The 72,089-nt window shown below is 36.8% G+C and overlaps 3 protein-coding genes across 3 annotated transcripts in view; all 3 read left to right on the top strand.

The window, feature by feature from the left end:
• Window positions 1-16,191: 16,191 nt before the first annotated feature.
• On the top strand, window positions 16,192-29,374 carry RNaseX25 (Ribonuclease X25). Its single transcript, XM_073980717.1, has 2 exons — window positions 16,192-16,945; window positions 27,857-29,374. Exons 1-2 carry the CDS (start codon window positions 16,878-16,880, stop codon window positions 28,788-28,790), a joined length of 1,002 nt encoding a protein of 333 aa, XP_073836818.1. The 5' UTR covers window positions 16,192-16,877; the 3' UTR covers window positions 28,791-29,374.
• Window positions 29,375-49,732: 20,358 nt separating this feature from the next.
• On the top strand, window positions 49,733-62,818 carry LOC141400976 (uncharacterized). The gene is made up of 6 exons (XM_073980715.1): window positions 49,733-49,858; window positions 49,926-50,037; window positions 50,099-50,412; window positions 54,746-55,836; window positions 62,159-62,530; window positions 62,605-62,818. The coding sequence occupies exons 1-6, from the start codon at window positions 49,838-49,840 to the stop codon at window positions 62,726-62,728; spliced, it is 2,034 nt and encodes a 677-aa protein (XP_073836816.1). The 5' UTR covers window positions 49,733-49,837; the 3' UTR covers window positions 62,729-62,818.
• Window positions 62,819-69,799: 6,981 nt separating this feature from the next.
• Window positions 69,800-72,089, top strand: part of LOC141402292 (uncharacterized) — a 12,208-nt gene continuing 9,918 nt past the window's right edge. The window contains exon 1 of the mRNA XM_073983216.1: window positions 69,800-69,983. The gene's annotated coding sequence lies outside the window, so the exon portion shown is untranslated. The remainder of the gene's footprint in view (window positions 69,984-72,089) is intronic.

The raw sequence follows: 72,089 nt of genomic DNA, 5'->3' as shown, positions 1-72,089 counted from the left end.
TTTTATTAATTTGTCTTGTTCTTTTTTTTGCGTGTTTCTTTTGTTGGTTTGTGGCATGAGAATGATAATTGTTGCAATTATAATATTAAATTGAAGGATCATAACACTGGGGAACTATTGTACTTATTAGTATGTGTATTTACGAGAATGTATATGTATGTGTTGCTGTTAATATGTATGGTTTGTCGTGATAATGTTTTTCAGGGTCGATTTCATTTGTTAAGAAAAATCTATTAGGTTGGTCTTCAAAGAATTAAAAAAAAAACAAGTAAGAACGGCGTTATTATCCTCACCACGAACTCTAAAAGAGCTCATATGTGCCGTCATCGTGGTTCTTTCCAAAACATGGACCAATATCTACAATGTTCCGAATTAATATTTTGCATCCTCTGCCAAAATACAATATTAAATTACAGCAATCTCGGTTCGAAGGTTTGACAAAAAACCCTCGGTATGTTTATGTATACCGAGGGCTTTTGTCAAATTTTCGCACAAAATTGGAGAAAAGTTTTGTAACCACTGTGCGCCTTAACTAATATTAAATGAAAGGTGCTTACACCTTGGAAGTTTTTGCGGATTCTGAAACTCCATTGTTCATAGATGAGAAAAACAAGTAAAAAAGTGTCAGTCGTCTTTGCCGACAGATATATACCCTCAGCCAATGTGAAGCGAAATGTATTTAAGGTCTCTTCAGAATTTCGTGGCCCTTTTTGGACATTTGAACTTGCCGACAAAAATGTGGATTAGGAATTAACTGCACTAAGACACAAATGTTGAACTTTTGTGGGGGAGGTACCCTTGGAGGACCGATATGGGTCATTTTAGAAGTTAAACTAAATTTTGACAAAATATTAGGAGTTCCAAAGTTTGGACCAAATTGGTTGCCCCATTCAAGTGATATCGTCCTAGCATTTTAGTGACATTTTTTTAAATATTGGGGAGAAGTACCGGAAGTTGTCGACCGGTTTTGCCCCATGAAACTAAGTTTGAATATGATATGACGAAGACCAAATGTTGGACCAAAGCGGTTGAACAGTTCAAGAGTTATCTTGCTCTCCGACCGCCACATATGTTGACATATGGGTTTTACACCTTTCGGGCTGTTTTCCGGGGAAATATGGACTTGTACCTGAAAAAACATTTACCGTCGTAATGGTGGTAACGAATGCAAATCGCTTCAACGAAACGTCGGTGTCATGCTTAAGTGTTCCATACGCCATTTGCCTGTTTTGAGATAATCGCATTTTAATGTTTTGCGTCACAACTGTGTGGAGCTGGCTAAAGCAAATATTTACATTTTTGACTTGGAATATTTATAATAGTGTATAGAACATATTTGCAAAAATTTAGAGGAATATGTATTGGAATATAAAAGTTATAGAGATTTTTTAAAAAAAAGAATTTTTGTCGATTTGTTCCATATCCGCACTTATGACACAAATGTGAAATATTGTAAATCACTTGGAACAAAGTGACAAAAAATTTTTACATATTTGCCTCAATAAATTAAATACTTCTAAATCGAAAATTAAAATTCTGATTTTTGAAATGTTTTTTTTTTTTAAACTTCTAAGTTTTTAAAGTATTAATTTCATAACTGAAAAAAGTTTATGCTTTTCCGTCGAGGCGTGGATATCTCGGAAACTAGGGCAGATAGGAGAAAGCCGACTAATAATTCAGAAAGAGCATACCGGAAAACCCTCAAAAAGTTAAAAATGGCATATGGAACACGACGAAAAATCAAAGTGATTCGAGAGCAGGTATTAAAGTGAACTTATCCGAAATTTTGTGTGAGAGGTACCAGAAGGAGTAGACAAATATAGTCCATATTCGAACCTGATCTATATCTGGTAGATATATAAGGATGTGCAAAGTATGGATTACATCGGTCACTCCCTTCAAGAGTTATCGTGCGCAAATTTTTTTGAAGGTTTGAGGGGGAGGTACCTGAAGGAGTGGACCGATATAGCCCATCTTCGAATTTAAACTATGTTTTGATAAAATATTACGAAGGCCAAGGTGTCATAGGGGCTTTCTTCACCTTTCCTGCCATTTTCTCAGAAAGTATGGACTTGCCCCTGATGAAACTTGTACAGTCGTATGGGGGGAAGTGAATGCAAGTTGCTGCAGCAAAAATCAAAGCGATTCGAGAGCAGGTCCTAAACTGAACTTATCCGAAATTTTGTGTGTGAGGTACCCGAAGGAGTGGGCCGATTGTGCCCATATTGGAACCTCATCTAAGTCTGGTAGAAATTTCACGATGTACAAAGTATGGACCGAATCGGTTACTCCCTTCAAGAGTTATCTATAGTGCCCACAAATTTTCCGAACATTTTCGAACTTTTGTGCGGGAGGTACCGGAAGGAGTGGACCGATATAACCCATCTCCGAAGTTAAACTAAGTTTGGACAAAATATTACGAAAGCCAAATTTTGGACCGAATCGGTTGATCCGTTAGAGAGTTATCGTGCGCTCCAGACAGACAGACGGACGGACATTGCTAAATCGACTCCAAATTGTGTGAAACACATTTCGTCCAAACATACTTGGGGTCTAAAACCATTATTTTGATGAGGCACATTTTGCCCGTATGAAAGTGTATATACCCTTTCTAGCCTAAAGGCTGAGGGTATAACAAAAGATGCATGAGAGAAAATTTCTTTCCTTCGATAATCATACGAAATTATTCCAAAATTGTTCAGAAATCTTTACGAAAGTTCGGAAGGTACCTCAGATTTTCATACGACATTATTCCGAAATCGTTCAGAAATCTGTACGAAAATTCGGAGAAAAAAATTCGCATTCCGAATTTCCCAAGGATTTTCTTCCAAATTCGTTCCGATTTCTGACCGAAATCGATACGATTTCGCTCCGAAATTTCATTCCGAAATTATGTCAACCACTTCATACAACTTTCGTTAAGATATCGTTACGATTTCGGATCCGATATCGGACTTAGCGTCCGAATTTTGTTCCGATTTCGTTACGATTGGTTTGCTGGGAGGAGACGCAGAAGCTTTGGTGGTGTGTACGCGGTCAAACACGTGTGTTTCGTGCTTTGTTGCTGTTAACCAACGTAGCAAACGAAAAGGAAAAGAAAAAATGGTAATAATTATGTTGTTCTTTTTTCTTCAGTTTTCTAAATACAATCGTTGAGTAAAGACGGTAAAGTGAGTGAAAAAATCAGTGTTTTGTGTTTTTTTAAAGAAATGGTGATTTTTAATAAATTAAATGCCCAATAAATTTTATAATTGGATATTTTCAAACTGAATTCAAGATGTGAATGGAAATATTTATTGTACAAGGAAGAAATCGCATTTAATATTGGTAATTACATCAAAAAAAAATTTCATATACATACATATGTATATTTGAAATATGGATGTATTTATGTATTACATTATATAATCATTTGATTCCAGATGTCCATTTCCCGCTGATGATTTCAACTTTGAGGAAAATGAGTTTTATTTCACAACGATGTTTCTACATAATTTTTTATACCCTCAGCATTTATGCTAACGAGGGTATATACACTTTCATACGGGCAAAATGTGCCTCATTGAAATAACGGTTTTAGACCCGAAGTATGTTTGGACGAAATGTGTTTCAGACAATTTGGTGTTGATATAGCAATGTCCGTCCGTCTGTCTGGCTGGCTGGAGCGCACGATAACTCTCGAACGGATCAACCGATTCGTTCCAAAATTGGCTTTCGTAATATTTTGTCCATACTTAGTTTCAGTTCGAAGATGGGATATATCGGTCCACTCCTTCCGGTACTTCCCCCACAAAAGTTCGAAAATGTTCGGAAAATTTGTGTGCACGATAACTGTTGAAGGGAGTAACCGATTTGGCCCATATTTTGCACATCGTAAAATTCCTACCAGACTTAGATGAGGTTTCAATATGGACTCAATCGGTCTACTCCTTCGGGTACCTCCCACACAAATTTTGGGATTAGTTCAGTTTAGGACCAGCTCTCGAATCGCTTTGATTTTTTGTAACAACTTGTATTCACTACCCCCCATACGACGGTACACGTTTCATCAAGGGCAAGTCCATACTTCCTGAGAAAATAGCCTGAAATGTGGAAAAACTCTATGATACCTTGTGTAGTGGTTGGAGCGCAAGAAAACTCTCGAACGGATCTGCCGGTTCGTCCAAAATTTGGCCTTCGTAATATTTTGTTCAAACTTAGTTTCAGTTCGAAGATAATTCTTGGTCATATTTTCATTACTTTAAGTACGTCCTCCGCAACATTTTTGAACTTTAATGTTCAAATGTCAAAAAAATTCTGAAAAGACCTAACTACATTCGATCTGTCCGGGATGAAAGTTTCAATTCACATAGGCTGAGGGTATATCTCTGTCGGTAAAGCCGACTGATACTTTTTTACTTGTTTCTTTCTAAAGTGTGACTTTTTATACATTATGTCATTCAGTTTCTTTTATTAAAGTCTGTTATGTATTTCTTTGGAATTTTGTATGTACATATGTGTCTGTTGTTGCTTTTGTGTGCCTTTCTATAAACCACCGCCATTTATAAATGTGTGTATATGTTAGAGATAGACAGTGAGCGCTTACTGAGAGCAAGTGAGCATACATTTCACTGTGCTTTACATTGAAATGTACGCTCCCTTGCTCTCAGTAAGCGACCACCGGTGCATGTGTTTTTTTTTTTTTTTGTGGCATTTAGGTTTGTATTTGTTTGCAACCAAACAAATATTTGTTTGCACAGAAACATATATTTGTTTGCAGGAGCCAAACATATGTTATGTTTGGGACTGATTGCAAACAAATATATGTTTGCTGCAAAATAAGTTTATATAAAAAACTGAAAGAAAAATATTTCATTGATTTTGAACCAACGTAGAGTTTCATTGAATAAATGAAAAGTTTCATTAAATGAAAATAATGAGTTTCTTCAATATTCCAATAAAATTTCCTCAATTATTAATTCAATAAAGTAGTTAGAAGTTACTATTCTATTATTGATATGAAACTTTCACATTAATACTGTTTCATGATTTTGGTGGTGCAACTGCCCAGCTAACAATTTTTTCCGATTTTTTTCCTAATTCGGAACGAAACTCTGCACAAGTATGCGATTCTGATGTCGAATTCGTTCAGAAATCGGAACAAAATTGTGTGAAGGTGCCCACGAATTCGGAAAGTTTTATCGGAAAAAAATCGGAAGGAATATTAGAGTTTCTTTCCGAATTCTGAACGAATTCGCAAAAAAACTCGAATGAAAAAAGCGAAATTTTAAGGGAATTTTCGATTATCTGCACAATTTCGGAAAAAACTCGGAAGGAACATTCGAAAATCGGAAAAAATTCGGAAGATTATCGGATGTTTGATCCGATATTCGGAAAAAAATCGGAAAATTATCGGATGTTTGATCCGATATTCGGTAATAAATCGGAAGATTATCGGATGTTTGATCCGATATTCGGAAAAAAATCGGAAGATTATCGGATATTTTATCCGATATATGGAAAAAAATCTGAATATTTTCGTAAGGTTTTATCCGAAAATCGGAAAAAATTCCGGTTATTTATATTTCGGAAAATGTTCGGATGTTTAATGCGAATTTTTTTATTCTTTATTTCATCATCTTCACAAGTTGGATTTAATAGTATTCATTGCTGCTGCCCGCTGATATTGCGTGTTTGCAAAATTATAAAACACAACTTTTCCTAATAAAGTTTCCATGTGTCATCACGATGTTGGTCTTTATTTGGCGTATCTAAAATAGAATTAACAATATTTGTTATTATAAACAGCTTTTTACAAAATGTGTATGCAAACGTCCAATTTTAATTTATTTTAAAACACACAATAATTTGTTCCGCTACGTCTTACTCACTTAACTGCTGCGAAATAACTAAAAAACAAGGTACAGCATGCAAACAAAGCAAAGAAATTTCCCTTGCCGCTGGCGTTGTTTGTATACAATCAACTCTCAACCAGAGTTCGGGATTTTTGCTCGCGAGAAAAATACACAGATCAAAAATTCTTTCAGATTATGTGCAGAGTACTCGGAAACTAATCGGAAAGAAAACAAATCAAAATTTCCCTTCCGAGATTGTGCAGAGCTCTCGGAAAATAATCGGAAAGAAAGGTTACGAAATCTCGGAAAAAAATCTGATATCAGAGCCATCGGCAAAAATTGTTGGCTGGGTGGTAGTTGATGTGTCCATATATGTAAGTTTCGGTTCACACAGGCTGATGGTTTATCTCTGTCAGGGGCAAAACCATATTTCCTAAAAAAATAATTCGAAAGCTGTGAAAAGTGTAGTGGCTGGAGCGCACGATAGCTCTCGAACGGATCATCCGATTCGGTCCAAAACTTAGTTTATGTTCGAAAAAGCACCATATCGATCAATTCCTTATAGTATCTCCCTCTCAAAATTGCAAAAAATTCATTAAATGGTACGCACGATTATCTTGGACGGAGCAGCCGGGTTGGTCCCAACTTTGAATCTCCTAATATTTAGTCCAAATGTAGTTTAACTTCGAAAATGGTACATATCCCTTAGGGTCCCTCCCCCACAAAAGTTCAACATTTTGTTTAAGTGCAGTTTCGAACTTGTTCAAAGATCCTTGGGGAAATACAAATTATATACAATTAGACCTTGTGGTCCTGTTTACAGCGATATTATTTTTTGTGGGTAGTTTCCATGTTTCCGGCTTAGGATATATCTCTGTAGGCAAAGTCGGCTAATTCTTTTGTATTTGTTTCATTTATTTTCAGCTCCCCTCGGTAGCATTCATAATTTGATTAATTGGATGTGTTATCGGAATAATTTGTCTGATATTAGTCGTTTTTTAATACTTTGACTGGTTGGTAATGTAGACATTTCGAACAGATGTGTTGACATGAGTATACACATCCCTACATAAGTACGGATATGTCAATAACATTTGTTTTAGTTTGCATAATGTGGGGAAAAAGGCGAGTACAATGCCATTTAGGAAGGACAAACAAAAAAAGGGGGAAAGCCATTTATCTTTCAATTAAAAAATATTATCAATCATTTTGTGTTGTAATGAATATTGATGAAGTGGTGTGTGTATAATTTAGTTAACAATATTTATGTATTAATATCGATGTTTGTTGGCATTGTAAGCTTAATTTTTAGCCGGTTAGGTATTTTGTAATATAACAAGTGTTAATAGGTTATGTTTTAAATGAACACCCCACCCACACATTTTTTTAATGAAATGAACTAATACTATAAAAAAAGTCCCTTTATCTCATGATCAACTGGAATACCAAAAATTCATTTCAAAATCGGGGAAAAATGACATATGTCATAAATTCTAGTTTTCCAATAACACTCAGAATTTATTTTATTTATTTATTCAAAACCACTTTCAATTAACATTATATTTTAATTTAATACGAAAACATTAATGCGATTGCCTAAAATTGCTAAACATAACCAAAACCATAGAACAAAGTTCATAAATAATAGCTTATCGATGATTAAGTGATAGTCGTTCTCTCTCAGCTGGATATTTTTTTGTTCATATTGGCCATGTTTAATTCCCATGAGTTGTGTTTATTAAACGTGACATTGCAAAACTTAAAGATGACACTTTAATTATATTTTATCACCACTTAGGGAAGACGAGACACTGTGGTGACAGAAAACTTCAATGGAAAGACCAAATGAGTGAGCAGGCAAGCAAGCCAGCCGGCAAACAGGCGAATGGAATGTCAATAATAACAAATACAACAGAAAATAATGAAACAATTATCGAACAACTTTGTAATTATTGATGTTAAGAGATTTGTTAATTAAAAACGCAAAAAAACGTAATGAAAATCCCCCAACAAAAGGAGAGACGAAGAAGTAGTAAAGGGGCAATAATATTTATTTTGTTTTGCTTTTTGTTTGATAGTTGAGTTGAAGTTAATCAATTAAAAGTATTGCAATGAAAGAGGTTGGTCCAAGTGAGTGCGAAATGCAAAAATGAAAAACATTTTAACATGCCGAGCATGGATTAAAAAAAAAAAACATTTTGCAAAAATTTCAACTTTTTGTTGAATTATGACCTACCACCTTTATAGAACGTTTGCAAACGTTTCGTATTTTGCAAAAGAACAAAACGAAATATAACCCATGTTGACCGAACTCGCTGTTTAGTTTCGTTTTGTTTATATTCGTGAGTGCGAACGAAACGAATAATGAAAGTCCTCAACTTCACAACAATTCATAGAAAACGAAACCGTACAATAAATACACAGAGATGGTATTTACCCGGTAAATACCCACTGTGGGTATAACACCCAACTCTTAGGTATTGGTTGTGAAATCGTTTCAAAATGGTCAGTTTTACAATACTTTAAACCAGGACGTACGCAAGGGGGTGGAGGCGGCCTCCGCTCCCCGAAATGGTTTGGTCGGATAAAATTTTTTGAGGTAATTTAACAAATTATTATGAAATCGTTTCAAAATGGACAGTTTTACAATACTTTAAACTTTAAGACACCCCCCCCCCCCTTGTTGTTAAATAGTAGGAGAAAAATGTAATGTTGTGCATCATAAAGTGCTAATATCTGCTATAAGTAGCATACGCATCTGAAGTTTTTCCTATCAGTAGCAAATTCGTACATTTTGACGAAACCCGCTTCAAACAATTTAAAGTCGATTTATCCAAGTTTATCCGTCTCTCTGGCTTGAACTGGTAACTCATGATAACTCTCGAACTGATCAACAGATTTCTTTCAAATTTAGGATCTCGCAATATTTTTTTCCAAACTTAAAGACATATCGGTCCTCTCCTTCGGCCACTTCCCCCACCCACAAGACTTCAAAAAAGTTCGAAATCGATTTTTCGAGACATAGATTAGGTTTGAATATGGATTATATCGATTCACTGCTTGTACTCTTTCCGAAACATCCAGACTAAAGCAAGTACGAAATGAAATGACAAATTACAACATTGACATCCTAGGCCTGAGCGAGGTGAAATGGTTGAAGAGCGGCGTCACAAATATGGCCTCAGGTCACCAATTTCTGCACTCGGGTCATAATAATTTTCGAATTAACGGCGTGGAACTGCTACTATCTCCAAATGCCAGAAAAGCTCTCATTCAACATGTCGCGATTTCTGACCGCCTAATTTCTGCCCGGTTTCGAACAAAATTCCGAAACATCACTGTCCTACAGTGCTCCCACCGACCCTGATGATGAGGAAAACAAAAAAATGTTCTACGACCAACTTGAGAACACTTTGTCATCTATCCCTGGAGGTGACATAAAAATTCTTATTGGCGATTTCAACGCTAAAGTTGGTAATAACAACTGCAACCTCAAAAATGTAATGGGCAACCACGGTCTTGGACCAACCAGAAACGACAATGGAGACAGGCTAATAGACCTATGTGCCAGACTCCACCTATTCATCGGCGGAACTAAGTTCCCACATAAAGATATTCAAATACACATGGGAGTCTCCTGACAACCGCACACGCAACCAGATCGACCACATACTTGTGAGCAAACTTTTCCTTGGTTGTTTGATGGACGTAAAAACACGCCGTGGTGCTGATATTGATAGTGATCACCATCTTCTTGTAGGCAGTATCAAACTACGTCCCGCCGCCATCCACACCACCAAGAAAAAACCCAGATACAACATAAAGAAACTGCAAAATCCACAAATAGCTGTGCAATACAAAAATGCAGTAGCACAATATTTTGAACCTTTTTTTTTTTTTTGAACCACCCATGTTTTTAATAAAGTTTGAATTTTAAAAGTCCACACTTTTTTAATTAATATTTTTTAAATTCCCTCGTCTAAAGACAAGATTTTTAGATACTTAATAAGCCAATAGAAACATGTGATGATCCCTTTCCCCTCGTTTTCGAGATAGAACGGACATCGCAAGACGCTTTTACAAAAACAGTGTCTCGTAGATGGTCATTTGCCACAAAACTATGCAATATTTTTCAACAAAAAATTACCGAAGGTAGGTCAAAATATGCCTTACTTCATGAAAAGTATCTGTTAAAAAAGTCTGGTACTTTTCCTGGAAAAAAATCATAAGAAATATTGATCTGTTCCAGAACATGCAAGAAGCTACTATTTTTCACTAACATTTTTCCTTTATGTTATCGAAAAATATAGTAAAAATTAGTAGATTCTTGCAATACTGGAACAGACCATATATTTTTGAGCTGCACAACTAGATGTGATCCCTTAAACAAAACTAATACAAATATAGTTTTTTTTTTGGGTTAACCTCCTTTATGAGGAACCCAGTGGCTTTATTAAATTCGGTTATATATAAACGTACTATAATAAGGTGATAGATTTATGTATGTATAGTTGTCAGTGCTACCAATCACAATATTCACACAAAACGCAAATTTTATGTGGAAAAGTTGCCATAACTAAAAATCGGCGCTTTAGGGGTAAAAAGCTTCAAATCGGCATTTCTACCTTTTTGGTCTAAAAATCGTCAAAATGCCGATAAATCGGCAAATCTGGCATCACTGTGGTTGTCTATGGTAAAAGAGAAATGCGTTTTTGCTCCGTCTCCTCTCCCTCTCTCTTAAAATTTGCTTCCAGTTCTACCACTTTTTGGGGTTAGGAACGCTACAGGTCAAAAAGGTAAAAAATGGTAACTAGTAAGCAAAGGCTATAGTGCGACGGGGCCGACCATGTGATACCCTACACCACTACCCCTGGGAAATAGCTTTCAGCAAATCTAATGGTCTGTTCCTTTACTTCTGAAAATGGCAAAACCGGCAAAAGTAGTAAAAGTTGAAAACTGCTGCCATATGAACTGCATGATGTCTAAAGTAAAGGAACGCTTTTCGAGTAAAAAGTGGTAAAACTTGAAGATTCTTGAACGTAAGGGAACAGAGCTTAAATTGTATAAAAAATTCAATTGGACAATTAATCCCAAGCGTATTTGCAATAATGCACAAATTGAGAATTTCTCTGTCATGACAGAGACAATTTATAGCATGGGAGGAAATTGTGGTTCTCTACAGAAAACCATTTTATATTAGGCAGTAGTCCCATTATCTACCAATTTCATTATTGCAGTTTGTGTCAGGGGAAAGGTGAGTCGTTCTTTTTTCATATCGCTCATTTACTCAAAGAGTGTCATAACACGTTTTCTGAGTTTGCAATTTCTATTTTTTCTACGACTTCTACTTTATCTTGGGTCAAATTTTCATGCTGATATCTTTAAAACTCGACGAGTTATAGCTCATTTACTACGAGTTTCGCATAATTCAACACAAAAGTTTTTGGAGTTTATGAAGCACTAAAACACGTCAAATCATGCTTGATCATGCACAGAAATTTAGCACTGATATCTGGCTATCTGGTTGCAAAATATGATCCATGTAGTTATTTTAGTTTTAGAGTAATAATATTTTTAAGTTGGGAAGTCAAATTTCAATCGCCAACTTAAAACGCGTTTTTCTCGAAACTTGATTTTTCGAGATGTGTCACTCTTTGAGTAAATGAGCGATATGTAGGCTACTTTGCCGGTATATGCCCTGCAGGAATTAAAGTATGGACCAAATATAAAATGTTTATATTCTTCATACAAAATTAGGGGTCCATTTCACCCGCTAAATAATAGGTCTGTACGATAACCCAAAAGTTTGTACAAATTTGCACAAACTTTTACAAAATGCTGTTCGAAAACAAACTTGTAAAGTAAAAAGAGAGCAAATTTGGAGACAATAGTGAGAGAATTTTGGAGAGCTTTGGAGAGTTTTGTTTACAAGTTTTTGCAAGGACAATTTTTCTTGTAAGAACTTGCAAGTTTAATCAGCTGATTTAAATTCGAATGTTTTGTGGCGGACTTCTTGGCAACAACATAAACAAACGTTTGGTTATTAAAATAAATATAAACAAGTAAAAAAGGATCAGTCGGCTTTGCCGACAGATATATACCCTCAGCCTGTGTGTATTGAAACAATTTCTTCCCAAAATACGTATGTATTTAGAGCGTTTTAAAAATTTTGGGCATTTGAACCGACGAAAATGTTGATTAGGATTAAATATCAAAAGTTTTGCGGAGGAGATACTAAAAGGAATGGGTCGACATTGACCGTTATGGAAGTGGATCTCCAGCCACAACATATGGTACCATAGAGGGTTTTTACACTCTTCGGGCTGTTTGCTCAAGAAGTATGGACTTGCCACTAAAAAAACTTTTGCCATCGTAATTGAGGCAGCGAATGCAAGTTGCTTGAACAAAAATCAAAGTGATTCGATATCAGGTCTTACAGTGAACTTATCGGAAATTTTGTGTGGGAGGTAACGGATGGAGTGGACAAATTTAGCCCATATTTCAACCTGGTCTATATCTGGTAGATATATTAGGATGTGTAAAGTATAGACCAATTCGGCCACTCCCTTCAAGAGTTGCCGTACGAACAATTTTTCCGAACATGTTTGAAATTTTGTGGGGGAGGTACCTGAAGGAGTGGACCGATATAAGTTATGTTCAAACTTAACCTATGTTTGGACATATTTTGGACCGAATCGGCAGATTCGTTCGAGAGTTATCTTGCGCTCCAACCACCTCACACGGTGTCATAGGGTTTTTTTTTGCAAGTTTCATGCTATTTTCTCAGGAAGTATGGACTTGCCCCTGATGAAACTTGTACCGTCGTATGGAGGGCAGTGAATACAAGTTGCTAAAACAAAAATCAAAGCGATTCGAGAGATGGCCCTAAACTGAACTTTTCCGAAATTTTGCGTGGGAGGTGCCCGAAGGAGTGGACCTATTGAGACCATATTGGAATTTCATATTACTCTGGTAGAAAGTTTACGCTATACAAAAAATGGACCAAATCGGTCACTCCCTTCAAGAGTTATCGTGCGCACAAACTTTCCGAACATTTTCGAACTTTTGTGGGGGAGGTACCGGAAGGAATAGACCGATGTAGCTCATCTTCGAACATAAACAAAGTTTGGGCAAAATATTACGAAAGCCAAAATTTTAACCGAATCGGTTCATCAGTTCGAGAGTTATCGTGCGCTCCAGCCAGCAGGACAGACCGACAGACAGACAGACGGACGGACATGGCTAGATCGACTCCAAATTGTCTGAAACACATTTCGTCCAAACATACTTTGGGTCTAAAACCATTATTTCGATGAGGCACATTTTCATCGTATCAAAGTGTATATACCCTCGTTAGCCTAAAGGCTGAGGGTATAATAAACAAGTGAAAAAAGTATCAGTCGGCTTTGTCGACAGAGATATACCCTCAGCCTGTGTATATTGAAACAACTTTTTTCCAAAATACGTATGTATTTAGGTGGTTTTAAACCTTTTGGGCGTTTGAACCGACAAAAATGTTGATTAGGATTAAATATCAAAAGTTTTGCGGAGGAGATACTAAAAGGAATTGATCGACATTGACCGTTATAGAAGTGGATCTCCAGCCACAACATATGGTGCCATAGGGGGTTTTTACACTCATCGGGCTGTTTGCTCAAGAAGTATGGAGTTGCCCCTAAAAAAACTTTTACCATCGTAATTGAGGAAGGGAATGCAAGTTGCTTCAACAAAAATCAAAGTGATTTGATATTAGGTCCTAAAGTGAACTTATCCGAAATTACCGGATGGAGTGGACAAATATAGTCCATATTTGAACCTGATCTATATCTGGTAGATATATTAGGATGTGTAAAGTATAGACCAATTCGGCCACTCCCTTCAAGAGTTACCGTACGAACAATTTTTCGAACATTTTTGAACTTTTGTGGGGGAGGTACCTGAAAGAGTGGACGGATATAGCCCATCTTCGAATTTAAACTATGTTTTGATAAAATATTTCGAAGGCCAAATTTTGGACCGAATCGACAGATCCGTTCGAGAGTTATCTTCCGCTCCAACCTCTACACCAGGTGTCATAGGGGCTTTTTGCACCTTTCCGGCCATTTTCTCAGGAAATATGGACTTGCCCCTGATGAAACTGGTACCGTCGTAAGGGGGGGAAGCGATTACAAGTTGCTGCAACAAAAATCAAAGCGATTCGAGAGCAGGTCCTAAACTGAACTTATCCGAAATTTTGTGTGGGAGGTACCCGAAGGAGTGGGCCGATTGAGTCCATATTGGAACCTTATCTAAGTCTGGTAGAAATTTCACGACGTGCAAAGTATGGACCAAATCGGTTACTCCCTTCAAGAGTTATGTATAGTGCCCACAAATTTTCCGATCATTTTGGAGGAGGTACCGGAAGGAGTGGTCCGATATAGCTCATCTTCGAACTTAAACTTAAGTTTGGACAAAATATTACGAAAGCCAACATTTGAACCGAATCGGTTCATCCGTTCGAGAGTTATCGTGCGCACCAGCCAGACAGACAGACAGAAACACATGAAACACATTTCGTCCAAACATACTTGGGGTTTTAAACCATTATTTCGATGAGGCACATGTTGCCCGTATGAAAGTGTATATACCCTTTCTAGCCTAAAGGCTGAGGGTATAAAAAGAACCACAACATTTTGAAAAGACCCTGGAAAATCGTCAACATTGTCCAAAACTAGGTTTGGTTGCGTTTAATGTCAATTTTTCGCTTATAGTTGTGACCGACTACATAATTTATACAACTCACAGCAGTAATCGCACTTAAATACCGCCATTAAAAACTTTCACCAGATGAGAGTTTCCCCTACGGCTATCGAGTTTACAATATTGCAGCAAGGTAAATACACTAACAGTTTTGAATGACAGCGTAGCTCAAATATCGCCCGATTGACTGTCTTAAAGAGTGCAGAAAGCTGGACTCCTACATGTTTCACAACGAGATTGACGATTTTCATCCATTAATTTTCATCCTAAAGGAAAATTTTCAACTGATATAATTCGAATGTGAGGCAAAAAAGCTCAAACTACCTGTATTCCAGTTTGCAACATTGTTTTCTTTAAATTTTTCGTTAAATTTTTGTTTAAATGTAGTTATCCTGTTTTATTTCATGCAATTTGGCCTTACGTGCAAAAATCGTCAAAATTACGATAAGTCGTCAAATTCGGCAACACTGCCCTGTATACACTCTTATATGAAAGTTTTAATTAACATAGGCTGAGGGTATATCTCTGTCGGCAAAGCCGACTGAGGCTTTTTTACTTGTTCATTATAAATTTGAAAAATGTTACAAGTTTTATGTACGCGAACACACTTTTGGTCTGTTCCTTTACTTAAAAAAAATGGTAACAGTGGCAAAAATGGTGAAAGTGGTTAACTGCTATCATATAAGCTGTGTTCCAGAACTAAAAAGTTTTTACAACTTTTACGACTTTTTCACATTTTACCCGAAAAACCGTTCCCATACACAAAAAAGTTGTAAAATTTTCACTTCTCTTTAAACAAATATGGCGCTGAATGGCGCTCTCTTTAAAAACCTTTTACTCGACAAATTTGAGCGTGTAAAAAATAGTAACATGGTTGCCGGCGTCTGATTGGCTGATACGCCGACTTTGACATTTGTTCCAGTTTTTTTTGACGTATTTTCCATTTTTCCGTTCCCGAACTATTTTAAAAAACTTTTGTGTGAGAAAAAATTTTTTACAGTTCTCCCTTTTACGAGTACGGGAACGAAGCTATAAATTGTATGCTTGTTAAAGTAAAGGAACGCTTTGCAGGTTAAAAATGGTAAGAAATGGTAACCTCAGGCAGGTAAAGGAACAGAGCTTTTATTATAGATAAATTAAATGAAATTAAATATATTCATTATAATAACACTTTATACATATGTAAACAGTTAGTTGCCTAACTGTATAAAGAAAGGCATTCAACGTCTTGTATTGAAAAGAAAATCAGTACGCCACATTTTGCATTTGTTCCATCACTATTGTACCTTTTTCATTCATCTCAGACGCAAACCTATGTACCTTCATTTTTACATGTAGATGGCGCTAGACATATATTAGCAATGTATTAGAGAAAACGATTTTACGCTAAATAGCATAAAAATGTTTTTCTTTTAATTATTATTATTACTTATTACTATACCGTAAAGAATACATGTCTTATAAAACGAAAAATAATCTAAATTATATATTTGTATATTTAATTTTGTTTTAAATTTCAATTAAATATCAAATGACAGTAATAAAATGGAATAAGAAGAAGCACTAATAAAATACTAAGCACTTTGATAGGTTAGCAGATAGACGCTCTGCACACACACACACACACACATAGACAGTTCAAACAGCAAAGAAGATAATATGAAAAAAAAAACGCTGAAGAGGCAATAACAGAACGACGACAAATAACAACAGACAACAGTCGAGTCGAACCAAACATCAAAAAGGAAAGAGGAAACCAAATAAAAAGAGATTGCCAGCTACTCTAAGCATTTGTGATTGTTGTGGTCTCAATAAAAAATACGACAAATAAATTTAAACAGAAAAAATTAACAAAAAATACTACATAACGCCACATTCATGGTATAACTATACGTTTGTTTGTGTATGTGACAAAAATAAATTTATTTTAAACAAATAAAACACGTACAAAAAAACCCAAAGTGAAAGAGACTTCCCATAGGCTAATTTGATAATAGCCGTATTAAAGAAAACGTAATTTCCACAAGTTTAGAAAAGTGATTTTTAAAGGGACCCAAAAAGGAAATTTACAATCAGAATTTCAATATCCAGGAAAAAACATACATATCTTTGCCAAAAAAATAAATAAAAGTGAAAGAAACAAATGAATTAAATAAAAAACCTTGAAAAAAAATAACAACTCGACGACAAACATACACCGATAAATTATGTATTATTAAAGCAACAAAAAAAAGAAAGAAATAATTTTGTGAAAATTCACTCAATAGATTTTCAACACTGCTACTACCTGCTGTTTCGGTGAAAATGTTCCAAAGATTTTGCAAAATTTTCTTGGTGTTTTGTGCGATTTCTCCATTTGCTACAGTGTTTAGGTAAGTCTTTTTTATCCTAATCAGTCATTGCCTCCCCTGCAAGTACAGCTGATTGTGTACAATAACAAAAGTAGTCAACGAATACAATATACAGAGAAAAACAAAACGGTACACACAATAAAATTAATAATATTGAACACAAAGAGTAAAAGATATGAAACAAAATGCCAAATATTGTTTGTAAACAATAACAATGTCATATTAACACACAAATCAAATCATTCACATTATATAGGCCCTCTCTTGTTCGCTCTCCCTCTCTTTCACCCCCTTTGTGGTACAACAATTTAATGACCTAATGTCATACAGTATCCGTCTTTTTAATTGTAACAGTGCCACACGGAAAATGTGTAAAGAAAGCTAAACAAGTAAAAAGGAATCAGACAGCTGAATACCGTCAGCGTATGACTGTAAAAAACCGCAACAGAAGATGTGTACATAAGTGCACGAAATAACAATAGCAAATAAGTTTCGAAGCTTCCAAAAAATAACTTTTAGCGCCTGTGGTCACGAATTATATTCCAAACGGAATCAAACACAGTCTTAACCAAAAAAAAATCCAAATTCTTACATTCAGATCAGTATCAGGAGAAGAAGATTTTAACAAAGACCACAAATACTAAATGGCCCTAAATACTGGGATATATCCCAGCAAAAAGTTTGCATCCGTGGATGTAGTTTAATCAGTACAAGTGTACAGCACAAGTGCCGTTCACGGAATTCACTTATGAATAGACAGCGGAATTTTATGCAACCCCTATTTTTGGTCCGATTCATGTCAAGTTTTGGGACTGGGCATATTTTTGGCTTCTGATTACATTGCAATAAATTTTGGCATATGCAAAATTTATGCGTGTACAATATTTCTGTTTAAAATGCTCTTGAGACAAGTCAATAAAATAGATAAATGTATAACCACAGCCACAACCTTCAAAATACCGAAAATCGGGTGGTATCGTTCTATGGGAGCTATATGAAGACCTGAACCTAAACCGACAAATGTTAGGTGAAAAGTTTTTTACCCCCAAGGAAGACTTATTACCCAATTTCAGCCATTTCGGAGGGATATTGAGGACACAACCTTCAAAATACCAGAAATCCGGAGGTACCGTTCTATGGGGGCTATATGAAGACGTGGACCTATACCGAAAAATTTCAGGTGAAAAGTTTTATACCCACAACGAAGACAAAATGCCAAATTTCAGTCATTTCGGTGGGATGTTGAGGCCACAACCTTCAAAATACCAGAAATCCGGTGGTACCGTTCTATGGGGACTATTTGAAGACGTGGACCTATACCGACAAATTTCAGGTAGAAAGTTTTATACCCACAACGAAGACTTAATACCAAATTTGAGCCATTTCGGAGGGATATTGAGGGCACAACCTTCAAAATACCAGAAATCCGGAGGTACCGTTCTATGGGGGCTATATGAAGACGTGGACCTATACCGACAAATTTCAGGTGGAAAGTTTTATACCCATAACGAAGACAAAATACCAAATGTCAGTCATTTCGGTGGGATATTGAGGCCACAACCTTCAAAATACCGAAAATCGGGAGGTACCATTCTATGGGGGCTATATGAAGACGTGGACCTATGCTGACAAATTTCAGGTGGAAAGTTTTATACCCACAACGAAGACAAAATGCCAAATTTCAGTCATTTCGGTGGGATATTGAGGCCACAAATTTCAAAATATCGAGTATCGGTAGGTACCGTTCTATGGGGGCTATATGAAGACGTGGACCTATGCGGACAGATATCAGTTGTAAAGTTGCATACCCCTAACGAAGACTTAATACCAAATTTCAGCCATGTCAGTGGGATATTTAGACCACAAATCCTTGAATATATTTTTGCATATGCTCATTTTATGCAGATATGTAAAAATATGCCCGATATGCAAAATATGCAAACATTTCTGGGTCTAATTCGTTTTATTTTGTAATAAAACGAGTTTTCGAGCTAGGATGCACTCTATTTTCGATCCAAATCACAGCTTTTGATGCATTTTTAATCAGTCTAAAGATGCAATAAAAATGCAAGCTATTGCGAAATATCCCAGAAATAATAAAATTCATTTATTATTTGTGTAAAACAAGAATACAAAAACTTTATTTTATAAACACGATTAAAAAAGTTTCCATTGAATTCAATCGCAATTGAGCTTACTTCATCCGTTCTCCATTTAATCAAAGCGCATATGATTTTGCTTCATTATCCTGAAGGTTTTTTATGTTGCTTTCCCATCACTAGTTCAGCTTTCGACATGGACTCCAACTCCATTCCATTAAAAATGTCCGTCTTGTAAATTACCGCAAAAATGTTCGCAACTTTAGTTTGTATTTTTTATTGTATAACAAAAATCTTCGAAATATATACACTCTTGTTTCTCTTTTGAAGAAATGATGTCGGCATCGACGGGTAGGGATCAACCAACTGTTTTTTTGTTTTGTAGGGATCTCTAAAGCAACTGCTTATAAAATGTAACCAACGGAGTGCATTCTTCATAACTCCGTGTGGACTGCATCGAAGGATGTAGTGAAATCATAACTCCACATGCACAACTTCCGAAATTTTTTGCTGGGATGTATCTCAACAAAAAAATATAATGTTCAGTAACACGGTGCTCTTGAACCAACTTTAAATGGAAGGTGCTTACACCTGGGAAGTTTTTGCGGATTCTGAAACTACAATGTTCATAGATGAGAAAAATCAATAAACCAAAAAATCGCCGTAGCGCTTTTTAAATAAATTGCGATTCAGGTTGTCATTTTTAGGGTTTTTATATGTTTTCACGATTTTGCTTGGAAACCGCAAGTCGTATCGAAATTCTCTACAAGGTTGACCTTTCTGATATATTCGTAGGTTTTACCATTTTTGAGATGTAGAAGTTCAAATTTGGACAATGCACTGACTTTATAGCCACCTTATAACATTTTATCATCTATGAACATTGTAGTTTCAGAATCCGCAAAAACTTCCCAGGTGTAAGCACCTTCCATTTAAATTTGTTTTAAGTGCACCATGGTAATGATCACAATGACTGACTACATGCTATTAATATTTCAACATGATCCGAAAAGTGGTCTTAAAATTAATTAAGCCCACACGTGTTGAATTTTTGAGGCGGAGTTACCTGACGAAACGGACCGACATAGCCCAGCTTGGATCTGGATCCAACTCTGGATGTCATTTCGTTCCGATTTAGCAATTTTTTTTATCGTTCCGATTAGCAATTTTAGTTAGTCACCGTAGGATTTTTTAAAGATATTGGTCATTGTGAAGGGAAGAATGGACTTGCCCACGAAAATATACATTAGGGTTATGACTTTTTGACCTTTTTTCTCAAATGCTTGTTTTTTCGTAATTTTTATAATTTTTTGCATACAAATGAACTGTTTTGTAGGATCTAGGTGGGGGCAGCTGCCCCTCCCTAGCTATTCCTGGCTACGCCCATGCGCCTAAGTATTGCCTTTGAATGATCAAATGAGATAATGAGTGTGAAGAAGAATCAGAAAATTGACAAAAACATTATTTGAGTGTCTAAACTGCAAGGAAATTTTAAAAGAAATTGAGAAGAAAATTTGCCTTTCCTGTTTGAACGTATAAACACGGACTTACTGAATTTTCAAAACAAACATGAGAGAGAGAGGTAGAGAGAGAGAATACAACAAAAATTATAGCAAACAGGGCTTTCAGATATGGCGATTTCTCGCCAAACCTGGCGATTTTTCAATGCGTTTGACGACATTGCGATTTTTTGGCAGTTTTCAGAATAGTTGGCGATTTTGTTGGCTAATTGTGAAAATTAACTCTTCCTTCCCTTCATTTTTTGTATCTTTTTGTTTTATATGAGATAGTAAATACTTAATTCAATTTGTAATAGATTTGCACAAAAAAGTCGTGTATGTGAATATGGCTTGACATATTTTTACAACTTCCACCATACTATGAAGAGTATATCGTCACCATAAATGCCAAAATCATATACGAATGGGAGTAAAGCTGAAAACAGATACAACGTTTGATTAAAGTTTTGTGTCGTTTTGGCCGTTTTTACACTGTTGGGCATGATGCCGAAAAATTCAAATTCATTTGAAATATATGCCGACAAACAGATAAACGCTGGACTTTGGTATCGTCGTCGCCCTGTTGTTGTTGTTTTTTTCTCGACGCCCAACGCAAAACTTTAATCAAACGTTGTATCTGTTTTCAGCTTAAGTAATGAAACCAAATCCGCGGAAACGCTTGGTTTTGGGATCCGTCATTACAACAAATTCTGCAATGTTATCCCATTTTCCGAAATGCCTTTTCTTGAATAGGATCGTTATTTTTTAGCGTAGAAGATTGAAATTTTGTAAGAGCATGTATGCATATTAGTCGTATGTATTAGATTCAATCAAAAAAACAAATTTTGACTTTTTTGGAGATACGACTTCGGGCATTTATGATGACGATATTAAGTTTGTCATTCCGTTTGTAACTCATCGAAATAATCATTTGCGACCCTACGCATATCCATCCGTCTGTTGTAAATTTTTAGAATTTAGACTAAATCGGCCCACGTTGTGGAATAGCCATATAACAGTACAGCCCGATTTAATTTTTTGACCTTATTCGCTAAAATCTGGCATTAAATGTCAAATGACAAATTATAGCTAATTCGGTCTGAACATTTAGCTAAACAATTTCAAATCGGGTGTTCCGTTATATGGGGCTTATTCCAAAACGTGGACCGATTCGAAATTCTAGCTAAGTCTGTCAGAATATGTTGCGATAACTGCAAAATAACTGAAAAAAGCGGTACTGTTTTGTAGATCCAATACAAAACGTAGGCCGATATAGCCCATCGTAGAACTTGTCTTGCCTGCAAAGGAGGCATCTGTGTAGTGTCCTATCTCAATTTTTCTGGATGACAAAGTCATTACCACAGACGGACGGACATGCATAGTAGGGTTATGACTTTTTTACAACCTCATATCACTGTATCATAGCGTGATGAGTTTCTACATAAGATTACATAAAATTTTAATTAGAAGTGATTCGATTAAAAAATCTTCCGCACAAAAAGCTGAAGTCAATATAAGCAGACCACAGACGGACGGACGTGCATAGTACGGTTATGACTTTTTTACAACCTCATATCCCTTCATCATAGCGTGATGAGTTTCTACATAATCTTTATATATAAAACTCAATTGTCGTTTGTTGTTGAAAACGGCTAGAGCGATTTGGATAATTTTTTGTGGAAATGTTAGTCATAGTCCAGTTTAGGTTTTTATGCAAAGAAAAATTGGACATGCCCACTTTTCCGCCCACTTTTATAAATATGTTATATCTACGGAACTACTCAATAGATTTCCCTGAAATTTGCAGGGAACGTAGAGTGATGGCTCCCGGTTGAAAGGCTACATGTTTGGTTGAATTTCGGATCGGGCGGAGGTACCCCGCATATACCCTATTTTTGTAAAAATGCAATATTTGCAACAATTACAAATGTATCGCCTTGAAAATTAATTTCCGAGTCAATGGCGATTGTGTCTCCGACCTTACGTGCTTATTTGGGGCATTAAGACTGGACAACGCCCACTGTTTTAAATATGTTATATCTACGAAACTACTAAATCGATTTTCCTGAAACTTTCAGCGAATGTACAGGGTTGGTCTTCGATAAAAATAGGCTACATATTTTTTTGACTTTCGGATCGGGCGGGTACCTCCCCTATGCCCTATTTTTGTAAAAATGCAATATTTGCAACAAATACGAATGTATCGGTTTGGGAATTTATTTGTGAGTCAATGGCGATTGTGTCTCCAACCTAACGTACTTATTTTGTGACTTAAGATCTGACCATGCTCACTTTCTAATTAGGTTATATCTACAGGGGATTTTCAAGAAAATCGCGATTTGTCTAAACTTTTAAATCTTTATAAATAAAAATCAAATATCGTTCGTCGGTAATGGCATCAGTTGAGAACGGCTGGACCGATTTCCGACTTGGGTTTTTATGCAAAGAAAATTTGACCACGCCCACTTTTTCGCCCACTTTTTTCAATTTTCTATTTTTATCATTTCTACAAAAACTACTGAACCGATTTTCCTGAAATTGCCAGGGAATGTACAGAGATGGTCCCCGCTTACAATAGGCTACAAATTCAGTTGAATTTCGGAAAGGGCGGGGAACTTCCCCTATACCCTACTTTTTTAAAAATGTTATATTTACAATAATTACGAATGTATCTATTTGGAAGTTAATTTGCGAGACAATTGTGGTTGTGTCTCCGACCTTACCTACTTTTTTAGGAACCACAGATTTGACCATACCCACTTTTTAAAATATGTTACATCTACAAAACTACTGAACCGATATTCGTGAAAATATCAGGGAATGTACAGGCATATTTTCTTGATTTTTGAAGAGGGCATATTTAAAAAACCGCCTTACCTTTATGAATAAAAATCAAATGCTGTCATAACTCAACTTAGGTTTTTTGGAAAGAAAAGTCTACCACGCCCCCGAAAACAGGTTACATATTTTATTGAATTCCAGAGTGGGCGGGGTACCTCCCCTATGCGATATTTAAAAAAAAAAACTTTATATTTGCAAAAATTATGTATGTATCGGAATAAAAATTTACGGATTAATCTACAATCTAGGTACTACTTTGGGGCCTATAGGCCCGACCAAGCCTGTTTTTTTTAGTATGTCATAACTCCAATACTACTGAAGGGATTGCCGTTGTTATGTGGGGTACCTTCCCCATGCCTTTCTGTTAAACGCTATATGTATAAGCCAAACTTATGATTATATCGGTTTCAGCATACATTTTGGTAGGCAATGAAGTTGTTATATGTTATATCTTGAAAACTGATGACCACGCCCACTCTTTTCAAAACATTATTTTTCCAAAACGACTGAACCTAATTTTCAGAAAATGTTCAGGAATGTCCCGTGGTCCAAAATGCTATATATTTGTAGACGAATTTCGGGGCCTATTATTTTATAATCGGTGTATTTGTTAAACTTATGAGTGCATCAGGTTGCAAATTAGTTTTCGAGACAACGGTGGTTGTCCCCCGATCAAGAAAAACTATATATTTACAAATGTACTTAAATGGTGAGGTTCAACGGTCCATCAGCCATGAAAAGCTAAAACATATAGGTCTAAATAAGCGGGAGAACTCGATTTAATCATTTTTTTAACTTTTATTATTAGATCGCTTTAGGATAAAGAAAGTGACATGGACGATAATAAATCCTAAAAGGCACAAATTGGCGAAAAATCCGACAAAGTCCGTAAGAGAAAAGAACGGTTACAGACAAAATCTGTTGATAAATTTAAAATCCTTCTCGGTTTGAAAATGGACCGAAGAAGTGTGTTAGAAAATACCTACTTTTGAATTAAAACTCTTTACGACGGGCCAGCAACGCGGACCAGGGTCTGCTAGTATTACATAAAATCTTAATTATAAAGTGATTCGATAAAAAAAGCTTCCGCACAAAAAGCTGGAGCCAATATAAGCAGATATTTAACTGAAAACAAGGTATAGGGGCACACGATCGTCGTATTATTACGTATATATCATTTTATATATAAAAGTGGTTTCTGCGGGACCTTTTTCAAATTAAAGTTATTTTAGTCATTAATAGGCAAAAGCAAGGCATATTTATGTAAGGTATATGCATGAATTACAACAACTAACAAATTTACAAAAACAACATTGTTGTTATTGAAAATTGAATGTCAAAGAAAATATTTAATAATAGGGTCGTTCTTAAAATTTTCTCAGGAAAAATATAAATACATTTTGAATTTGAAATTTGAATCAAAATGTAAATATAAAGCATTCAGAACTGTCGTAGGCCATTTTCATTACACGTTTAGGATGAAAATAAGTATTTTATGGTAGCAAATTTCAAAGTTCCAAATTTCATGAGTAGACCCAATTACATTTTGAAAACTAAATTTACAAAAAAAGTAAAAATACAGCTGATTGTCACTTCTACCTTATATAAATGTGCCTTGGGCAAAGGTCATACATTCGTTCAATAGGAAATAATTTTTTGAGAAAAAAAAAATTCATTTCATAGTATTTTTTCAAAAAATATTTTTTTCAAAGTGGTTTGTGCGGATCGTTTTTTATAATAAAATGGAATGAATGTTATTTTAGGCATTAGTAGGCAAAAGTTCATTCAATCTCACTGCAGGAAATCATTTTTGAGAAAAAATGTCAAAGAGTCATAACCCTAATCGATTTAGAATTTCTCTCTCATATACAATATAGGGTTGCAAATTATTTTTGCATTGCGTTAAAAACGATAAAAATAAACTTAATAACATAAAAAGGCATAATGCAGTATAACTTTTAACATAAACAGAAGAATCTTCGGTTTGGCGATTTTGGGCGATTTCTGACACCCGATTTGGCGATTTAGGTGGATAAAAATCTGACAGCCCTGATAGCAAAATAAACAGGGGAAATTTAAACTTAGCGATAAATTCAAGACTGTGGAAAATTCCCTGCAGTATTTTTTGTTGTAAAGCTAAATCAGATAAAGTAACTGCTAAATCAAAATTTAAATTGCAATTCAAATTCTTAATTTATGGGAATTTATCTAAATTACATTAAACCTAACAGTTATAGTACGTTTATATATAACCGAATTTAATAAACACACTGGGTTTCAAATGCCAATTCCTTTGCGTATACGTCAAATAAATCCTCATTAAGAAGGTTAACCCTGCAAAAGGCTATAATATAAACATGGCCTTACATTCGTAACAAAATTTTTTATTTATTTTTGGTTCCAATAAATAATAATCATCGTATTAGGTATAAATATATATAAAACAACAACCAATTTATTACTAATAAATAAATCGTTAAATATAAACAAAACTTCTACAACTGTGTCATATCAAAGCCATAGCTAATTTCTCGTATCAAATTCTCTGTGTCATATAAAGCAGAATACATATGTATGTATGCAAATCTTTGTTGTTGTTATAAAAAATAATTTGCTGATAATTTGCATTTATACAGAAACAAAAGTGGGTTACAGTATTAGATTTAATCATTATGACAAAGTGAGTATTGAAAACGTAACTTCATCATTTTTCTTCAAGCATTACAGAAAGGATATTCAGTGAATTAAAAAAATTCCTTATCATCATATATATATCCTAACTACATATAGTTTTAATATACAACGAATTTGGCAGTTGTTTTTAAGGAATCAAATACTCTTTGTCATTAGGTTTTTGTTGACTTTTTCAAATGTTTCAGTTACCTCTTCCAATTTTCGACCGATAATAAGCATAAGCAATTTAGATGTTCAACTTATTTTTATACCCTCAGCATTTATGCTAACGAGGGTATATATATATATTTAGATCCCAGTATGTTTGGACGAAATGTGTTTCAGACCATTTGGAGTCGATTTAGCAATGTCCGTCCGTCTGTCTGGCTGGCTGGTGCCCACGATAACTCTCGAACGAATGAACCGATTTGGTCCAAAATTTGGCTTTCGCAATATTTTGTCCAAACTTAGTTTAAGTTCGAAGATGGTTTATATCGGTTCACTCCTTCCGCACGATAACTCTTGAAGGTTTGGTCCATACTTTGCACATTGTGAAATTTTTACCAAACTTAGATGAGGATCCAATATGGACTCAATCGGTCCACGCCATCGGGTACCTCTGCACACAACATTTCGGAACAGTTCAGTTCAGGACCTGCTCTCGAATCGTTTTGATTTTTCTTGTAACAACTTGTATTCACGGCCCCTCATAAGGCGGTACAAGTTTCATCAGGGGCAAAACCATACTTCCTGACAAAATAGCCTGAAACTTTCAAAAAACCATTGTGACACCGTGTGTAGTGGTTGGAGCGTGTGATAACTCTCGAACTGATATGCCGATTCGATCCAAAATTTGGCATTCATAATATTTTGTCCAAACATAGTTTAAGTTCGAAGATAAGCCATATCGGTTTACTCCTTCTGGTACCTCCCCCACAAAAGTTCAAAAATTTTCAGAAAAGTTGTGCGCACGATAAATCTTGAAGGGAAGGACCGATTTGGTCCATACTTTACGCATCCTAATATATCTACAAGATATAGATCAGGTTTGAATCTTGACAATATTTGTCCATTCCTTCGGGAACCTCCCACACCTGCTCTTGACTAACTTTGATTTCTGTTGAAGCAACATGCAAACGATGTCTCAATTACGACGGTAAACGTTTTTTAGTGGCAAGTCCATACATCTTGGGAAAACAGCCCAAAAGTTGTATAAACCCCCTAAGGCACCATATGTAGTAGCTGGAGAGTGCAATAACTCTCGAACTGATAAACCTTAGTTTAACTTCTAAAATGGCCCATATCGGTCCTCTCCTTAGGATATCTCCCCCACAAAAGTTCAACAACTGTGTCCAAATTTATACCGATGATGTTCTTTGTAGCCCTGTTTACAGCCATATTTCGTGGACAAGTCCATGCTTCCAGGCTTGCAGGTCCAACAGTTGTACGATATCCCACTGAAATGGCTAGAGGGCGCGATATCTATCGAAAAGATATGACTCTCAAAATAAGATCCACTTCTGTAATGCACTATGTCGGTCCATTCCCTCATCCGCAAACCTTTTGAACTTTAATCCTAATCCACATTTTTGTCGGCAAGTTCAAATGTCCGAAAAGAGCCACAAAATTCTGAAAAGACCCTAAATACATTCGATATGTCCGTAGATGAAAGTTCCAATCCACATAGGCTGAGGGTATATCTCTGTCGGCAAAGCCGACTGATAACTTTTTCCTTGTTTCTTATTAAAATTTAATTTTTAAATTTTTTTGTGAAGTTTTAATTAAACATTTCATTTTTTGTTTCCTTCATTTCATTTTAGCGACTCTTCACCGGACAGCGATGAATTAGCCGAGTTACAGTTTAATGGTCATCCCGTTAAGGGCATCGAAGAGATAAAACAAAATATTTTCTTTTCCGATGAGCTAAGTTCATCCGAATACCATGATGATCTCGATATCGAAATGAGTGTCCTGGAGAATGGTGGCAATTACGATTGGGATATTTTAATATTTACCCAACAATGGCCAGTCACAACTTGCTATCATTGGAGAGAGGAGGACAAGGATCATGACTGTAAATTACCAGCAGCTAAAGAATTTTGGACGGTACATGGAGTGTGGCCAACCAAGAAGGGACATTTTGGACCTTCGTTTTGTAACAAAACAGCCAGTTTCGATATAAATCTTTTGAACGACATTAAGGATGAACTGAACCATTTTTGGCCCGACATTGATGGCGAATCGAAAGGTGATTGGTTGTGGAAACATGAATGGCTTAAGCATGGCACCTGTGCCGCTGTTCTCGAGGAATTAAGCAATGAATTGAAATACTTCTCACAGGGCATAACATGGCGTGAAGGTTTTCAGCTATCAAAAATATTGGGTGATTCTGGCATACATCCAGATTCGAATAATACAGTGGTGGCCATAAATGCTGCCCTCGTCAAGGGTTTGGGTAAAAATCCCTCTATACACTGTTTGTACGATAGTAAAAAAGATATTAGCTATTTGGAGGAGATACGTATCTGTTTCGATAAATCGCTCAATGTCACAGGTTGTGATGGTGTCAAGCTTGGCAATGCCGTGTCCATTGATTATCCCGGTGGAACAGTTATTACAAATTGTCATGTGGGAAAACCGGTACATTATCCGAGTCTGGTGCCAAATCGTCGACGACAAGAGCAAAGCAAGTGGAAATTCCCAATTGTCAATTTGTACAAACTTGTGCAGTTTATTATGTGGTTCACGCTATAAAAGGAGGGTGTGTGTGGCGATGACAATAGACGGGGAGTCAAACGGGAAATTATAAAGGATATCAGAGGCACATAATTTAATTAGAACCCAACAGAATTATCGAAAAGAAACAACAATGTATTTTTATTAGTAAATTCAATATCAAATCCCTCAAAAAGCAAGAAAACAAAAATGGAATAATAACTTTATTTTTATATGAGGAAAAAAGTGATGATGGGATGTTATCATAAATATATATTATTTTTTATTTTATAAATTATTATTATTGCAAATTAATCAATTATACACAGAAACACTCATAAGTAAATACACACACTCTCACATACATACAACATATATTTTACAATTATATTGCAAATAACTGAAATATCATTGTTTTGAATCAATATAAGACTTGATGCCCCTCGATCTGGCATGTTTAAGTAAAAAATCGTCAAAGAAGTATTTTTAAGTTGTATTTTTCGGTCTGAACAAATAATTATTGACTCTACGAAGAAATATGTGAAAAAATTGTTGTATTGTTTAAATTATTTTTAGAAATCAATCAAAATATTAAACTAATAATAAAGAAAATTAAAATAAAAGATTTAACTAGAGTTTTCATACTAAGGTTTTAATAAATTTAAAAATTATATTTTGTGGAGATTTTGGCCAGAATTTAGGGAGTATTTAGTTTAAATTTAGCAATAGTTTACATTGCATCTTCAGGTTATACTTGTATATGTGAATGAATTAATGTTCCCAGAAAAAATCATACATATGAGGAATAGTGTTCAAAAAGTGTTTACAATGTGGTCCTTAAAGTGAACAAGTAAAAAATAGTTAAGTTCGGTCGGGTCGAACTTTTTATACCCTCCACCATAAAATAGAATAATTATTTATTTTCCTGTTCACAATTTTAGGTGGAGATATTTTGTGACCAACTATACCTCAAATGCTTAAATAAGTTAAAAAAAAAACAAGTAAAAAAGTGTCAGTCGGCTTTGCCGACAGATATACATCCTCAGCCAATGTGAAGTGAAACTTTCACCTACGGACAGATCGAATGTATTTAAGGTATTTTGGCCCTTTTTGGGCATTTAAACTTGCCGACAAAAATCTGGATTAGGAATTAACTGCACTAAGACACAAATGTTGAACTTTATTGGGTGAGGTACCCTTAGAGAGGACCGATATGGGCCATTTTAGAAGGTAAACTAAATTTTGACAAAATATAAGGAGATCCAAAGTTTGGACCAAATTTGTTGCCCCATTCAAGTGACATCGTCATAGCATTTTAGAGGCATTTTTTAAATATTGCCCCATGCCCCATGAAACTGAAACTTTTACCGTCGTAATGGAGGTAGCAGGTCTTAAAGTGAACTTATCCGAAATTTTGTGTGAGAGGTATCAGAAGGAGTAGACAAATATAGTCCATATTCGAACCTGATCTATAACTGGTAGTTATATTAGGATGTGCAAAGTATGGATTACATCGGTCACTCACTTCAAGAGTTATCGTGCGCACAATTTTTCCGAACATTTTTGGACTTTTGTGGGGGAGGTAGCTGAAGGAGTGGACCGATATGGTTTGTCTTCGAATTTAAACTATGTTTGGACAAAGTATTGCGAAGGCCAAATTTTGGACCGAATCGGCAAATCCATTCAAGAGTTATCTTGCGCTCCAACCACTACACACGGTGTCATAGGGTCTTTTTGCATCTTTCAGGATATTTTGTCAGGAAGTATGGACTTGCCCCTGATAAAATGTGTACCGTCGTATGGAGGGCAGTGAATACAAGTTGTTTCAACGAAGTGATGCGGTTCGAGAGCAGGTCCTAATCTGAACTTATCCGACATTTTGTGTGGCATGTACCCGAAGGAGTGGACCGATTGAGTCCATATTGGAACCTCATCTAGGTTTGGTAGAAATATAACGATGTGCAAAGTACGGACTAAATCGGTTACTCCCTTCAAGAGTTATCGTGCGCACACATTTTCCGAACATTTTCGAACTTTTGTGGGGGAGCGGAAGGAGTGAACCGATATAACCCATTTTCGAACTTAGACTAAGTTTGGACAAAATATTGCCAAAGCCAAATTTTGGACCAATTCGGTTATCATGCGCACCAGGCAGCCAGACAGACATACTTGGGGTATAAAACCATTATTTCGATGAGACACATTTTGCCCGTATGAAAGTGTATATACCCTCGTTAGCATAAATGCTGAGGGTATAAAAAAAACCTTAAACTTTACATGTTCCAAATTTTGTGTGGGAGATACTCTAAGGAGTGGTACGATGTACGTTTCATATTTGGACGAAATCCAAGTATATACGCGAGTGTTATGTTAGGCACAACCAAGTTTAGTTAGTGCCGGCAGATTTCTTGGAGCTCCAGGGCCATTATCTCAAAAAGTATGGACTTGTCCCCGAAAAAGAATACACCGTCAAAGAAAAGAATACAAAGTCAAAATTTCAATCAACTCGCAAAAAATATATGAAGACTGAACACAAAATTTCTGTAATTTTGGGTGGATAATGTGGCTAAAACCTTAAAAACTCGAAAATTGGGTGGTACCGTTCCACGGGGGTTATATCAAAACGTAAACCAATAACAACAATTCTCTGTAAAAATATTTCGTAAGACCTGGCGAAGACTAAATAGCAAATGTCAGTTACATTGGTTGTTTAATGTGGCTAAAACCTTGAAAATACCGAAAATCGGGCGATACCGTTCTATTGGAGCTATATCAAAACGTGGACCTATGTACATAATTTTTATCAGAAAAGTTTTTTGGTCCATTGGGAACCCTCAATGCAAAATTTCGGCGTATTTGGGCGTGAAACATATGTAAAATCTTCAAAATTCCGAAAATCGGGAGGTACCGTTATATGGGGTCTATATCAAAACGTGGACCTATGTCCATAATTTTTATCGGAAAAGTTTTTTGTAAACTGAAAACCCCGCATCTCAAAATTCAACCAACTTGGTTGATAAGTTTAGCTAAAATATTCAAAATACCGAAACATTAAGAAGTACCGTTGCATGGGGACTATCCCAAAACGTGGACCGACCTTCCCATTTTTTGCTCTCGACATTGTCAGTGAACTATAAGTATTTATACCAAAATTCATCTGCCAACGCCAACTCCTTTTATATTTGGCCACCATTTATTTGAACTTGCGACATAGTGCAGCGTTTTTTTGAGGTTATGCGCCATTATCTCGGGAACTATGGACTTGCCCTCGAAAAAAATTACAATGACGTAACGGGGGCCGCACGAACATCCTGCTACAAAAAAATTCATAACGATTCGTGAGGTGTCACTAAACTGCACTTATTTCAAATTTTGTGTGGGAGGGACCTGAAGGAGTGGACCGATATAATCCATATTCGAACCTGATGTATGCCTAGAAGTAGTATTACCATATGCAAAGTTTGGTTCAATTCGGTTGCTCCCTTCGAGAGTTATCGTGCGCACAAGTTTTGCGACAATTTTTGAACGTTTGTGAAGGAGGTACATGAAGGAGTGGACCTATGTGGCCCATCTTCGAACTTGAATCAAATCTGGACAACATATTTCGTGCGCACAAGCCAGCCAGACGGACAGACGGACGGACATTGCTAGATCTACTCAAAATTGTCTGAAACGGATATCGTACAAATATACTTGGGGTCTAAAACCATTATTTCGATGAGGATTTTTGGTCGTATCAAAGTGTAATTACCCTCTTTAGCCTAAAGGCTGAGGGTATAATGAATCTGAAAATGTCTTCAATCGGGAGGCACCTTTATATAGGGCTATATCAAAGGGTGAACATTTATTGACAAATTTTGCTGGTTTTGTGACCTCGGGGAACCTTAAATGTCGAATTACAGATAGTTCGGCCAACAAATGTAGCTAAACTCTTTAACAAACCTAAATCGGGGAGTAACTTTATATTGTGGTGGCTACACTAAAAACATGAACCTATTTGACAATTTTCAGTGGAGAGTGTCTGGGAACGCTATGAATCTCAAATATCAAAAAAAAAAAAGAAAAAATTCGGTTTAAAAATTTAGCTAATATCCTCAAAATATCGGAAACCTGGTGTTGCCGTTATTGGGGGGCTATACCAAAGCATGGATCCATATTGACAATTTTAGGTGGATATGTTTTGTGACCACAGGAAACTTCAAATGTTAAATTACAAGTAGTTCGGTTAATAAATGTAGCTGATATCCTCGAAATACCGAAAATCGCGAGCTACCGTTATAAGGGGATATACCAAAACATGGACATATATTGAAAATTTTTGGCGGAGATGTTTTGTGACCACAGGAAACCTCAAATGTCAAATTACAGATAGTTCGGTCAACAAATTCAGTTAAATCCTCAAAACACCGAAAATCGGGAGGTACACTTATATGGGGGCTATACCAAAACGTGGACCTATGTTGACAATTTTTGGTGGAGATGTTTCGTGACCACAGGGAACCTTAAATGTTAATTTACAAGTGGTTCGGTCAAAAAATGTAGCTAAAATCCTCCAAATATAGAAAATCGGGAGGTAACGTTATATCGGGGCTATACCAAAACGTGAACATATGTTGACAGTTTTTGGTCGAGATGTTTCGTGACCACAGGGAACCTCAACTGTTAATTTACAAGTGGTTCGGTCAAAAAATGTAGCTAAATTCCCCAAAATACCGAAAATTATATGGGGCCTATAGCAAAACGTAGACCTATGTTTGGTGGAGATATTTCGTGACCACAGGGAACCTCAAACTTTAATTTACAAGTGTGTCGGTCAAATAGATGTAGCCAAAATCCTCTAAATATAAAAATCGCCGATATAGGCCATCTTCGATCTTGACCTGTCTATGGAAAAAAGACACTCGGGTGTAAAAATTTAGCGCTTTATCTCATATATTGCGAACGCTAAGGTGATTACAACAGACGAGCAGACGGACATGGCTATATCGCCTCAGATTTTTATCCTGATCAAAAATATATATATTTTATAGGGTCGCAAATGTATATTTCCTTACGTTACAAACGAAAAAAAAAAAACTTAATATAAACTCCATACTATGGTGGAGGGTATAAAATACTGCTTTACCGAAAATCGGGAGTACTGTTCTTTGGGGCTGTATCAAAACGTGGACTAGTTCCAAGAAATTTCTGGAGAAAAGTTTCATACATCCAACGAAGACTAAATATCAAATTTCAGCCCTTTCGGTGGGATATTTAGGTCATAACCTTCAAAATACCGAAAATCTGGAGGTACTCTATGGCAGCTATATGAAGACATGGATATATACCTATAATTTCTCCTGGTCTATTTCATACCCCCAACGAAGACTAAATACCAAATTTTAGTCATTTCGGTAGAATAATGTGGCAAAATTGTTCAAAATACCGAAAATCTGGGGTACGGTTCTATAGGAGCTATAAGAAGACGTGAACTTATACCAAAAAATTTCTGGTTGAAAGTTTCATACCCCCAACAAAGATTAAATACCAAATTTCAGCCGTTTTGGTGGGATATTGAGGCCACAATCTCGAAAATACCGAAAATCGGGAGGTACCCTTCTATGGGGGCTATATGACGGCGTACGACCTACACCATCAATTCTCTTCTAAAAGGTTTTCTATCCCCAACGAAGACTAAATACCAAATTATAGAATAGATGACCTATCTTGGGGTCTTCTATAGAATAGATGACCTCACTTGAGGTCTTCTATAGAATAGAGGTCTTCTATAGAATAAAATATATATAGAAAATATGACCTTATTTGAGGTCTTCTATAGAATAAATGACATCACTTGAGGTCTTCTATAGAATAGATAACCTCACTTGAGGTCTTCTATAGAATTTATGACTTCACTTGTGGTCTTCAATAACCTTCGAATCTCATCTTGTCTACGAAGTTCCAATATGATTGTCCTTACGTACTCGCATACATATTCCCAGTTTTCGGGAGACATCAACATTATTTCTATTACGTTTTCTACACGCAGTTCACTATTAACTTTCTGCTCTAAGTTTGCCCTCCCTACACTGAATCGAGGACACAAAAAGAATACATGGTATGGGTTTTCTACATGTTCTATACAGCAAGGACAATTAGGGGAGCAGTCAAGGCCAAAACGATGTAAGTAGGACCTGAAGCAACCATGTCCGGAGAGGAATTGGGTAAGATAAAAAATTAAATATCCATGTCGTCTATTTGACCAAGTGTCCACATTTCGTATCAGCGAATACGTCCATCTACCTTTTGTAGCTGCTGACCATCTATTTTGCCATTCGACAATGCTTCGTCTTCTTGTGTCCTCGGGCTCATTTCCGGGTTCCAGTGAGTTCCTTGAATTGAATATGGATTCAGATTCTCTGGCTAGGATATCGATGGGTATCATGGCAGCGATAACACAGGCTGCATCGTCAGACACTGTCCTATATGCACAGCATACACGAAGCGCTGCAAGTCTATATACCGACCCAATCTTTGCATAGTAAGTAGCGTACTTCAAGGATTGAGCCCATATTGGTGCTGCGTAGAGAATAATATTTTTGATAACTCCTGCTAGAATTTTTCTCCTTAAGTATCTTGGCCCTCTTGTGTTTGGCATAATACGGCACAACGCTTTACAGGTGTTTCCGGCTTTTGCCTTTATGTAGTCTAAATGGTCTTTAAAAGACAGGCGATTGTCTGTCTTTTAAAGACCGAGACATTTCAGGCTTTCCGCTGTTGTTATTGTGCAATCTCCAATTTGAATATTTATTCTTTCCACCACTCTACTACTTGTAATTAAGACTGCTTCCGTTTTTTGGTCGGCTAATGCCAGGCCTTGTGAGAACAGCCATGATCTAACCAACTGCATGCTGGCCTCTGTTACTGTTCTTGCTTCTTCGGTTGTTTTTGCAACAATGACTAGCGCGATGTCATCCGCAAACCCAATAATATTAGCTTTCTCTGGAAGTTTTAACCTTAAAACACCATCATACATCACGTTCCATAGAAGCGGTCCAAGAACGGATCCTTGTGGTACTCCTCCTGTTATTTGGTATTCTTTTGTACCTTCTTCAGTCTCATATATCAGGATTCTGTTGCGGAAGTAGTCCTGGATTATAGCAACAAAATATGCAGGGACGTTTAACCGTCGCAGAGCCTTTAAAATATTCTCCCAATTAGCTGTGTTGAAGGCATTTTTAACATCTAGTGTTACGACCATACAATATTCTTTCGTCCCTTTTTTCCAGCTTTGGCCATGTATTGCTGCCTTTGCAATGTCGATTACCGTTTTTGCTGCATCAATGGTAGATCTCTTCTTTCTGAAGCCAAATTGACATTCGGATAAGCCTTCTGCACGTTCGATGCACTCTTCCAATCTATCGCGGATAATGCTCTCAATGAGCTTTCCGCATGTGTCTATCATGCACAGTGGGCGATATGAGGAGGGGTTTCCCAGAGGCTTGCCATTTTTAGGCAGTAGCACTAACCTTTGCCTTTTCCATATTGATGGAAAAGATCCAAATTCCAAGCATTTGTTGAATAATTTATGTAACTGTCCACCACAGCACTTCACAATCTCTTTTAGGACATAATTTGGAATTCCATCTAGGCCTGGCGCTTTGGAATCATCGAATTTCGAGACGGCAAGATTTATCTCCGCTGATGTGACATGGGGGTAAACAAATTGTCCACTGGGATCGTATGTTGCCCATGTTGCTACCTTTTGATTAGGAAAGAGGTGATTCACAATATTACTTAGCGTTTTAGCGTCTGTTGGTGTACCTGAGCTAAAGCACTTCAGTTTTTTAGTCACAATCTTGTAGGCTAATCCAAACGGCTGGTTTTCTACATCATCACAAATTTTTAAGAAACATGCTCTTTTGCTTCTTTGTATGGATTTTTTGAGAGCTTTCTTCTTCATCTTGAGAATCTGTCTATAAGCTTCATTATCGTCTCTATCTCGTGTTCTTACAAAGCGTCTTCTAGCACGAAGACACTCCTTGCGTAATTCAGCGATTTCAGCGATTTCAGCGTTCCACCAATATACTGGGGCTTTGCCTACTCCTCGTCTTCTCTTTTTCATGGATGCGTTGCATGCCTGTGTTGTCTGTAGTATTAGCTTTTTAGCCATGTTTTCCGGAGTTCCCTGCAGTTCTGTGCCTTCCATACATAGGGCGAATATTTCTTTATCTAGTGAGTCTCTCTTCCAGCCAGTTACTTCTGGTGTTCGAACCGTTGATGTTACTGTTGCAACCTCGTTATGCTTAATGATTATGGCGCTATGATCACTATAAGTGAACATGTCATTGATCTGCCAGTTAAACCGGAGATGACCTCACATATGGTTTTCTATAGAATAGATGACCTCACTTGAGGTCTTCTATAGAATATATGACTTCACTTGTGGTCTTCTATCGAATAAATGACCTGACTTGAGGTCTTCTATCGAATAAATGACCTGACTTGAGGTCTTCTATAGAATAGATGACCTCACTTGAGGTCTTCTATAGAATAGGTGACCTCACTTGAGGTCTTCTATAGAATAGATGACCTCACTTGAGGTCTTCTATAGAATATATGACTTCACTTGTGGTCTTCTATCGAATAGGTGACCTCACTTGAGGTCTTCTATAGAATAGGTGACCTCACTTGAGGTCTTCTATAAAATTTATGACTTCACTTGTGGTCTTCCATAGAATAGATGACCTCACTTGAGGTCTTCCATAGAATAGATGACCTCACTTGAGGTCTTCCATAGAATAGATAACCTCACTTGAGGTCTTCTATAGAATAGATGACCCCACATGAGGTCTTCTATAGAATAGATGACCTCACTTGAGGTTTTCTATAGAATAGATCACCTCACTTGAGGTCTTCCATAGAATAGATGACCTCACTTGAGGTCTTCTATAGAATAGGTGACCTCACTTGAGGTCTTCTATAGAATAGATGACCTCACTTGAGGTCTTCTATAGAATAGATGACCTCACTTGAGGTCTTCTATAGAATAGATGACCTCACTTGAGGTCTTCTATAGAATAGATGACCTCACTTGAGGTCTTCTATAGAATAGATGACCCCACTTGAGGTCTTCTATAGGATAGATGACCTCACTTAAGGTCTTCTATAGAATAGATGACCTCACTTGAGGTCTTCTATAGAATAGATGACCTCACTTGAGGTCTTCTATAGAATAGATGACCTCATTTGAGGTCTTCTATAGAATAGATGACATCACTTGAGGTCTTCTATAGAATAGATGACATCACTTGAGGTCTTCTATAGAATAGATGACATCACTTGAGGTCTTCTATAGAAGAGATGACTTCACTTGAGGTCTTCTATAGAATAGATGACTGCACTTGAGGTTTTCTATAGAATAGATGACCTCACTTGAGGTCTTCTATAGAATAGATGACCTCACTTGAGGTCTTCTATAGAATAGATGACCTCACTTGAGGTCTTCTATAGAATAGATGACCTCACTTGAGGTCTTCTATAGAATAGATGACCTCACTTGAGGTCTTCTATAGAATAGATGACCTCACTTGAGGTCTTCTATAGAATAGATGACCTCACTTGAGGTCTTCTATAGAATAGATGACCTCACTTGAAGTCTTCTATAGAATATATGACCTCACTTGCGGTCTTCTATGGAATATAGGATCTCACTTGAGGTCTTTTATAGAATAGATGACCTCACTTGAGGTTTTCTATAGAATAGATGATCTCACTTGAATTTGGAATTTACCACACCCCATACCAAATCGGTTCGGAACATCGACTTGGTTGGTACCGTTATATGGGGGATATACCAAACTATATACCTACATTGAAAACCTTTTGCAGAAAGGTTTTCTACTCCCTAAGAAACCAAAATACAAATTTTCAGCCAAATCAATTGGAAAATGTGGACAAGACTCTCGAAATAGGTAAAATCAGGATGACTGTATATATAGGAGCTACTTCGACACCTGGACCTACTTTGAACATTTTCTGTGAAGAGGTGTTCTTCGCCCTTTTGCATAGATGGTTTCTATTTACTTAGAACTTAAAATACCAATATTTGGCAAAATTTGTTAGAAAATATGGGTAAATATAAAAAAATCGAAAACTAAAGTTTGGGCATGTTTAATTCGCACAAATTTTCGTTTCGACATACAGAAACAGGCTGTAAAAGTTGAACTATGACCATGAATTGCTCTGAGACAGACTATCAGTCCGAGTTTGGTCGTTTTTGATTTCCCGAAAAGTTGATTATATTACATGAAGAACAACAAAACAATATAAAAATAAATTAGTTCGTTCAAAAGTTACATAATTTTGACCAGAAAAACGATTCTGAATCACTGTGCGGCGTCTAATGTCACTTTATGACCATATGATTTTCTCAAACTTTCTATAACCACAAGAAGAGCACATGTTTGTTAGCACAAACAAAGAAATCTAAATACGGAAAGTTCACGTTTGTAAACACTGATTGTGAATAAACAAAACAGATTTTGGCCTCCATTAAAAGAGGCTAGGCCAATTTTAGAATTTATTAACTCCATAAAACTACGAAATGTGTATGGTGTTCTATTCGATATTAAAAATTACTCATACTAGAGAAATGTAATTATATTAACGAGCTTTAGATGAATCAAGTTGGACACTTTTCAAAATATAGAAAAATTTGATGGAAAACACGTAAAAAGTATCAGTTGGCTTTGCCGACAGAGGTATGTATACCCTCAGTCTATGTGAATTGAAACTTTAATCTACGGGCAGATCGAATATTTGTGGGGCATGTGCCCTAAGGAGAAGTTCAATATCGGCCATTTTAGAAATTAAACTAAATTTGGATAAAATATTAGGAGATCCAAAATTTTGACCAAATTGGTTGCCCCGTTCAATGAAATATCGTGCATACCATTTTAGTGACATTTTTTAAATATTGGGGTGAAGTACCGGAAGTTGTTGCATATCTTCGAACTGAAACTAAATTTGGACAAAACATGACGAAGACCAAATTTTGGACCAAATCGGTTGATCAGTTCGAGGGTTTTCGTGCTCTCCAGCGACTACGTATGGTGCCATAGGGATTTGTTACAACTTTCGCGCTATTTTCTCAGGAAGAATTTACCTGCCCTTAAAAAAACTTTTACCGTCGTAATTGAGGCAGCGAATGCAAGTTGCTTCAACAGAAATCAAAGTGATTTGAGAGCAGGTCTTTAAGTGAACTTATCCAAAATTGTATGTGGGAGGTACCCGAAGGAGTGGACAAATATATACCATATTCAAATCTGATCTATATCTAGTAGATATATTAGGATGTGTAAAGTATGTACGAAATCGCTCACTCTCTTCAAGAGTTATCGTGCTCACAATTTTTCCTAACCTTTTGAACATTTGTGGGGAAGATACCTGAAGGAGTCGACCGATATGGATTATCTTCGAACTTATACTAAGTTTGGACAAAATATTACGAAGGCCAAATTTTGGAAAGATCCGATCTTTTCATTAGCATTTGAACCAATTTCATCAATCCAATACAGATGAATTTTGTGTTTTTATTTATACACATTTTTCTAAATATATAAGATTAATTATTTACAATAGGCTTGATGTTGCCGGAGACTCGAAATCACAACCAACGTTGTTAAAACTCTCGTCGTAATGATAATGTTATTGCAAAGGGTTGATGAAAATGACATGTTAAAACATTGGTGGAAATGACATGCCAAAGCATTGGTGAAAATGACATGTCATTGGTGTAAATGACATGCTTTGGATCCAAAAATGAATATCATCTTTTGGGGTCCATGCTCATATAAAATTCATCGATTAAGATGCTAAAAAGATGACATGCCAGATCACTTGCACCCATGATTGAATGGCATCTTTGGCATCTAACATTTTTTTGGGAAATTATGGACATAGGTATAGCCCCAATATAGCGGTACCGCCCGATTTCAGTTATTTTCAAGATTTTATCTACATCTATATTTGCTTTAATTTTGAATTTAGGGTTAAGGTATTTGGAAGTTATTACCTAAATTTTCGGCCTAATTTGGCTGAAGTTTGGCATTCTATGTTCAAGTTGGTCAAAATTGCGAACATAGGTCCACATTTTAGTATGGCATTTTTATACTCTCAGACTTTAGGCTAACGAGGTTATTTACACTTTCATACGATCAAAATGTGCCTTATCGATATAATTATTTTAAACCCCAATTATGTTTGGAAGAAATCTGTTTCAGACAATTTGGAGTCGTTTTAGCCTCCTTCCGTCTGGCTGGCTAATTCGGTGCAAAATTTGGCCTTCGTAATATTATGTCCAAACTTAGTTTAAGTTCGAAGATGAGCCATATTGGTCCACTCCCTCAGGTATCTCCCACATATACAGTCAAAACTGGTCCAACTCTGGTCCATACTTTGCACATCGCAATATTTCTACGAGACACAGATCGTCCAAACATACTTTAAAGAATTCCATCTATGCGTTCTTGAGTAAAACCGTTTTCAATGATTAAACAAGCCCAAATATCTATTAAAACTGGCACAACACATTTTGACTTCAGAAATAATTAAGAGGTGGACCGATATGGCCCTCTTTAAACTTGAACTAAGTTTGGACTTACATATATAATAATAACTTCTATACCAAATTATCAAGCTCTATTAAAAAAAAAAAATAAATTTGTATCTTGACTTCGACAGACTGACTGACATGACTATATCGACTCAGAATTTTATCCTGATCAAAAATATGTATACTTTATAGGATTGCAAACGAAAAAAACCAACTTAATATACCTTCCATACTACGATGATGTATAGCAGATACAGCTCGTGGTTCATACGACGTCGATATTCACCGTCAACGCAGATCGGTCCGTAGATCTTTCGAAGAATTTTTCTCTCAAACACGCCAAGCACTGCCTTATCTGCTTGCGCAAGTACCCATGCTTCGGAACCATACATAAGCACGGATAGTATCAGTGTTTTGTATGGCGTTAATTTTGTTTGACGAGTTGTGGCTTTGTTTTTAAAGTGCTTACTTAAGCCAAAGTAACATCTGCTGACCAATACAATTCTTTTTTATACCCTCAGCCTTTAGGCTAAAGAGGGTATTTACACCGACCAAAAATGTGCCTCATCGAAATAATGGTTTTAGACCCCAAGTATGTTTGTACGATATCCGTTTCAGACAATTTTGAGTAGATCTAGCAATGTCCGTCCGTCTGTCTGTCAGTGTGCCGTCTGTCTGTCTGGCTGGCTGGTGCGCACGATAACTCTCGAACGGATCAATCGATTCGGTTCAAATTTTGGGTATCGAAATATTTTGTCCAGATTCGATTTAAGTTCGAAGATGGGCCATATAGGTCCACTCCTTCAGGTACCTCCCCCATAAATGTTCAAAAATTGTCGCAAAACTTGTGCGCACGATAACTCTTGTAGGGAATAACTGATTTGGTCCATACTTTGCACATTATGAAATTTCTACCAAACTTAGATGAGGTTCTAATATGGACTCAATCGGTCCACTCCTTCGGGTACCTCCCACACAAAATTTCGGAAAAGTTCAGTTTAGGACCTGGTATCGAATCGCTTTTTTGTTTACGCAAGTTGTATTCGCTGTCCTCTATACGACGCTGTAAGTTTCATTAGGGGCAAGTCCATACTTCCTGAGAAAATAGCCTGAAAGTTACAAAAAACGCTATGACATCGTGTAGTGGTTGGAGCGCAAGATAACTCTCGAACGGTCCAAAATTTGGCTTTCGTAATATTTTGTCCAAACTTAGTTCAAGTTCAAAGATGGATTATATCGGTCCACTCCTTCCGGCACCCCCCCCCCCCCACAAAAGTTCGAAAATGTTCGGAAATTTTGTGTGCACGGTAACTCTTGAAAGGAGTGACCGCTTTGGTCCATACTTTGCACATTATGAAATATGGACTCAATCGGTAAACTCCTTCGAGTACCTCCCACACAAAATTTCGGAAAAGTTCAGTTTAGGACCTGCTCTCGAATCGCCTTGGTTTTTGTTGTAACATCTTGTATTCAGTGTCCCCTATACGAAGGTACAAGTTTCCTCAGGGGCAAATCCATGCTTCCTGAAAAAATAGCCTGAAAGTTGAAAAACAAACCCTATGACACCATGTTTTTGGGTGGAAGCGCAAGATAATTCTCGAACGGATATGCCGATTCCGACCAAAATTTGGCCTTCGTAATATTGTTTCCAAACATAGTTTATGTTCGTAGATAAGCCATATCGGTCCACTCCTTCAGGTACCTACCCCACAAAAGTTCAAAAATATTCGGAAAAATTGTGTGCACGATAACTCTTGATGGGAGTGACCGATTTGGTCCATACTTTACACATTCGCATAATATCTACCAGATGTAGATCAGGTTCGAATATGGACTATATTTGTCCACTCTATCCGGTACCTCCCACACAAAATTTTGAACAAGTTCACTTTAAGACCTGCTATTGAATGACTTTGATTTTTGTTCAACCAACTTACATTCGCTGCCTCAATTACGATGGTAAAAGTTGTTTCAGGGGCAAGTCCATACTTCTTGAGAAAACGGCACGAAGGGTGTAAAAACACCCTAGGGTACCCCCATGGTCTATGTCGGTCCATTCTTTTAAGTAAATTTTCCGCAAAATTTTTGAACTTTAATCCTAATCAACATTTTTGTCGGTTCATACGACCAAACCCCCTAAATACATAAGTTTTTTGTGAAAAAAGCGTTTCAATTTGCACAGGCTGAGGGTATATCTCTGTCGGCAAAGCCGACTGATTCTTTTTTACTTGTTTTATTTCACAACTGATGTCGTTTGTTGTGTTTACAGCGGTGCCGAGGTACACGAAGTCTTTAACTACCTCAAAATTATAAAAACCAACTTCAACAGTTGGTCCGATCTCAATTGACGCATTGCGCGTCGACACCATCAATTTGGTCTTCTCCCAGTTTACCGCCAGAAAGACTTTAGCAGATTCTCCTTCGACCTTCATAAAGGTATCGGTTACTTCTTTTACTGATCGTCCCATGATGTCTATATCATCAGCATAAGCAAGTAACATTTGGCTATTGGTGTAAATTGTGCCACTTCCTTTGACTCTCGTATAACCTTTTCTAGCAGGATGTTGAAAATATTACACGAAAGGTATCGGTTACTTCTTTTACTGATCGTCCCATGATGTCTATATCATCAGCATAAGCAAGTAACATTTGGCTATTGGTGTAAATTGTGCCACTTCCTTTGACTCTCGTATAACCTTTTCTAGCAGGATGTTGAAAATATTACACGAAAGGCTGTTTCCTTGCCTGAAACCTCTTTTGGTACAAAACTCTTCGGAGAAGTTCTTTCCTTTTTTAACTGATGATCTTGTGTCAGTTAAAGTCATTTTACAAAGCCGAATGAGCTTTGCGTGGATACCAAATTCAGACATTGCTTGGAATACCTTTGAACTTAGCGGGCTGTCGAACGCTGCTTTATAATCGACAAAAAGGTGGTAGGTGTCAATCTGCATCTCTTGGGTATTCTCCAGGATTTGCCGCAGGATAAATATCTGGTCAACGGTGGACTTGCCAGGTCTAAAGTCGTTCGCACAATATCCCTGACACTATCTTGTAGGCGATAGGGAGAAGGCTCATGCCCCTATAGTTGGAGCATAAAGTCTTAATCTCCTTTCTTATGGACGGGACACAGGTGCTCAGATTCCAATCGTCTGGTACGCGTTCTTCCTCCCAGATGGAGCTAACTAGCTGATGCATACACCTTACCAGCGTGTCGCCTCCGGTTTTAAACAGCTCGGCTGATATGCCATCAGCTCCTGCTGCCTTATTATTCTTCAGCGGGTTTATTGCTGTCTTTACCTCATCTTGGCCGGGTGGTATATATTCAATACCATCTTCTGGGTTTGGATCTGTGATATCTTCGTCGATTTCGCTACTATCGGATACCAACATTTTTGAAAAATGCTCTTTCCATATCCTGAGCACACTATCTGTATCAGTTATTATATTACCTTGCTAGTCTCTACAAGAGGATTTGCCAGTTCCAAAGCCATTAGTTTAATGTTTCACTCTTTGGTAGAATTTTCGGATCATTCTGTCTCCTGTACATCTCGATTTGTTCACACTCCCGCTTTTCCAAATTTCTCTTTTTTCCTACGGAAAAGACGTTTCTTCTCTCTCCTTTTCTTCCGATATCTCCCTATATGCCGCAGTTTTCTCTTCGGTAGCAGCACGACACTCCTGGTCATACCATGGATTCCTTGGTGGAGGTCTCTGGTATCCATGAACTGTTTTTGCGGCTGTTTGCATGAAGTGGGCAATGTTTTGCCATTGTCCTGATATGTTATCGGGACGAAGAGTGCTTTGATTAAGCAGTTGGACCAGTTGAATGGAATATTCTGTGGCTATCTGTTGTGATTGCAGCTTACCGATGTCCAACTTCCGTGTTGTGTCTGTTCGCACTTTGTTTGCTACGTTTAATCTGGTACGTACATTTGCTGCGACAAGATAGTGGTCCGAGTCTATGTTTGCACCTCGGAACGATCGTACATCCAACACGCTCGATGCATTTCTTCCATCTATCACAACGTGATCAATTTGATTTCTTGTTCTTTGATCTGGCGACAGCCATGTGCCTTTCTGAATATCTAGATGCTTAAATCTGGTACTGCTAACTACGATGTTTTTTGCAGCTGCAAAGTCTATCAGCCTCATACCATTGTCAGATGTTTCATTGTTGAGACTGTATTTCCAGACTGTTGGTCCAAAGATATTCTCCTTTCCAATTTTGGCATCAAAACCGCCTAGAATAATTTTAATATCATGGGCAGGGCAACGGTCATAAGGTTTTTCTAAGCGCTCGTAAAATATATCTTTGGTCTGTTCGTCCTTGCCTTCAGTGGGAGCATGAGCGAAAATAAAGCTGATGTTGAAGAATTTTGCTTTTAATCGAATTGTAACAAGTCTTTCATTCACGGGTGTGAAGCTGGAGACCAGGTGTTTTAACATCCGACCAACTACAAATCCGCAACCAAACTCATGCTTTATGTCAGGTATCGGCACCAATACAAACGCATTGTTTGCGGCCTCACGCGTACAACTCTCTCTCGCTCTCTCCAGAAACAGCGTGTGCGTTAATGCATTGCTAAAATTAAAAATCATTGAAACAAGCGACAACAGAACCTTCTTCATTGACTTCTGAACGAAGACTGAGTGGTGGTTGTTCTGTTGTTATTCTCATCAAGGGCACGTGTGCCCCTTTTTGCCGGATGCTGCTTTATGTCATGGCAGCTATAATACAGTGCGTCATCTTTAGGTGTTGTTGTGCCGCCTTACCCGTTCCATCGTATTTCCTGTATGGCAGTAATGTCGGTCTTGTACTTTTCAAGTAAACTGCACCTTCTCTATAAAGAGTGCGAACATTCCAGGTGCATATTCCCAGATCATGGTCCTTAAAACGTTTGCGGGGGTCGTCAATTTTTGAGGGATTTGTTTTTCTTTGCTTTCGTTTTTATACCCTCCACCATATGGAGGGTATAATTAAATTTGTCATTCCGTTTGTAACACATCGAAATATTCGTCAGAGACCCTATAAAGTATATATATTATTGATCAGCATAAAATTCTATGTCGATTTGACCATGTCCGTCTGTCCGTCCGTCCGTCTGTCTGTTGAAATCAAGATACAGCTCGCAATTTTAAAGATAGAGAGTCAAAATTTGGTACAGTAGTTTTTATTACTTGCAGGATGATTGGTATTGAAAATGGGATATATCGGTCCACGTTTTGATATAGCCCCCATAGAACGGTACCTCCCGATTTTCGGTATTTTTAAGGTTTTAGCTTCATTATCCTACCAAAATGGCTGAAATTTGGTACGTAGTCTTCTTTAGGGGTACAAAACTGTCCCCCAGCATTTTGTCGGTATCGGTCCACACCTTCATATAGCCCCCATAGAACGGTACCTCCCGATTCTCGGTATTTTTAAGGTTTTAGCTTCATTATACTACCAAAATGGCTGAAATTTGGTACGTAGTCTTCTTTAGGGGTACACAACTTTCCCCCAGAATTTTGTCGGTATCGGTCCGCACCTTCATATAGCCCCCATATAACGGTACCTCCCGATTTTCGGTATTTTGAAGGTTTTTGCTTCATTATCACACCGAAATGGCTGAAATTTGGTACTTAGTCTACGTTGGTGGTATAAAACTTTCCCCCAGAACTTTGTCGGTATCGGTCCATGCCTTCATATAGCCCCCATAGAACGGTACCTCCCGATTCTCGGTATTTTTAAGGTTTTAGTTTCATTATCCTACCAAAATGGCTGAAATTTGGTACGTAGTCTTCTTTGGGGGTATAAAACTTTCCCCCAGAATTTTGTCGGTATCCGTCCACACCTTCATATAGCCCCCATAGAACGGTACCTCCCGATTTTCGGTATTTTGAAGGTTTTTGCTTCATTATCACACCGAAATGGCTGAAATTTGGTACTTAGTCTACGTTGGTGGTATAAAACTTTCCCCCAGAACTTTGTCGGTATCGGTCCATGCCTTCATATAGCCCCCATAGAACGGTACCTCCCGATTTTCGGTATTTTGAACGTTGTGTCCTCAATATTCCACCGAAATGGCTGAAATTTGGTATTTCGACTTCGTTAAGGGTACTCAAACTTCCCCTTTAAATTTGTAGGTATAGGTCCACGCCTTCATATAGCCCCCATGGAAAAGTACCTCCCGATTTTTCGTATTTTGAAGGTTGTGTCTTCAATATTCCACCAAAATGGCTGAAATTTGGTATTTAGTCTTCAATGTGATATAAAACTGTTCGCCAGAAATATGTCTGTACAGGTCCGCGCTTTCATATTGCCCAATTTCTGACTAAAATTCGTCGGTATAGGTCCACGTTTCGCTATATGTCCGAATTTTCGTAATACTGAAGATTGTGACGTCAATATCCAACCGAAATGGCTGACATTCGTTATTTCGTCTTCCAAGAGTTATAAAATATTCCAGAAGGGCATTATCAGTATAGGTCCACGTCTTCCTATATCCCCATAGAAGCTTACGAGTACTTCTTGATTTTCGGTATTTTTTTAGTTTTAGCCACATTCCCTTACCGAAATATAGGAAACTTGGTATTTAGTCTTCTTTGAGCCTAAAAACTTTCCGTCAGAAATTTGTCGGTATAGATCGACGTTTGTTTTACCGAAATTGCTGAAATTTAGTATTAAGTCTTCTTCATACACGAAAGGAAACTAATTATTCTATTTTACTTCAATACAACTTGTGGTGGAGGGTATAACAAGTTCGGCCCGGCCGAACTTAACGCCGTTCTTACTTGTTTCATAGTAGGCTGTTTTTTCTATAAAAAATAGTATATCAGAACATCTGCAACGTTTTTTTTTCAACTTTTGTATAACAGTATAATTTTTCAGAACTTTTTTGAAGGTTCTATGGGGGATATATCAAAACGTGGACCGATATAGCCCATTTGCAATAAAAAACATCCTAGGAGTAATAGAAACTTCTATACCAAATAAAGCTATATCTTAAATATTGCTAGCTGAATCTTGAGTTCAACAGATGGACGGGCAGACGAACATGGTTATATCGACTTAAAATGTTACCTTCTTGAAGCAGATATATATACTCTATAGGGTCTCCGATGTATATTTCGATGTGTTACAAACAGAATGACAAATTTGATTATACCCTCCATATTATGGTGGAGGATATACAAATCTGCAAACTCATGGCAGCATGTTCACAATGCTTAAAAAAGCATTCCGCATAGCGTGGATGCACAAAAACTAAGAATTGTCCTCTTCCTAAAAACAGTCGAAATTTTCCTACTCGTTATATATATACTTTATAGGGCCTCCGATGAATAATTCGATGTGTTGCAAACAGAATGACAAATTTGATTATACCCTCCATATTATGGTAGAGGATACATTCGTACAAATCTGCAAACTCATGGCAGCATGTTCGCATTGCTTCAAAAAGCACTCCGCATAGCGGAGGATGCACAAAAACTAAGAATTGTCCTCTTCCTAAAAACAGTCGAAAATTTCCTACTCGTCAACAAAAATCCACAATGAACCAAGTGAACAGAAGCTATGTTCAGGACGGGGCGGACTATGTGCCACCCTACATCACAACTCTTGTGCATAGAATAGGAATTAATAATAATAATAAAATATTATTCACCTTTTAAGTGTTATTCACTTGACTTTATTTTTACATTGTTGATTGATTATTAATTGCTTCAATGTCAGTAAAAAAGGTTTTTTTTTTAAATAAATAGAAAATTAAATAATTAATAATAATTGAATGAATATTAATTAAATTAACCATCATTAACTTAATAATAATTGACTTAAAGCGACACCAAAAACATTCATAATACGCAGAAAGTCTGAATTCTTTATAATTAGATTTCTGAATAGAGCTGGCATTCAACTTATTTAGAATCTGCTGAATCCGGTGAACATCGCAACATTTATTCTTCTTCACATAATAACTAAAGTGCTTTAAAAAATCGTTCTGACTCCCAAAATAGACTATGCCGGTCCATTCCTTTATCCAAATCAAACTTATTGGCACAATGGTTAAGATAAAACCCCCAAAAGACTATACAGTTCAAAAACCCCACTAAATACATAATTTTTGCAGAAAAGATGAGTGAGTTTTCAAAACTTTCGTGTCATTATAGTGATAACTGTATTCTATTTGAAATCGATGTATGTAGATATGACAGATTATGCCAAATTTAGTGTGAAAATCATCATTGAAAATAAACAATTTTCGATTTTTTTTTTTATCTCTGAAGGTGAAATCTACTGTTTGTGCCTAAACACACCCAAAAAAATCTTTTCTAAATTTCTCTGTGTTCTTTACAGTTATTGTCATATTAGGTGTCATAAAGATACAAGACATTAGGAACGTTAAAATAATGTTACTACGACATGTTTTTGAAAATTATCGAATTAGTTGTTAAAGTAGTCTCGGTGAATTAAGGAGCAAACAATTGTTGTTAAACAGGGCGAAATACAATGAAACTTCTTTGGAAATTCGTAGGCAAAACAAAAATTAACGTTATTTAAAAATCGAATATTTAAAATAATAATTTACTATTTTCAGTTACTTTGTATTGAATTGTTGGCGGTTTGCATCAATGCAGAATGTGATGTCTGTCAGCAGAGTAATAATGTGGCCTGCCACAGCCTTAATCGGTATTCGCTGTGTGTAAATGGTAGATAATTTAGTTATTTAAAAAATGTAAATTTAAATTTTTTTTTAATTTCCATTTACAGGCCACCCCACGGAGGAGTATAGAACCTGCTCTGATAATTACATTTGCACATCAGGTATATTGATATGCTATCCTCCGGAACATAATTTGGCACCAACTTGTTCACGCATTGATGATGCGCCTCCTTCATCTGTGGGAAATAGGTGTGGCGTCTGTGATCAGCACAAAGTGTTCGCCTGTCTAAATGAAACAACCATTGCTTTTTGTTTTGGTGCTGACACTCCCATGGAAGGCCACATATCCTATTGTCCAGAGAATACTGTTTGTGATATCAACTTGGAATCGGGATTTTGTAATGACCAAGCTGTGGCATATGTAAGTACGAAAAAAATGCGACCGCAACGAACGGACGAATGGAGGACCTGAACAGACACAAAATGTGATTCTATGTACCAGTATATTCCTAAGAGGAACTATAGGTCTATCTCATTTCCTTATGGATGTTACATATTCGTACAAGAATGGCATCAAAGTTAATTATACCCTCCAGCATAATATGGAGTGTATAATTTAATTTTGTAACACATTACAATATTCGTCGGAGACCCCATAAACTATATATTCTTGACCAGCATAAAATTCTAAGCCGATATAACGATGTTCGTATGCCCGCCCGTCCCTTGAAATCAACATACAGCTCACAATATTTAAGATATAGCTTTATAATTTAAAATATACCTTGTTATTACTCCTAGGATGCATGGTATTGAAATTGGGCTATATCGGCCCACGTTTTGGTATAGTTCGTTGTTTTGAAGTTGTGGCCTCAATATTACACCGAAACGACTGAAATGTTGTATTTAGTCTTCGTTGGTGGTATACATTTGTCGGTATAGGTCCACGTCTTCATATATGACCCCTAAAGAAGTGTACTTCCCGATTTTCGGTATTTTGACGTTGTGGCCACATTATCCCACCGAAATGGCCGAAATTTGGCATTTAGTCTTCGTTGGGGGTATAAAACTTCCCACCAGAAATTTGTCGGTATAGGTCAACGTGTTCATATAGCAACCATAGAACGGCACCTCCCGAATTTCGGTATTTAGAAGTAGTGTCATCATTATCCCGCCGAAATACCTGAAATTTGGCATTTCGTTGGGGGTATAAAGCTCCCCACTATAAATTTGTCGGTATATGTCCACGTCTTCATACAGCCCCAATAGAACGGTACCTCCCGATTTTCGGTATTTTAAAATTGTGGCCTCATTATCCCACCGAAATGACTAAAATTTGGTATTTAGTCTTCGATGGGGGTAAAAAACTTTCAACATGAAATTTGTTGGTATTGGTCCTCGTTTTTATATAGGCCCCATAGAACGGTATTTTCTGATTTTCGGTATTTAGAAGTTGTGCCCTCATTATCCCGCCGAAATGCCTGAAATTTGGCATTTCGTTGGGGGTATAAAACTTCCCACCAGAAATTTGTCGGAATAGGTCCACGTCTTCATACATGACCCCTATAGAACTGTTCCTCCCGATGTTCGGTATTTTGAATTTGTGGCATCATTATCCCACTGAAATGGCTGAAATTTGGCATTAAGTCTTTATTGGGGTACAAAACTTTCCACCAGAAGTTTGTCGGCTAGGTCCATGTCTTCATATAGCCCCCATTAAACGGTACCTCCTGATTTTTCGGTATTTTGAAGTTGTGGCCTCATTATCCAGCGGAAATGGCAGAAATTTGGAATTTAGTCTTCGATGATTGTAAACAACTTTCCACCAGTCTTCGATGATTGTAAACAAATTTCCGTATAGGCCCAGGTCTTCATATAGCCCCCATAGGAGGGGGCCTCCCGATTTTCGGTATTTTGAAGGATGTAGCCTCAATATCACACCGAAATGACTGAAAATCGGTATTTAGTTTTCGTTGTGGGTATAAAACACTGCACCTGAAATTTGTCGATATAGGTCCACGTCTTCATATAGCCCCCATAAACGGTACCTCCCAATTTCCGAAAGTTTGAAGGCTGTGGCCTCAACATCACACCGAATTGGTTGAAATTTGGTATTTAGACTTCATTGGTGGTATAAAACGTTCCACCAGAAATTTGTGGGTGGACCTTTTCATATAGCCACCATAGAACGGTACTCCCGATTTTCGGTATTACGCTCATTATGAGCTTTAGTTTCCGTCCTCGACAAAGACCAGAGGGTACTGCGCCGGCTGAGTAAATTGATAGCTCAACAAATTTTCACGGTAAACCATGGAGTGACCACCGTACTTTTTCTAAAGCTTAATGAAAAGGGTTAAGACAATCTACCTCGTGTAGCTGAGAGAATTTTGAAGGACATAATCACAATTGCAGCCGTTCCCTACATACCTGCTGGTTGACTACCCGAAATTAGACCAATTTTTTCAGCAGAGGCGTCGAGACTATCTAATGAGAGTGATGAGCTTCATCGTCCGAACTCGGAACGCACAAAAGTTAGGAAACACTCTTGAAGTCAACATGTAGTAGGTGAGCACAAGTACATCGGGAGTGGGAGGGCGAAGGGGAGTGTGTTACACCGGAAATGAGTCCTCTCAGACGAGGAGGCACCAAACAATTTAGCCACCATCAATTTTATGGGAAATAACCGAAAGGATTGGGCCCATACGGAATATCAATGGTAATGCTTAAGCAACGTGATGATGTGCTTAGTTTATCGTTTGTTACCCATAAAATACCAGGAGCCGGAAAAGTGGGAAGAGTGGTCCAGCTACTGAAGCCGATTTCCCTCCTATCGCCAGTACCAAGATTCTAGTGGCACTGGGCATGATGGGAAACAGTTTCCCACTTGCCCAATATCAGAATGGGTTCCGGTACATGCATAGTACCACAGCATAATTACACGCCAAATTCACAAATATCAGTCAAGGACTGAACCAGAACAGACCGTGCGACCAATAGTGATGTTGGCTCTTGACCTATAGATGCAGTTTAAATTTCTACATAGCTGGGGAATATGAAAACATACTCCGATAGTTATACTGCCAAACTGTTCACTAATTGGACGACGGAAATGAGACTACCCCTGAACATATTGGACAATGGTGTACTGATTCCGACCACCAACCACACGAATATATTGGGTTAATGTTCGATGGCATGTTTACGTCATTCGCACAAACCAAGAATAATGTTATCAAGTCACTGGCAGGTAGCACTGAGAGTTCTGACAAAGAAACCTTGTTGACCTCTTATAAAGCAATAGGTCGGTATTTATGGTGCCATTGTGGTACTATTCAAATGGTAGCCCTATGCAGTTATAATATATTTTATGTCGCCCTAGGACTGCAGTAGGTTGTGGATGCAGTACTAGCAAAGGAGTTATAGGCATGAGCCTCATTACCACAATCTTGTGGACAAACTTACCAATACAGGGACGCCATGAGAGATCTTGACCTACAGAGCGAGAGATCTAAAGGTACAAACGGAGGTATCTGAATCAACGAGCTCACCTCGCAGGAATCAGTTGCACATCCTATTCCATCGCAATAGAAGAACGCTAGCTGGCAAGGCAAAAACGAGTGGTTTTAGCAATATTAAAATCCGGACGATGCAGACGCCTCAATTCCTATTGGGCCCGAATTAGACATCCAACACATATTCTGTGTGTGAGCCTATACGGCTGCAACTGCCCAACTAACTCCCCTCACCTGGCTCCTGATTCTTTATGGACACATCCAATCCAAGTTGCAGATTTTTTTATTTGGGCATAGATTCGTTGCTGCAACAAAACATATTGTCGTGCCACACAATCTACGACTTGGCAAACTTTTGATGTGTAGTATAAAGGACTCATGTAAAGGGTCCTGGGGTTACGAGTATATAATAATTGTTCCACAAACATCCCAGATGGGACAAGGGATACTTACGAGTATACCTAGCAAAAAAAACCTTACCAAATAATGGGTTTTTATAGTACATTTTGGTAGTCATAACTACTTACAAAACCCCCTACTAACCCATTATTTTAACAAGATCATGTTCGCACTGAATTACTAGTTATTCTATGACCAAAACAAAATAAGACAAAAAGTCTATTTTTAGAAGAGTTGAGGTGGAAATTGTTTTCAATTCCAACATACTTGATATTTTTATTATATTTTATTTCGCTCTCTGCTGGATTTGATCATGCGAACTTCTTGTTTTTTATCGAACATGCCACACTCGGCCACGCGTACCAACATTAAGGGTTGTTTAAGCGCTAACATGTGCACCGCCATCTGTTCTTCATTTTGTCAACAAAAAGCTAGCGTGCCGACGGTGAGCGTTGAACACACAATCATAGGATTTGTAGTCGGAAACACACCCTCTGTGGCACCGAACTCATAACTTAGTAAGGAGTAATAGAAGCAGTTACTGTTGTTTACATTACTTGGTAATGGGTCACATAATGACTAACGGATCTGAATTTTTGCTGGGTAGTTAGCATTTTTTTTCGCAATCAACAATAAATCAAATGCGGTAACCTATCTCATACATAACTTTATTAGGTCCGAATAGATTTTTGTTTTACGAAAAGTTTATGTCCAAGGGAAATGACATTGGGTATCACAAGTTCGGTTCTGTCCTATTGTTTCAAATTTATTTTCCTTGAAAATAAAGGATGATTCTTTCCAAAGACATTATTTGATTACTATGTTTGTTTTTTTTTCTCTTAGCCTAGTTGTATTCCCGATTTTGGACAAGGTGACGAGGAGAATGATATGACGACTACGACTACTTCATGGATAACAACAACCACAACGCTGCCAACAACGACCACAACAATAATGCCAACTACAACAACTGTCTCACCTACAACAACGACAACATCGGAAGCTAGTACAACAACCACAATGGTGCCAATTACAGAAGTTACCACAACAACTACCGCAACTATACCTACAACAACGACCACATTATTGCCAAGTACTACAGAATCAGTTACAACAACCACAGAATTGCCAACATCCACTACTTCCACAACACTGTTGCCAACCACTACAACAACGGAAGTTCCAACAACTACAACAGTGTTAACAACTACTTTACAAACCACAACCCTGTTGCCAACCACAACAACTGTGGAACCCATTACATCAACAACAACAATGTTGCCAACTACAACAGTCACAATCCCACCGACTACAATAACGACAACAATGGAACCCACTACGCCAACGACAATTTTACCAACTACCTCCACTTTGGAACCAACTACAACAACCACAATCTTACCAACTACAACAACTACAGTTTTACCAACTACCACTACTTTGGAACCAACTACAACAACCACAATCTTACCAACTACAGTTTTACCAACTACCACTACTTTGAAACCAACAACAACCACAATTTTACCAACTACCACCACTTTGGAACCAACTACAACAACCACAATTTTACCAACTACCACTACTTTGGAACCAACAACAACCACAATCTTACCAACTACAACAACCACAATCTTACCAACTACAACAACCACAATTTTACCAACTACCACTACTTTGAAACCAACAACAACCACTGTCACACCAACTACAACAACCACAATTTTACCAACTACAACAACAACCACAACAAAACCAACAACTACCACTACAACAACCACAATGATGACAACAACTACAATGCTGCCAACAACCACTGAACCTACCACAACTATATTGCCCACACCATCCGGACCGCGTACGCCAACTGAAATATGCCTTGATGAGGGAGTGGCTGGATTTTATTGTCCTGATGAGGATCCTACATGTACACAGTAAGTAATTTTTCGTATGCATACCCAGCAAACCAAATGTCGGATGTCCTACATGTCTGAACAATTTCGGAAGCAAAATCGTTCAGATTTCGTTCGGATTTCTAAACGATTTTTCAGAGAGGAAATAGTTCAGATTTTGTACCGATTTCGTTTCGATATCGGAGCGAATGTAAAAAAAATCCCATCCGAATCTCCCAAGGATTTTCTTTGATCATCTATCGTTGGATAGATAGGCTCAAAGGCCATCTATCCGTGGATAGATGGGTGTTCCACTTTTAATAGCGTACATAAAACAAATATTCCATATTTTAGCAAGACAAAACAATTGCAACTCACTCCGTCGCTATATAAATGAGGCTGAAAATTATGACTTTTAATATTAATTTTGTGTCATATCCAGATTTTAATTAGTTAATGGTATCCTCAAGACTGAATACATCAATATATACAGCTAGAAATGTTACATTATGAATAGGAACAGAATATTTTACTATAATTTGTGTTAGGAACTTAATACATTTGAAAAAGGCCTAGGAAATCGTATAACGGGAGAATCTGTATATATAAAAATGGTGTAAAAAATGTATAGTAATTCATAAAATGAGAACGGCTAGGCCGATTTCTGTAAAATTTTTTGTCAGTTATTCGTATTTTCGAGGAGAAGGTCTTTACGGAAGAAAATTTTGGAAAATATCTCTGGAAAAGTCGGAAAATTGGAAAAATCGAAAATTGAGTTTTTGTATGAAATTTTATTTCTTAATAGCGAGACGAAGTTCGCCGGGTCCGCTAGTATAATCTAAAATCATCCTTAAGGATAGCTTTTAGTTGTATCCGAAGCCCACACAACATAAATTTAACGAATTGTTTTACGTTTTAAAGTGATGTTGTATGCTGAAGTCCATAAAACGAAGGTCTGCTGTGAATAACGGTCACACACTGGGCCCATTTATGAAGGTACATTAAGACGACAGAAGTGAAAAATGTTAGTTATGTATCGGAATTAACCATAGAAAAATATTACGATTATATAAACACACTTGGAATATATACGAAAGTCCATTTTGCCATATTCTCAAACTTATTGGCGATGAAGACCCTACGAATCGTAATGTAACAAATTATGAAGTTGGTAATGGTGAGACGTGGTCGGTATCAGAATTGGTAAATCTTGTTCCTAGTTGTCTGTCCTAGTTCAAAAAGATATGAGTAATGCCAAGATAACTTGCGATTTTTGGTAGTTTGAGGATTTTAGTTACAATTTTAACCGAACTATCTGTAACTTAACTTTTGAGGTTCCCAGTAGTCACAAAATATCTCCTCCAAAACCTGTAAACATAGGTCCATGTTTTAAAGCATCCTAAATATAATAGAGTTGGGCAATCTCGTTCAATTGAACGATCCGGATCTCTGTCCTCGTTCAAAAGCGAATGAGTAACATTTTAAAAACCAACGTGTGAAATTAATTATACCAGTTTTGTCAAAGAAATTACCGGTGTCTATTGAATGAGATAGTGATCGTGATCGTTCAACGGTACCTCCCGATTTTCGGTATTTTGAAGATTGTACCTACAATTTTCGACAGAACTATTTGTAACTCGACATTTGAGGTTCCCAGTGGTCACACAACATCTCCACCAAAAACTGTCAACATATGTCCATGGTTTTGTATAGCCCCCATAAAACGGTGCCTCCACATTTTCGGTATTTTCGACCGAACTATCTGTAATCCGAAAAACTGTCAACATAGGTCCATCGGTACCTCCTGATTTTCGTTTTTTTTTTTTTTTTTTTGGATTTTACCTACAGTTTTTTACCCAAGTATCTGCAATTCGACATTTGAGGTTCCCAGTGGTCACAAAACTTCTCCACCAAAAACATAGGTCCACACTTTGATATAGCACCATATAAGGTTCTCGACCGATTGAATACATTTTTTTTTATATTTTTTACCTTATTAAGGTATCAGTGGTCACAAAATATCTACGCCTAAAATTGTGGACAGGAAAGAAAATAATTATTCCGCTTTAGTTCAGATTATTTTATGGTGGAGGGTATAAAAAGTTCTGCCCGGCCGAACTTAGCGCTCTTTTCAAGTTGGGTTTAATATACCCCAACTCGTAAATTTTTTTAAAGTTTAAACCCCCCAACTCGTGAAATTTTTTAAAGTAACCGAATTAGCTGAACGGTACCTCCCGATTTTCGGTATTTTTGGGATTTTAGCTAAATTTTTAGACCGATCTAGCTGTAATTTGACACTTGAAGTCAAGAAATTTCTCCACTACAAATTGTCAATTGTCTCCACTAAAAATTTGTTGATATAGACACAGTGTTGCCGAATTTGACGATTTATCGTCATGTTGACGATTTTTTGGCCCAAATTTGGAAAATGACGATTTGACTTGATTTCATGCCCTGAAATGACGATTTTTCATGTTAGCCAAAAATGCATCAAATAACACAGTATAACTATATTTTAACCAAAATTTAACGAAAGAATTTAAAGAAAACAATGTTGCAAATTCGATTTTAAGAGCTTTTTTAATGTTCTTTACAATTTCCCGCCAGATTGGCTATATTTAGGTACATATCTGAAACACAGGTAGTTTGAGCTTTTTTGCAACACCGTCAATCAGGCAATATTTGAGCAAAGCTGCCATTAAAAATTGGCAGTGTATTAACCTTGCTGCATTGTTGCAAACTCGATAGCATTGGCGGGAACTCTCATCTGGTGAAAGCTTTATTATGGCGGTATTTATGGTTATATCTTATGTAGTCAGTATCATTGTCATAACTCTAAGCGAAAAATTCACATTAAGCGGCAACATACCTATGTATTTTTGGACTATGTAGACGATTTTTCAAATTTTTTGACGATTTCCGATCAAAAACTGTCGCCAACGCTGTATATATAACACTGTGCAATATTTTTAAGGTGATCTTGTGCAAACAATTTTAACCTAGGATTTTTTGAAAGTACAGACCCAAACGACAAGAAACCCTAGATCCAGCTCGGATTTTATGGCTTCGTCTAAACATGGTTAAATATTGAGTTTTTAAAGAAATTCGGGGCCATACCTCTGAAACCAATGCAAATTATCTAAAATATTTGGAGAAAAAATGAACTCGAAAAACTACATTTATAGCCTCAAATTTCAAAATATATGCAAAAATTCCACAATTTTTATACATTTCGCATCGTATCTCTAAAACCGTTAATTTTTTCTGAATATTTTCTTTTGGAAAAATATTCACTGTAATGTAATACACAACTATTCAGAACATGTCATTGTTGTAAAATGCCTCTATGCCATTTTTTTCAATACATTTTTCAACGAGGATTTAATAAAAATGTCAATAATGTAGTGAAATCCGAAATGCAAGAATAAACTGTTGGTGTGAACTGTGTTTGAAATACGTGTTGTAAAATATATGATGCAAAATACTGCTGAAACAACATGAAGTAAGCATTTTAGAGTTTCAGAGTGTTCTAAAGAATTGTTGAGAACTTTATTTGGAAGATTGTTGCAAAAGGTTACTTGGTTCAGGTCCCAATAGTTTAGCCGATACTGACCAGAATATCAGCATTTATGTAAAATTTTCTATATTTTATAGATTTTGGTGCCCTAGATGGAGTTTTTCTTATGTGGTTTTTTTCAAAAGATAAGTTTTACTAGTTTAGGGCTACAATATTGCTAAAGACAGCAAGGCCAAATTCCTATTCGTTTCTGAGATAAAGGCCTGATAAATGCAAAAAGCGTAGATTTAGCCCGGTTTAGATGAGGCCATAAAATCCGAACTGGATCTGACAGGACAAATCCCTACTATGGTTTCTGTTGTCTAAATACATTCAATAGCACATTTAAAATTGCTTTTTGTTATGTACTTCAGTATAGTCGATATCCGTGGAATAACCTCGGGAAAGTTTATATATCTTGGTTTGTAATTTTATGAAGTATCTTTCAACAGAAAGCTTGGCTTCGATAACGTACCGTTATAATTTTTTTTAATTTCCTTTCAAAAACCCCAAAATTTTTACGGTTTAAATTGTTTCATCGGAATAGCACATTTTTTAATAACTTGAGTAAAAATGTAAATTTCGAATGCTACTGTTACGATTCTTTAAAATTGGAATAAATAAAAGCTATTTCAAGTTTAAAACGCTAAAAAAACTTTAATACCGGGGAAATAAGACCTTATGAAAGCTGTGGGCTTTAATTGTCTATAATACATTAACAATTTGACATAAATTGACAGTTTCTTCTTAGTTTTATAAAAAAACTAAAGAAAAACGGAGGACTGAATAGAGATGGTGCAAAATAAATTTGAAATTCTACTGAAAATTGGGTAGTTTTGATCGAGAAACTTCAAATTCCTACGACTTCTATTCCATAATACGGGTCAATGGTGGCATTAAGATAAGTTAATCATTAAAATATCATGTGATTGTTATTGTTCTGGGTCTGAGCCAACATACTATCAATAAAAAACGAGGTCCTTCCCATACACAGAAAGAAAATAGGTTAGATTTCTTACACAGACATAAAGTGTGGATAACCTTAAATTTTGTACCGCAATAATTTGTACTTTCCGATTCCATGAGGCGGTCACCTTGGCAATGCAGATGGTCTATTAAGTTCTTCTCTTCCAGGAGAACCAAGAAGTGAAACTTTCTGCCATCAAAACCCTGCAAATAATGATTATTTTGCCTCGGGAAATGTCTACTGGTTTTTCCTTGTAATATTCATTATACCTTCCACAGAAATTCCACCCTGTTTCTTTCTGTGTATAGGAAGGACCTCCTTTTTTTCTTGATAGTATGTTGGCTCAGGTATAATGGAATAAAAGTCGTAGGAATTTGAAGTTTCTCGATCAAAAATACCCAATTTTCAGTAGAATTTCAAATTTATTTTGCACCATCTGTCTTCATTCCTTCGTTTTTCTTTAGTTTTTTTTTTTTATAAAACTAAAAAGAAACTGTAAATATATGTCAAATTGTTAACGTTTTATAGACAATTAAAGTCCACATCTTTCATAAGGTCTTATTTCCACGGTATTAAAGTTATAGTTCGACCAATTTTAGCGTTTTAAACTTGAAATAGCTTTTATTTATTCCAATTTTAAAGAATCGTAACAGTAGCATTCAGAATTTACATTTTTACTCAAGTTATTAAAAAATGTTCTATTCCGATGAAACAATTTAAACCATACAACTTTTGGGATTTTTTAAAGAAAATTAAAAAAAAAATATAACGGTATGTTATCGAAGCTAAACTTTCTGTTCATAAAATTACAAACCAAGATATATACTTTGCCGAGGTTATTCTTCGGATATCGACTATACTGAGCAAAAGCAATTTAAAATGTGCTATTGACATGAAACAGAGTGTATGTACTTTCAAAAAATGCATACTAGAAGTTGTTTGCATTTTCAGTATTGCATAGTGTAACGGTACCTCCAGATTTAAGGTATTTTGAGGATTTTAGCTACATTTTCCGCCCAAATTGGCTCCAGTTTGGCACCTTGAGTTTCAAGAGGTAAAAAGTCTTCTGCACCAAAAATGGTCGAGGTAGGTCCACATTTTGGTATAGACCCCATATGGCGGTACCCCCCGATTTATGTTTTTTTAGCTTTATTTTTGATTGAATTAGCTGAAATTTGACATTTAAGGTTCTCAATGACCAAAAAACTTCTCCACTAAAAATTCCTAAGATACATAGGTCCACGTTTTGGTATAAGCCCATATAACGGCACCTGTTACCGATTTATGGTATTTTAAGGTTTTTAGCTACATTTTCTGAAATTTGACACTTGATGTCCGCAATGACCGAAAAACTCTCTTCAAAAAAATATCAAGATAGGTCCGGGTTTTGGTATATCCACCCTGTAACCGTACCTCCCGATGTAATGTATTTTGGGGATTTTAGCTAAAGTTTTAGACCGAGCTAGCTGCATTTTTACACTTGAGGTTTTCAGTGATCACAAAACTTCTCCACCAAAAATCGTCCACATAGGTCCATGTTTTGTATTATCCACCATATAAAGGTACCAACAGATTGGAGAAATGTTTAGATACATCTTGTGACCAAATTTAGGCATTTGGGGTATCCGCCGTCGAACAATTTTTGCATCTATCTGGAAACTAATTATTCCCTTTTAGTTCAAAATATTTTCTGGTGGAGGATACAAAAAGTTCGGCCCGGCCGAACTTAATGTTTTTACTTGTTTACTTTTTTAAAAACATATTGTACCGAATTGGTGTTAAATTACAATCCCTCCAATCTATTATTTTATCCCCAAAAAAATATCTATTTTTGTTTTTAGATTTGTTGTCTGTTATGGTAGTCCAATAAAGGGAATGTTAAATACATGTGCAAGTGGTCAATATTTCGATCCAGATATCAGATCATGTTCATCGACAATGCCACCAAGTTGTGCTATTGAGGATTCTGAACCTACAGGTGCCACTTCATCTGTCATATTGACTACCACCACAATGCAATTACCAAGTACAACACCTACCACAACTTCGACTACTACAACAGCATTGCCTTCTACAACAACTACAACCACAATGTTAACAACAATAATTACTACACCAGCACCATCAACGGGTCCCAGACTACCAGATGAAATTTGCACAGATGCTGGCAACACGGGTTCCTATAACACCGATGACGATGACACTTGTACGAAGTAGGTGTTGGTTTTATGTCTTTTTTGTACAATTACAAATTTGTATACCTATTTAATTTTTCTTTTTATTTCAGATACATCTTGTGTTATTTGATGAGTGGCAAAATTTATGGACTATTAAAGAGTTGTCCAACAGGAGAATATTTCCATCCCGTAAATAGAATTTGCTCCGCCACAAAACCAGAAGGATGTCCATAGACTTACATAAATACCCATTGTCAAATTTTAGCACAGTAATAAATCGTTATCATTATAAGTTAATTGAATAAATAAATATAATAATTAAAACAATATACAAACATCCATATCTGAACACATTGGGATAGGCTGATTAGGATTGTAGTTCAAAATATCGATGACTAATAAAATTCGATAAGCATACTCGTAATGATTTGTCACTTTGTACTTTCTATAACCACAACAAGATCACATGTTTGCCAGCACCAAGAAACAATCTAAAGGTGAACACTCCTAATGTGAACACAGATTGTGAATCGGCAAAAAATTATAACCTTCGCTAAATGAGACAAGGTCAATATTTGAGGTGTGAAAAAAATCAAAGAATATGACTTACCATAATACTATAAATCTTTATAAGTTTTTAAATATTTTTATGGATTGTTCATACTAAAGGAATGTGATTTTATTACTGAAGTATTTTAGACAAACTTAAGTTATGGAATCAACTTATTGATGCATATACACTAGCAGACACCGGTCTGCGTTGCTTTATGCTTGACAATTCAAAAATAGGTATTTTCTACCTCATTACTTTGGTCCATTGTCAAACCGAGGAGTATTTTATTCATCAACAGATGTTGTCTGTAACCTTTCTTTTCTCTTACGGACTTTGACGGAGTTGTTCGTCAATTGATGCTGTTTAGAATTTATTATCGTCCATGTCACATGACGTTATTCTAAAGCGATATAATTACAAAAGTGAAAAAAAAATGTTTATTGAGACTTCTATGTTTTAGTTTTTCATGGCTGATGGTCCATCAGTGATGGACCGTTGAACCTCACCATTTAAGGAAATTTGTAAATATATTATTTTTCTTGATCGGGGGGCTCAACCACCGTTGTCTCGAAAATTAATTTGCAAGCCGATGTACTCATAAGTTTACCAAATATAGGGATTAAAAACAATAGGCCCCCGAAATTCGTCTACAAATGTATAGCATTTTGGACCAAAGGACATTCCTGAACATTTTCCGAAAATTGCATGAAATTAGGTTCAGAAGTATTGGAAAAATAATGTAAAGAGTGGGCGTGGGCATAATGAAAAGAGAGGGTGTGGTCATCTGTTTTCAAGATATAACATATTTAAAAAAGTGGGTGTGGTCCGGTATTTCGGTTCCAAATATGTACCTAGGGTACATAACCCCATTGTCTCCCAAAATTTATGCTGAAACCAATATAATCATAAGTTTGGCTTATACATATAGTGTTTAATAGAAAGGCGTGGTGAAGGTACCCCACCTAATCCGAATTTCGTAAAATATACATAACAACGACAAACACAGACAAACACTTTTTCTGCAAATTTGATGAAAATCGGTTCAGTAGTATTGGAGATATAACATATTAAAAAAAACAGGCGTGGTTGGGTCTTTAGGCCCCAAAGAAGTAAAAATATCGCATAGGTACCCCACCCCCTTTGGAATTCAATAGAATATGTAGCCTGTCTTCGGGCGCCATCCCTGTACATTCCTGGTTTTGCAAAAAAAGTTTAAATTGAAAAGTGAACAAGTAAAAAGCTATCAGTCGGCTTTGCCGACAGAGATATACCCTAAGCATATGTGAATTGGAACTTTCATCTACGGACAGATCGAATGTATTTAGGATCTTTTCAGAATTTTGTGGCACTTTTTGGACATTTGAACTTGCCGGTAAAAATGTGGATTAGGATTAAAGCTCAAAAGTTTTGCGGAGGAGGGAACGGACCGACATAGTCCATAACGGAAGTGGATCTTACTTTGAGAGTCATACTTTTTCGATAGATATCGCGCCCACTAGTCATTTTAGTGGGTTATCGTACACCTGTTGGACCAGTATGCCAGGAAGCATCGACTTGTCCACGGAAAACATATATGGCTGTAAACAGGACCACAAAAACATCATCGGTATAAATGTGCAAAGGATCTCCAAACAGGCCCCAAATGTAGAACTTTTGTGGGGGAGGTATCCTAACGATTGGACCGATATGGGCAATTTTAGAAGTTAAACTAATTTTGGAAAAACTATGACGAAGGCCAAATTTTCGACCAAATCGGTTTATAAGTTTAAGAGTTAGGGGTTTTTTACAACTTTTGGACTGTTTTCCCAATAAGAAAGGACTTACCACTGAAAAATTTTTTCCCGTTGTAATTTGTTTCTATAAAAACCTAAATGTAAGGTCACATTAGGCAAATATTTGCTCCAGCAACCGGCATTGTGCGCTTACTTAGAACAAGTCAGTGTTAATAATACATTGAATTTATGCTCACTTGCTCTCAGCAAGCGCACACTGCCGGTCGCTGGAGCAAATATTTGTCTAATGTAACTTTACCTTAAGTTGTGTTATACCCTCAACCTTTCGGCTTAAAAAGGGTATATATGTACACTTTGATACGACCAAAAATGCGCCTCATAGAAATAACCGTTTTAGACCCCAAGTATGTTTGGATGAAATTCGTTTCAGACAATTTAGATTCGATTTATGGGTGGGAACTTTTAGAAGGAGTGGATCGATGTAGTCCATATTCAACCCGATCTATATCTGGAAGGAATAATACGATATGCAAAGTTTAGATCAAATCGATTGCTTCCTTTAGAGAGTTATTGTTCACACAATTTTACAGAAAATTTTTGAACTTGGGCAACATGGTTCTAATGTATGACTTCTCGATATATACACTGCATCCCCCTTAAATCGACGCTGACATTTTGAAGTTTTAAAATCTGGGTTTTTTTCTTATTATTGGAGGGCGCAACCAGATAATGACCTAAACTATTTATTGGATTGTAGAACTCGAGATTCTACGTCGTTTGATGTATATCTCATGAGCAGAGATGGTCTGTATGACGATTTTTTAGGTTTTCGAAGGTAAGAAAGTTGTAAACGTCGAAAACGTCATATACCCGTAGAAAACGTATAAAAAGTAGTAAACGTCATTAACCTCAAAAAATTTATGTTACCATCATATTTCTTACTTAATATTAATTCTGCAAGCCAGTCTTTGTTATTGAAGAGCGTCCGTACCGTTTTTGAAAATAACAACATATTTTTATTAATATTTTAATTTTAAAAATAACTGAAATAATTGAACAGTAAATTGGATTACGCACTTAGCACGCCATCTACAATATATTCCGAACACTACGACTACTTTACGAATGATTCAAAGAATTTGCGGGTGAAGTAATAAACAAACATATATATAATGTCCATATAATATAAAAAATATATATAAAATGTACATTTTAGAGTGAAATCTCATTATGTCTGTTTTTTTTATAAAAATAATAATAAAATAAGTTTTATTATGAAAAAACATCGATTATAAAATTCGTTTGTTTATTCTGTCGAAAACCTTGTTTGTTTGGCTAGGTTTACGACGTTTCCGACGTATGTAATATACGTCAGAAATGTATGTCAGATACGTCATAATTGCAGACAGACCATCTCTGCTCATGAGTGTGCACCGTACAGTTTTCTAGTAATAGGAGTCCAAAGTCGAATTTTTGGTGCGTAAATTTTCTATAAAAACCTATTTTTTACAACTGTGACTCAGGTACCCTTGAACGCCGCATGATTTTAGTTTTTTTCCGCGCCGGATTTAATGAGCCCTTCCGCGATCGAATCCATCTACTACAACCGCTGATATAGATACCCTGAAAATAGGAAAATAAGCAAAATGTTATTATCCCAGCAAAATTTTAAGGAAGTGGTTCCATGAGATGCCATGATTTCACTGGATCTTTTGCATTGGTTCAAATGAAGTCGTGAAAGATCCGATCTTTTCATCAGCATTTGAACCCATTCAAAGGAAGTCGTGATAGATCCGATCTTTTCATCAGCATTTGAACCCATTCCATCGATCCAATAGAGATGAATTTTGTGTTTTTATCTATACACATGTATATATTTTTTCTTTTACTTATCTAAGATTTATTTAAGCTATGTAAGATTTATTACGCTAGGATGTCCCAATCATTGAGCAAAAAATAGAGTTCAATTCACGAAATAGTAATTTGCATTTAGAGTCCATGTCGAAATCTGTACTGGTGATGGGAACTGAAAAACCTTTTGTAAGATGAATCAATCAATCAGTTGCGGAGGAATTTAACTATGTTGCGAGTAGCGGCGGTGCATAAACTGCAACAGCTGGACGGCCTAATGTCAAGTATATCAATAAAGTTCTCAACCTGTCGCTAGCAACACACATCGTTCCCAAAGTCTGGAAAATATACCAGCTACTGAAGCCTAGCAAGTATGCCAGCAAAGGTAAATCGTGCAGACCAATTTCGCTTTAGTCGCCCGTAACAAAGACCCCAGCATCAGAAATAACTGTCTAGTTGCCGATCAATAACATGAGATCCGCAAGCAGCACAACATATTAGTCGAGGACTCAATCAAAGTAAGCCGTGCGATAGAACAGTGATAGTAGTGATAGTAACCCTTTGAGATTGTCAAGCACTCCACGCTGTTTGAGTTCATCGAGCAGACTACGCTCCGGCCAAGTTTGAAACGTTGGATAATAAATTATATGTTTGGACGCCTATCGTGCGTAGAATTTAGGATCAAGATGTCCGAGACCCGTAGAGTGAAACTTGGAGTTGTCCGAGGTGATATTGCAGGAACTGTCTAACCTATGCGGATGATTGTACGATCTTGGTGTCAGGTGCCTTCCCTGGTGAAATTTGTGAAGGGCTGAACTCATTTTTGTCTGATCTTATCACCCTTTTCCACGCGAGGAATATACAAATATCAGCCAATAAATCTACGGCCACTTTGTTCACCACCTGGGCGGCAGAGTTGAGAACAATAGAGTTGAATGTCATGGTCGCTGGGAGCAGAACCAGGATCAACAAGCCTATCAAGCAGGTTTAAGAAGTATTCACATGAATGCAGTCGCAGATTCAATATACAACTATCTATCGTCTGCATGCGGTCCTCGGAAAATTTCGACCATTTATCTCAGCTGAGGAGCGTCAGCTGTCAAGACAAAGCAGAGTATTTTTGGCTCAATACGCTCGGGATGGTACTGCCGTTTAAATTTCTATAGAGCAAAGTTTCATGACACAAAAGATCTGCTCAGCATCAAATCTACTAACAAACTTCAATATGTAGTCACATTCATTAAGCAGAAAAATTAACATGTAAACTACTGTTACAACAACAAACTGCAATTATAATTAAGTTATAGTTATTTCATAAATTGCTTTGAATAAATAAAAAAGCCATGAAAATCATATTTCAATACAACATTTTCCGAACAAGACGTGAAAAATTCATGCCAAAGGGTTGGTGAAAACGACATGCCAAAGATTAGCGAAAATGCTATTCTAGGGAATTAATTAAGATGACATGCCAAACAATTGGTATAGATGCCATGCCAAAGATTTGGTATAGATGCCATGCCAAAGAATTGTTGAAGATGTCATTCCACCGAGTTAGTGGAGATGACATGCTTAGGATCTGAAAATGAATTGGATCTTTTGGGGGTCACGCTCTTGTAAAAAGAATGAGTGAAGATGCTAAAAAAATGACATTCCATTTCACTTGCACCCATTCTTGAATAGCATCTTTGGAATCGCAAAAATATAATCAGGTAGGACATCCGCGGTTCTTGACGAATCTGTAAAAAATTTGTCTTATTGACGTATTTTTAACAGGGGGTCGCTGAAATCGGTTGCGCCTTATAATCATATGAACATCGCGTTATTTTTACCCACATGAAGCATTTTGGTGTAGTAAGATGCAACTGATGGCACACTTTGATCGCTGAATGAAACATGGAAAAATGCAAACTATTGACAGAGATGCACTCGGTCTATGCGAAAAGCACATGCGCCTCAACTGATTTTAACTATTTCGCGCGTTATACGGTTTTTAACCTTTATGTTTTTTCTTCGATTGTAATATCAATATTGGCAGACGTACTTGGAAAGTACAAAGCCGATATTACTGCCATACAGGAAATACGATGGACTGGGAAAGATGTCACAACAACACCTAAAGGTGACGCACTGTATTATAGCTGCCATGACACAAAGCATGAGTTTGGTTGCGGTTTTGTAGTTGGTCGGAGGTTAAAACATCTGGTCTCCAGCTTCACCCCAGTGAATGAAAGACTTGCTACAATTCGATTTAAAGCAAAATTCTTCAACATCAGCTTTATCTGCGCTCATGTCCCAACCGAAGACAAGGACGAACATACCAAAGATATATTCTACGAGAGCTTAGAAGAAACATATGACCGTTGTCCTGCCCATGACATTAAAATTGTTCTAGGCGATTTTAATGCCAAAATTGGAAAGGAGAATATCTTTGGACAAACAGTTGGGAAATTCAGTCTACATAGTGAAACATCAGACAATGGAATGAGGCTGATAGACTTCGCAGCGGCAAAAAACATGGTAGTTAGCAGTACCAGATTTAAGCATCTCGATATTCATAAGGGCACTTGGCTGTCTCCAGACCAAAGAACAATAAATCAAATTGATCACTAGGGTTATGACTTTTTTACAACCTCATATCCCTGTATCATAGCGTGATGAGTTTTGCCATAAGATTACATAAAATCTTAATTATAAGGTGATTAGGTGAAAAAAACTCACGCACAAAATGATTTTAAAATTTGAATTTATCAAAATTATGGATAATTTTTTGAAGTCACTGAAAACAGATATATAATTGAAAATAAACTTTAGAACCACATGAGATAGTTAAAATGACATAAAATTTATTTCTCACTATTTTTCTTCAATTCTGAGAATCGTAAAAATGTCGTGAACGCTTTTATTCAATAATATAATTTTTTAACAAAAAACAAAAAAATCAAAAAATTTTCAATGTGACTTTTTTCGCGACTTTTTTCATATTTGAATGAAATAAACGTTATTATAGTTATTAGTAGGCTTATATTTATTAATTTGTGCAACAAAAAATAATTTTTTGAAAAAAAAAATTTCATTTCATATACATATTTTTTCAAAAAATAATTTTTTTAAAATCGATTTGTGCGTGAACTTTTTTTATATTACAATGGAATAAACGATAGCATAGTGATTAATAGGCAAAAGTTCACTCATCCCTGCTACAGGAAATCATTTTTGAGGAAAAATGTCAAAAAGTCATAACCCTATTGATCACGTTGTGATAGATGGAAGACATTCATCGAGCGTGTTGGATGTACGATCGTTCCGAGGAGCAAACATAGATTCGGACCATTACCTCGTTGCAGCAAAGGTACGTACCCGTCTAAACGTTGCAAATAAAGCACGGACAGACACAACACGAAAGTTGGACATCGCCAAGCTGCAAACACAACAGATAGCCACAGCATATTCCACTCAACTGACCAAATTGCTTAATGATAGCGCTTCTCGTCCCGATAACATATCAGCACAATGGCAAAATATTGCCCACTCCATGCAAACAGCCGCAAAATCAGTACTTGGATACCAGAGACCTCCACCAAAGAATCCGTGGTATGACCAGGAGTGCCGTGCTGCTACCGAAGAAAAAAACGCGGCATATAGGGCTACTTTACAATCAGTAGCAACGCGTAGCGCACGAAAGAGGTATCGGGAGAAAAGGAGAGAGGAGAAACGTCTTTTCCGCAGGAAAAAGAGAGAAATGGAAAAGAGGGAGTGTGAACAAATGGAGATGTACAGGAGACAGAACGAAGTCCGAAAATTCTACCAAAGAGTAAAGCATCAAACTGATGGCTTTGGTACAGGAATATCCTCCTGTAGAGATCAACAAGGTAATTTGGTAACTGATACAGATAGTGTGCTCAGGATATGGAAAGAACATTTTTCCAAACTGTTGGTATCCGATAGCAGTGAAGACGGCGAAGATACCACAGATCCAATCCCAGATGATGGTATTGAATGTATACCGCCCAGCCAAGATGAGGTAAGGACAGCAATAAACCGGCTGAAGAATAATAATAATTACCAGCCGAGCCGTTGAAAACCGGAGGCGACACGCTGATAAGGTGTATTCATCAGCTAGTTAGCACCATCTGGCAGGAAGAACGAGTACCCGACGATTGGAACCTGAGTATCCTGTGCCCCGTCCACAAGAAGGGAGATAAGACTGTATGCTCTAACTATAGGGGCATAAGTCTACTCCCTATTGCCTACAAGATCGTGTCAGGGATATTGTGCGAACGACTAAAGCCTATGGTCAACGAGATAATTGGACCATACCAATGCGGCTTAAGACCTGGCAAGTCCACCATTGACCAGATATTTACCCTGCGGCAAATCCTGGAGAAGTCCCAAGTGATGCAGATCGACACCTACCACATTTTTGTCGATTATAAAGCAGCCTTCGACAGCCCGCTACGTTCAAAGATATTCCAAGCCATGTCTGAATTTGGTATCCCCGCAAAGCTCATTCGGCTTTGTAAAACGACTTTAACTGACACAAGATCATCAGTTAAAATGGGAAAGAACTTCTCCGAAGAGTTTTGACCAAAAGAGGTTTCAGGCAAGGAGACAGCCTTTCGTGTGATCTTTTCAACATCCTGCTAGAAAAGGTTATACGAGAGGCAAACGTCAAAAGAAGTGATACAATCTACACCAATAGCCACATGTTACTTGCTTATGCTGATGATATAGACATCATGGGACGATCAGTAAAAGAAGTAACCGATACCTTTATGAAGGTCGAAGGAGAATCTGCTAAAGTCTCTCTGGTGGTAAACTGCGAGAAGTTTACGCGCAATGCGTCCATTGAGCTAGGACGCTCGGACGACATCAGTTGTGAAATAAAAAGAAGAATTCTATTGTACAACAACAGATGCTACTTTGGCTTAAGTAAGCACTTTAAAAACAAAGCCACAAATCGTCAAACAAAAATAACGCTTTACAAAACACCGATACTATCCGTGCTGATGTATGGTTCCGAAGCCTGGGTACTTGAGCAAACAGATAAGGCAGTGCTTGGCGTGTTTGAGAGAAAAATTCTTTGAAAGATCTATGTAAATTTTGGACATTTGAACTTGCCGACAACAATGTCTTAAAGTGAACTTATTCGACCAAATCTAGACCATATTCGAACATGATCTATATCTGGTAGATATATTAGAATGTGTAAAATATGGAACAAATTGGTCACTCCTTGCAAGAGTTTTCGTGCGCACAATTTTTCCGAACATTTTTGAACTTTTGTGGGGGAGGTACTTGAAAGAGTGGACCGATATTGATTATCTTCGAACTTAAACTAAGTTTGGACAAAATATTACGAAAGTCAAATTATGGACCGCATCGGCAGATCTGTTCGAGAGTTATCTTGCGCTCAGATCACTACACAAGGTGTCATAGGTTTTTTTCACATTTCAGG

The sequence above is a fragment of the Musca autumnalis genome, unplaced genomic scaffold (assembly GCF_047663935.1).
Source record: "Musca autumnalis isolate F117 unplaced genomic scaffold, ASM4766393v1 scaffold_4, whole genome shotgun sequence".
NCBI classification, from domain to species: domain Eukaryota; kingdom Metazoa; phylum Arthropoda; class Insecta; order Diptera; family Muscidae; genus Musca; species Musca autumnalis.
This window is presented reverse-complemented; position numbering and strand designations above follow the sequence as displayed.

Bases quoted from the DNA above. Each gene is read 5' to 3' on its own strand.
- RNaseX25 (XM_073980717.1), top strand. From the start codon at position 16,878: ATGTTCCAAAGATTTTGCAAAATTTTCTTGGTGTTTTGTGCGATTTCT. The intron at 16,946-27,856 runs GTAAGTCTTTTT...ATTTCATTTTAG, and splicing joins CCATTTGCTACAGTGTTTAG to CGACTCTTCACCGGACAGCG.
- LOC141400976 (XM_073980715.1), top strand. From the start codon at position 49,838: ATGAAACTTCTTTGGAAATTC. The intron at 50,413-54,745 runs GTAAGTACGAAA...TTTTTCTCTTAG, and splicing joins ATGACCAAGCTGTGGCATAT to CCTAGTTGTATTCCCGATTT. The intron at 62,531-62,604 runs GTAGGTGTTGGT...TTTTTATTTCAG, and splicing joins GACGATGACACTTGTACGAA to ATACATCTTGTGTTATTTGA.